This window comes from Nilaparvata lugens, chromosome 6 (genome assembly GCF_014356525.2).
Source record: "Nilaparvata lugens isolate BPH chromosome 6, ASM1435652v1, whole genome shotgun sequence".
Taxonomy (NCBI): Eukaryota; Metazoa; Arthropoda; class Insecta; order Hemiptera; family Delphacidae; genus Nilaparvata; species Nilaparvata lugens.
In genome coordinates, this window is record NC_052509.1 from 35,125,810 (window position 1) to 35,184,368 (window position 58,559).

Here is a 58,559-nt window from a genome sequence, read left to right on the forward strand (position 1 = left end):
CCTACCAGAGTGTCAATAGACATATCATTGGTTCATTAGCACTATTGAAAAATATACATAGATTTTTCATGATATGACATGGTCTTACATATGATATAAATAAAAAAACTCTGATATCTCACTCTGCAACAAATTATTATTTACTCTGTATCGATCAGCCATAACCCATAAAGAACACTTTACTTATTGGTACTTACTTCCGATGAGTAAGATGTATTGCTCATGGTCTTGGATCAGGGAATTGTCAAGTTTCCATTCTGTTCTTATTCTGTGGCTATGGTAGGTAACCGTCTGCTTCAAGTAACTAAAAACAGAACAGATATGATTTTGATTTATCTATTCAAGTATACAAATACAAGAAGTAGTATACTCCATTCTCCTTTTGATTAAACACTTCAGTTATTAAGAATCAAACTAACCTAATCTAATGTCTCATGTTAGTTACTTAAACAAATTAGTTAAGAACAGAGATCAATGTTTTTTCGTGTTTTCTTGTGTGTAACTTGGTTCAAAAGTTAAAATGAGAAATGACATCTTACAAACAAAGGTAGGTTATGTCGTATGACTATTTCTTATTACGTTGTAATGTTTTTTCAAAATTTATCCGATATAGCCTGATACATGAGTTTATGCTTATATTAATACTTCATTTTATTTTTCCAGATGCAAAGAATTCGAAGATATTTTGCTTGCAGAAGACATCGATTTGGAAAAACTAAGGATCCTCTGTTTCAATGGTGAGTGAGTAGGAGGTATTATTTTATGGTAGCCTAGTTGGCTAATCTAGAGTTGTTGGAAACTATTTAGACTTTGACAAATGTTGCATGTATTTTTTTATTTTCAAAACTATTCAAAAAAATGTGTACTTTAAATAATTTTTCTGGTGTCTCATGCTTGCTTTTTTATATTTTTAAAATAAATTACCGCAAAACAGTTTGTCTTGAAAGATAATTAAATTAACTTGGTGGAATACCATATTACTTTATTTTATCTCAAATAGTCAGATTTGAACAATCATAGATGTAAAAATTTGAAACTAATACGGTAACTTAGTTATATAAGAGCAAGGAAAATATTATAGGCTTTATTAGCTTACCTACAAATAAAGTAGGCGTAGTTATATGATAGGCCTATCTATGATTATGCATGGTCATGGATATCAAATTTCACATTATTCAACTGGTGACGCCCACTTTTTTAATATCGTACGTTATTCTAAACATGACATGTTTCATGATAAAAAAAATTATAACTCAACGAAAGATTATTGAGCCTGTTTAACTCCAATTAATTATTATATCAAGTTAGCAGATGTATTGACCTGTTTGTATCTGATTTCCTCACAACGTCATTTATATGGCAACATTTTTCTAGGTGTTCCTGATGAACATACCCACCGACCATTATGTTGGAGGCTATTATTCAACTACCTACCACCTTCACGGTGCTCTTGGAGTCAAATACTGCAAAGAAAAAGGGAACTCTACAGACAATTTATAGGTGACTTATTTACTTCATTTTCAATGAATCACATAGATTTGATTCATAGATTTAAACCTCAAATCATTAAACATAGATTTAATGTAGTGGTGCACATCTTGTCATCTATGTCTACTCAGAGCTAACGATTTATAATCAAACTATAAGTAATTAGGGTACTTATTTTCAACGGACACATCAGGTACCTATTTTTTCACTTTTTTCAAATTTCACTATTAAAAAAAAACACTTCGAAAAAAATCTTGTGACAACTGTCAATTCACTGTTTAAAACTCAAACCCATCCCAACCAAACCTTACTAGTGTGTGGGAACATACGACTTACCGCCGCCTCAAAGAAATAGTGGATGCGCTGATTGCGCTCCTCACAATCGTCATATCTTTTCTTAAACTGGAACTCAACCAGTTAGCCAGGGAAGTCGGCCTTTTTCACACTAAATCTACGTTAGGTATGGTCACTTCTATTTGATCACTAGTAGTCCTATTTCACTTTTTGGCTAAATTGCACTGTTCCCCACACATTTTACACGTTGTAACACTCTCAAAAATATTTTGTTTTAACATAAAATCTAAACTTCCTCATCTTTGAACTTTGTTCTCTCTAAATATTCTACCCTACAACCAACACAATCCATTTTGAAATAACTAGAGGTTCAACAGTTTCAAACAAACTTTGTTGATTAAAATATAAACCACGATTTTTTTTCTTTATAAAGAGCAACCATAATTACAAAAGAATGATCATAATTACACACAGGATGGTCTCTTTTGCATTTATAATTTAAAGTAGGCTATCCTAATTTTTTATAATTTTAATCTAGGCAACCATAGGTCTATGTTTGTTTAATCAGTTTAGTGATGGAAAACATAAACAAAACCAACCCTAACCTTGATGAAGCGAAGAACGTTAATTTTAAATTTATATTAATATAATTTAAATGCAAAAAAATGCTGTTTCAAGTTAAACAAAATATCATCGCATAATCAAATCCATAAGTTTCATAAGGAATAGAGTAGCCTAAGTACATCTTTTTAAAAACCTGTTGTGCCTGTTAGAAATAATTACCATAATTAGGTGTACGGAGTTCACACAACATGAATACACACCGTGTCCCACGAAGAGGCTTACACGTTTAATTTTATACTACGTGCCCATTCATGCACCGAACTTTTTTAAATTTTACACAGTTTACAAAGTAGGTTCTGGAAATATTCTGGGAAAATTTCAGCTCCGTAACCTTCCTAGAAACAAAATAGCGGCATATTGAAAATTTTACCAATTCGCTTACTACTTTCATGAATTATAATCTGATTTGTTTACTACGTTGCGGTAGTCTTGCCTCATTTGATGGTACCAGAAATGGATCAATCAATCTTCCAACAAGATGGTGCTCCACCTCATTTCGCAAAACATGTCAAGCAATTACTAAATGACAAACCTCATGGTCGTGGAAGTGAATTTTTAGATTGGCCACCCAGATCACCAGATTCAACTGTTTTTGTGACTTCTTTCTATGGGGTTACTTGAAGGAAAACATTTATACCTATAGAATAATAATGATGATGAGGAACTAAAACGATCAATAGAAGAGGAACTTCTCCGGATACCGCGGAGTTTCTTTGTAAAAGCTTACAAATCAATCCTTAGGCATTGTTATCAGTGTGTTGCTGTGGACGTGTTTCAATTTGAAAAATTTTGGACTTTGGGTTTTTCATTAGTCTATGTTCTAGTTTTTTTATTTAAAAGTCATATTGCCCTAAAGTGCATAAAATCTTCGGGGACGAAATTTCACTTTCCACTCTGGAAATGTATTTACAGTGAACATAACCTACTGTTACTGAGACTGTGTTGTAGAATATTCCCAAAGCTTTAAAATGACATGTAGTTGAAGACTATTTTCTGTAAGTCCACTGTAGAATATCCCAAAATCTTTAAAATGACATCCAATTGAGGGCTGTAAGTCCATTTTTCACTTCTGGAGCGTCATTGGAAAAAGAGAGAAAAGTATGGTTTGCAGCCAAAGTTACATTTTTCCCTCCATATTAGGCCTATGCTAAACCTGACAATTAGAAAACCGTGTATATCAATAATCCTTGAAGGTACAGACTTGAAAATATTATCAATCTCTTTGTCATCATGTGTAGAAATAGAATATCCATTCCATGATAGCAATCTTAAAAATAGATGTCATGAAAAACCATGGAATGGATATTCTATTTTTTCACATGATGACAAAGAGATTGATACAATTTCCAAGTCTGTACCTTCAAGGATTATTGAGATACACGGTTTTCTAATTGTCAGGTTTAGCATATTCCCGACTCCCATCACGAATTTTACACCAGAAATTTGTTTAGTTGTGTTTGGTAGAAGTGTTTCAATCGTGGGAATCATTAGGATATATTACAGATTATATGCTTTCACTTCAGTTATTCTTATTCACTTAATTCAATTGACCTAAGTAATTAAAAAATTAGCTGTAAAATGAATGAGACTCTGAAAATAAATTATGTAATTTGACTAGTACATATAATGAATAAAAAATAAATCTGTTTGCGTTCGCAAAGTTTCTTCTAATAAATCAGCATTTTTTAACAGATGAGATGATTGTAAACCCTGGCGATGCTGAACCTGGCAACGAGAATAGAGAGAGAGTCGACGTCACTTTTTCTGATCATCCTTTGAATTGCAACCCGGATAGCCTCTGGCAAACATTCTTCAAAGATAATGAAGTACTGCTACAAATTGATAAAGACGTTAGGTGAGTAAAATTACTGTACAAATGCCAAGATATAGTATGGCTAAAACAATTATTATATTACATTATAGCCCAAGTCTATATTCTAAATTATATTAATCCCGTCAAATAGTCATTTTGCAGGAAACAGCCCTAAAAGAATTTCTCTTGTCGGTTTTATATGTATTTTGGGGCGCTGAATTCGAATATGAAATTTTCTTACACGCCAGAGGGTGGCTTCACCGCTGAAACCCCCAAAACCCCCAAATTGTGGGACTTTTCTCAATTTTTCCATTTTATTTCGAAACCCTCTGGTTTCTTGAGAAAAAGCATTTTGTACTCAATATTACAGAGACAGACCTAGTTCTTGTGCCCGGGGAATGATACTGATTCTCCCGCACATTCTCATGTAATGAGATTCTTCAGATTAAAATACGTACTCAATTGATATCATCATAATAACTCAGTCAAATGGTAATTTGTCAGGAAACAGCCCCGAAAGTATTTTCTTCGTCGGTTTCATATGTATTTTGGGGCGCTAAATTTTAATATGAAATTTGCTGACGCGCCAGAGGGATGCTTCACCCCTAAAAACCTTTAAAACCCCCAAATTTTGGGACTTTCCAAAATTATTTCATGTTATTTCGAAAACCTCAGGTTTGTTGAGATAAAAAAATGCCTTAGAAAATTAAAGACAATAAAATTTCCAATAAATTGAGTGGTCGCGCGGGATTCTACGATTTCTGGTTTTTAAGCTACAAATTTTCTAAAAAAGGGTATTTTTCAAAGTTTTTTTTTTTAAATTCTGGAATCTCACTTCTTCCAATCTATACAACTTAAGATTATTATAAAGTAGTGCAATGATGAGAAATCACATATCATGTGAAAGTACAATTCTGAACAGATTCCTCAGGAATTTTGAAATTATTTTATTTAGTAAAGGGGTGAGGAGGAATACTAGCAAAAATAGAAAACGATGTCCCACATCCAAAATACAAAATTCTCATTTTTATATTTTTCAAGGCCTCCCTAACCAATCGAATCAATATTTTAGATCATATTGTTATACAAGGGTTATGTTCTATCAGAATCAACTGTTAGATCCACCATTCAATTTGCCGCAACTTGAACCACTCAATTTATTGGTAATTTTATTTTCTTCAATTGTGTAGAGAATGCTTTTGCTCGAGAAATCAGAGGGTTTCGAAATAGAATGGAAAAATTGAGAAAAGTCCCAAAATTTGGGGGTTTCAAGGGGGAAGCCGCCCTCTGGTGTGTAAGAAAATTTCATATTCGAATTCAGTGCCCCAAAATACATACAAAACCGACGATAAAAATTTTTTTAGGGCTGTTTCATGAAAAATTACCATTTGACTGGACTGTATCTAGTTTTCATGATTGTGTTATTTTTATGTGTTTATGTTTTTATTTTTCAGGCGTTTGTACCCTGAAATCTCGTTCTTCCAGCAACCCACCGAATTTCCTTGCCAAGCTATAGTACACAGCGAAGGAACCAAAAGACTGCACAAAAGAGTGCAACATTCAGTTCTCAAGTCGGCCAATGTGGTTAGGAAAGGACTCGGAATCACAAGGGTAAATTGCATTGACTCATTACATTTTTTATTCTAATACTGATCAATAACATATATATAGAATGACCCATATTTATTTGACCTTTGCTATAAGGTCGGTAGTGACCATAGGGCCTAATGATATGAAACCAAACTATACCTTTATAGATCCTATTAATAGATTTTCTAAACAAATTACTTGTTGACAGAACAAAGATTATGTACAGAACTCTCCAAGATAGAAGACAGTACCTAACTGTCTTCAGGGTAACTGTTACCTGAGGACGAAAAATACATCAAGGAAAAATACAGAAAATTTACGTACCGGCTAGTGTGGTATCTAATCTGGTGTGGTATCTAATAGTTGAGATTATCAAGTGTTGTACTCTCGTTTTCTCCAGTTGGAAGACTGATTGCTTGATACAAGCAAGCTTCACTAGTAGTATAGAAATGGCGACTCTGGGACAACATGTACCAGACTTCTCCACCTAACCTAACCCAACAAAAAAATTTAACCTAACCTAACAAACCTAACCTAACCTAACCTAACCTCAAGGTCAAGGTCAATACTTCAAAACTTGAAAACTTGGAGAAAAAAACTTAGAAAAAAATAATGAAAAATCAAAAATAAATAAAAATTAATTAAAAAATAATAATGAAAAATCAGAAATAAATAAAAATCAATAAAAATAAATCAGAAGGTCTCCCCCCCACTCTGGAGTGTATGTAGTATATACAGGGTGATTCATAATTATGGTAAAATATTTTAATATGTGATAGTAGAGGTAAAAATAAGAAAAAAAGTTCATATAAACATATATCCATAAACGCTTCATTGGCGAGCTATACAGGGTAGTAATAGATTTCACCCAGAATTTAGTTCCTCTGTTGAAATGCACTGATGCTGAATTGTTTGGGGACTAGTTATTGGAAAACTTATGCTGGATTCAAATGGAAAAATATCTGAAAAATTGAATAAAACTAGTCTGGAAGCTGTAGTGTGAGTAGTTTTTAAGAAAAAAGTTAAAATATGCAAAAATTCTAAGGAGAAAAACATAGACTTCTACGTTTGATGCCCAATAACTTTCTTTAATGATCAGTAAACAAATAATTTCTCGCAATAAAAATTGTAGAGAATTTAAATTCTGAAAAGAATTATGTAAGCTGTGTAAACTAAATTTAAATAAAAGTTGAATAAAATGTATTCTTATGTAGTACATTCATTACACTACAAAAATTTGCTGTTTTATGAGGAGATAACTAATAACTCATAGGTTGTAGCTGATTGCAAATAAAACATGGATTTTAATAACAGCTGTTTCAAAACAGCTGATTTATTATGTTTTGAATAAGAAAATATTTGAAAGAAATTATCAGCTGAAAATTATTTTCAGAAATATTTTAGCTCACTGTTGAACAAAAAAAAAAAAAAAACTGTAAGTTAGGCCCACTATAACTGCGCTGTGTTTTTTGTTTAATCTATTAACCAGTTATTCGTAACTATTCCACTTTGCTTTTGTGTTAAGTGTTAACTTTTGAAAAATGGCAGGTGATCTTAGACATTATTCATACTCAGAATTAGCTGATATGCATTAAATGTAAGGAATGGGACACAACTGTAATAGTACTGAAGCAAGACGTTTGTATCAAGAGAACTTTCCTAACCAAGTATGTCCAAGTTCAAGGTTTTTCGCCACTATTCATCAAAGTCTGTCTGAAACAGATTCTTTGATATCCAAAGAGCACATTTATGCAGGCAGACCCCGATCTACTATGACTGTTGAGTTAGAAGAACAAGTTCTTAATGAAATTTATGAACATCCAGAGAAGAGCACGAGAGAATTGTCAGTGCAGTTTAATGTCAATCAATCTATTATTTGGAGGATACTAAAATAGCAACTAATACATCCATACCACCTCCAGAAAGTTCATACTCTATTGCCATGAGACTGTATTCCCTGTGCTGGTATTTGCCGATGGTTTTTAGTAAAACTTGTTTACCCAAACTTTTTAACAACTGTTTTATTTACTGGCGAGGCACACTCTACAAGAACAGCTATTGTTAACGTCCACAACCAACATATTTGGGCAGCTGAGAATCCTCATGCCATCAATCCCAATCTTTCACAACATCAGTTTTCAGTAAACATTTGGGCAACATTTTCAGGAATCATAGGAGATCATCTACTTCTGTTTGAGCTTCCTCCAAGGCTTAATTGCATAATCAACTAGTCTTTTGGTATAAGTTTAATGTCATTTAAATATGCTACTTTCATATAAAAAAATTTTTTCATATAAAACCGAATATTTTATTTGCAATCAGCTACAACTTATGAGTTATTAGTTCTCTCCTCATAAAACAGCACATTTTTGTGGTGTAATGTACTACATAAGAATACATTTTATTCAACTTTTATTCAATTTTAGTTTACACAGCCTTACATAATTCTTTTCAGAATTAAATTCTCTACAATTTTTATTGCAAAAAATTATTTGTTTACTGATCATTAAAGAAAGTTATTGGGCATCAAACATAGAAGTCTGTGTTTTTCTACTTAGATTTTTTGCATATTTCAACTTTTTTCTCAAAAACTACTCACACTACAGCTTCCAGACTAGTTTTATTCAATTTTTCAGATATTTTTCCATATGAATCCAGCATAAGTTTTTCAAAAACTAGTCCCCAAACAATTCAGCATCCCCAAACAATTCAGCATCGGTGTATTTCACCAGAGGAACTGAATTCCGGGCGAAATCTACTACCCTGTAAAGCTCGCTAATGAAGCGTTCATGGATATATGTTTATATGAACTTTTTTCTTATTTTTACCTCTACTATCACGTATTAAAATATTTTACCATAATTATGAATCACTCTGTATAGTGTTCACAACAGTGGGGGGGGGGGACCATCAGTGTTCAGTTAAGAGCCATACAGGACACATCTCACACATTCAGCTCTCTAGAACCTGACGTTTCAGCAAGACTTTGAGAAAAAGTATCCTAGGACACATGGCCGCCGTTTTGATCTTCAATAAAATATGTTCGATAAAAGTAGCAATGAATTGCTGATTTTTATTCCTCAAATCCTCTTCACCCACATTTAGTAATGTAAGAAGAAGTGATCATTCTATAGAATATACAAGGAGCTTGAATATCCAAACAGTAATGAGATATCCTCTGGGTAGCATGTATGCTTTCAGATATGAATTCTAGAGTGTGATCAAATCATTGTATCACAAGGAATATTTTTTCCTAGTTATATTTAACATAATAACATTCCATAGTATTCAGTCAGTGTTCAGTCACTGTTCAGGGTTCAGTCACTGTTCAGTTAGTGTTCACTTACAGCTCACTAGAAGCTGCAATGAGCTTGGATATAGTTGTTAAAGTATACATAATAAACAACAAGTAAATAGATATCCACCGTGGTGTAGTGGTTAGTACTTCTGCTTTCCATTCTAGAGGACTCAAGTTTGAATTATTCATAAGGACCCGGGTTCGAATCTTCATTGTATATATGGGGATGTAGAATGTTTGGTTAAGGAATGTAGGTAGGTAGAGTGTAGGTGTAATTGATTGTAAACCATTACACCACGATGGATATCTTTTGTTGAAATAACTTTTTTCAACTATGATTCAACAGGAAAGTTTTCATGTTTCAACTGGTCTGTATGACATCATAATAGCCAAGTGATAAGGAAGTTGTTGAATAATAACGAAAATGTGCAAGTATATAGTATTCATTATCAAATCTCAATTATTGAAAAGAATATACAAATGAAACAGCTTCTTTTCTCTTGTATAATCATCGGTCCTATGATACCTCTCAGCTGACGACCAAACAGAGAAAAGTGGTGGTGGGGATAACTTTTCCTGTTTCAACAGGTCTATGATGATGTCACCCCATCATGACTCACTTCTCAATTCCTCGTTATCATTAGTAGGAAGAAGTATCATATTCTATATAATTTGAGTCTAAACATAAGTCCTCTATGGTGTAGTGGTTAGCATGTCAGCTTTCCAAGTTGGAGGTTCCAGGTTCGAATCCAAGGCGGTAAAGGTAAGTATTAAAGGTCAGTATCAACAGAACCAGAAGATATATTTTTTTGTATGTAGTGGGTAGAGAAGAGAAAACAATATTTTTATTCTTCCCATATGCATTTATTTTCCATTATAAAACAGTATATATATTAGTCATTGAAAATCCTCTTCTATATTTTGTGGTCTCCTGATAGACCTCTGCCGACCTTTCCTCTTGTTCTGAAATGCTGCATACTCCATCAGTTTGTACAGTATCCCAAAAAGCAGCACTGTAGATAGATATTAGTAGAGCAGGGTCTCCTGAACAGCCCTCAGTAACTCTAAATCTCTTCACACATCCATCATCTCTGCAGTATGAGAATCCTGCAAAGGTTATCTTCCTGTTGTTGCTGATAAGAGTTAGACTCTTGGTCACCGCATTCAAATTCACACCAATACTTTCGAGATGAACAATCATTAAAGATCAATTCAATCTTGACATCCTCATTTCACCAATTATAGACTTTATCCAATTTTACAACAGCTACTTCACTATACTTGAGACTGTAGATAGTATCCATAGCTACTCGTTGGCTATCGCCAAACAGAACATAACCTTTAAAGTATGACATTGTTAACAGTTAGCAATTGACTGATGTTCGAGAGACAATCATCTCCACTTATATATAGCCTATAATGATGGTGGTGGGGGAAAAAGTGAATGATAAAACAGTAAATTGAATCAAATGTTTATTTATTGACATGAAAAGGTTATGACAAAAATATCTATCTTCCAGCATTGTCTTCATAATCCAATCATGGGTTGAGTTCACAATATTGAGTGTGCAGAGTAGTGGTGCATCCATAGGCTCCTTCCTTGATCCAGTCACCTTCTTCCACACAGACTCCACATAGTTGAGTAGGTAATGCTATGGGCAGTAGCTTCCATGTCCAGCTTCCATGTCCATAGGCTCCTTCCTTGATCCAGTCACCTTCTTCCACACAGACTCCACATAGTTGAGTAGGTAATGCTATGGGCAGTAGCTTCCATGTCCAGCGCTAGTCCTCAACAATTCCTTCAGGCTCAGTATCTTGTAGTAGAGATAGGGTGATGTCAAGTCGACATACTCTATATTCTCCTTATCATCCAGCTGCAGCAGCTTGTCCAATAGAGCAATTGTGTCATATCCATAGACAAAGATCTTGATTGACTGTCCCAAGTTGCTGTCAGCCAGCCATCGTCCAATCATATTGGTTTCATATTGGCAAACAATTGGTTTCAGAGCTTTGTAGGGAAGATGTTGTTGACCGGCTGTTTTGACCGACCATCTTAGTACATGTTTAGCTTGATGTAGACTATTGTTGTCAAGCACCGCCCTAGCTTTCAACAGCATATCTGGGTAGGGTGGCTTGAAAAAGTAGTGATGAGTTGTTACATGATAATTATCATCACGTTCCAGTACTGCCATCTCCTTCACAATGAAATCATGACACAGTCCTTCAAATCCTTGGAAGTTTATCAGGTAGAGTGGTAGTGGACCGAAAATGTTGCTAGCTCTTCTCGGTGTAAATGTTGCAAAGTTGTCTCCACTACAGTCCTCAAATACCACGCCATCATCAGAAGCAGTATGTAGGTCTGTAGTACTTGTAGAAGCATCCTTCATCAACGGTTTGTCTAACACATCCTCTCCTTCACTTATCTCTCCATCTTCCCTAGTAGGGAAGGTAACAGTAGCCAACTTGAACATGACTGTATCACTCAACGCTTGTTATATTCTCTCGTTGAAATGAACTATAACGTTTTATATTCTCTCTATGCTGACTACTAGACCAGTCAATGGTCGGTACTCTTTGATCATTTCATGAATCATTAGGCAGTAGGCTCATGTATTGGCGGGTATGTTGGCAGTAGCTTCAAACACAATCCTCACATTGACACTTCCAGTTTTGAGTGATTCATTTTGGCAGGAGCAATCGAAAGCAAACAACATTATATTATCAGTGCTTATAGCTCCTGTTTCAAGCAGAGGGTTAGATGAGCGAGCATTATTATGATTGTAGACTCCATTGAAAGCTGCATACATGTTGTAGACACAATTATCATCACCATCAATGCTCTCATACGGGTATTATTTGTTGTTTAAAAACATTCGAATATCCTTCATACTACACTTGTCAAATTTTGAACTGTTAGCTGCTGCTACACCTCGTCTTGCAGTCTGCAGGCCAACTACAATGTAGCGTGGCTTCTCATGCTGAGTTGTTGACTTGACAGTCCATGTATGTTTTGTAGTTTGTCGAAATGGTATACTGATTGGTGTGTCATTCTGCACAATCTGTAGCATATGCATTCTTACATCATCAGCCACTTCTAAATATGGCATTCTCTACAAAAGCTTTGTGATTGTAATATTAGCACTGGCAACACTCACACAGTCATTGAAATTAGGGCTACATCTCAACACCAGCTCTTGTTTCACATTCAACAGAATCTGTCTTTAGTCTTCGGCAAAGCCCAGCAGGTATCATAGAGGTACATCCATCAACAAAATTGGCAAAACCAGTGGTTGAACTAAACTTGTAGCCGGCTGCTTCCATCTTGCTGCGTTCATCTCGCTCGAATGTCACAGCATTCTTCATCAGGCTGGTGATACCCGGATTATGTATGCTGTCCACCTCCACACCATTGATTTCATAACATATCTCTGAAAACAGATTGGCAAAGAATCCAGATACACACAATGTTCCAGCCACAGCAGCGTCAGCAGCTCCAAGCACTGTATACTCCAGATGTAGATAGCTCTTGGATGGCAGTGTGTAAATGTCCTGTTACTGGATTGGTATCCTCAATTCATCGTTGGCATTGAAGCTTGTGGTATAGGGGGCATGAGAGTGGTACTCATAGCCAATGATACTGGTGTCCAATGAAGGTCCATTCCTTGTCACATCCAAAACTCCCATTGCTAATGTTGTCTCACTTGGCAGCCTCTTTCCTTTAGATAGTTAATGCTCCTCAACGTTAACCTCACAGAGGTTGAATGTTGAATGACACATTTTGCATTAGCACTCCTTTTATCTATTTTTCTAGGTTCTGGACCGCCCTCCATGGGAGAAATTGCCACCTCCACATCCAATCCCTGATTCCACTTTGAGAATAATAGCACCATCCCACTTATGCTGTCTCAAATGCAGAGTAATATTAATCTCCTCACCTCTATTATTTATCAGACGTCCGTTCTCATCAACAACCTCCAACATAATGTTACCAATCTGCTTGATGTCCACAGGTAAATAGATTACATTCTGCAGAGTTACAATCATTTTATACCCTGGATCAACATCTGGGTAAAACTCATAGATCACCTGATCCTTGGCCCCATTCAAATAGGATCCACCCACAATGTTACACTTTATATGTAGTACATTAGGTCTATTGATTTATACTGTATAATCGCCTTTAGCCTCCTTGTTGGCTTCTACAACTCGTTTATCACTAAATCCCAACAAACGTCCTATTGAATTGGCTGGACTGAAATCTAACTTGGCATTGCTCAGAACTGAACATTTCAAGGTCGATGGATCGACAGCCAATGAGAACTGTATGCTTCGGTTATGTAACCTAGCTCTAAGCAGAGTGGCAATAGTTTGAAATTCAAAACTGCCCTCTGGTAATGATATATGCTGGAGATCTGACCCAAATTCAGCACTTGTATCCAGCATCACCTTGGATACAATATCCTCTTTTTTCTTCTCTTCTTCTTCCACTCCAATCTTCCATCTATTACCTCTGGTTCCAACATTATGTACATAACCATACCAATGATTACCAATTGATATTTGAATTGTCAACTGATGTTAGCTCCTGATGTGTCAGTGCCGGGTCAGTTGTCGCTGATTTCTTCACAATATAATTTGACAGTTTTGGCGCATGGTAGTGCAGTGTATTGTTGTAGCCTGCCTCAACATTTGGTATTGAATTACAGCTGGTGAAGCTGATAAGACCAACCTCCCATCCACCAGTGCTTGTATCAAGAGGCAGGTAAAAGTCGCTTTTCAGCACAGAAGTATTACTTCCAAAGCAGAGCATCATGGTCTTGACTGCTTAATGTACTATTAGAATAGAATAGAATAGAAAATATATTTATTGATACAAGAAAAAACATAACATGACATTCAATCAATAATAATTTGATGATTACACAAATATATATATTATGACATGACCTGTTGGTCGTCTGCCAAGTTGAGCTATTTTATTGATTTAAAATTTACATGCAAGTATTTGAAATTGAATTTTATCCAATTTGAAAAATTCTAAATTTTAAACAATTTTGGAATCAATCAACCAAAGAGATCATGGCAACAAAAGTATTACATATGAAATTACATTATACTACATATGCAGGAGTAAAAAAAGAAAAGCAGTGAAACCATCAAGTATTATATTCCTGTATTAGCATTTTTCTGTAAGCCCAAGCATTCCTCACAAAACCTATCAGCGCCCTCCAATCACTACCATTCAAAAACCCTACCACCTGATCCTCTGATAGCTCTCTATCGCCTAAATGCGCTCCTCTTATCTCTGCTAGTACTGGACACCTTCCGATAAAATGCATTGTATCCTCCCTTTCCCTCCTATTGCATAACGTACATATGGTCTGAATTCCCTCTCTTCCCACACTACTATTCAAGTACCATAGACCTCCCCTTGATCTGAATATGATTGACTTCTCATTGCGGGTGAGATTGGCTCCTATATAATTATTGTGTTCGGTGATTGGGTTCAAACGTGGATAGACAGTATAATTTACAGATTGCCTTGCTCTTTCTCTCCATTTCTCTCTACATTCGTTTTTTATACATTCGTTAATATTATTCAAACTTTGCCTTAGTACATCCCGCATTCCTTCCTCCCATCTTGGCAATTCAATGTTATATTTTTCAGCCTGCTCTTTCCACACTTTATACCATCCTACTTTCTGTTCAAACATTTTCTGAGCAAGTTTTCGTGGCAGCCTGTTTGGTCGCAAAGAAAGGGTTCTTATAATATAGCTGTAATGCATCTCAAACAAATAATGGTGTAAATTATACTTATTGACTTCCAAATAGATGATATAATTGGGTGTTGATTGCGGTAACGAAAATAATTTCTTGATAAAGGCTCTGTGTAACCGTTCTATTTCTTCAAATTGCTTATATCCCCACACCTGACCACCATAGCTCACAAGAGCTCTTACCACCGCATCAAACATTACCCACTTACTCTCGATGTTTATTTCATTTTGGGCCACAAAACTATTCCACACATTATTCAATGCAAACTTTGCCACTGACACTCTCTCTCTGACATGCTCACTGAACGCCAACTGAGGAGTGAATGTTACGCCTAGATATTTGTACTTGTTTACAACTCCGATCCGCTCGTCTCCCCAGTACCACCTCTCATGATGGGCCAGTCTCCCTCCCCTTCTCATCACCATTATCTTAGTTTTGTCGGTATTGATTGTAAGTCCCCACGTCTCACAGTAATGTTTCAAACATATTATCATTTTTTGTAATGCTTTCGGCGTGGATGCAATCAGAATCAAATCATCGGCATACATAAGTCCTTTAATATTCAACTCGTCCACCCATATCCCTTCTTCCATATTATCAAAAATATCATTAATAAACAGGGTGAATAAAATCGGGGACAACAAGCAGCCTTGTTTTAATCCGTTCTCTGTATAGAATGCATTACTCAGCCCATCCTTCTTGTTTTGACTATTTTTACACCAAACAAACGCCCGTGTGTTCTCATATAATTTCTGGACAATTCTCACAAATTTGCTAGACAACCCAATCTGAAACAACTTATAAATTAAAGCATTACGATCTACTTTATCAAATGCGGCCTTGAAGTCAACATACAAACAATAAACTCTATCTTTCCTTCTCCTCAGTTTCAAATTGATGATGCTGTATAAACTGAATATATTATCCACTGTACTGTATCCTTTTCTAAATCCCGCCTGTTCCTCATTTATTACTTCATTTTTCTCTACCCATTCGTTTAATCTATTCAGAAAAATTCCTGCGAAAATTTTTGCAAATGCATTGATGAATTGTATGCCTCTGTAATTAGCAACTTCATTCAAATCACCTTTTTTATGAATTGGGAAGATAACCGCTTCCGAAAAATTGTCAGGCACCAATCCTGTATCATAAATATAATTATAAAAATTGAGCAGCAAATTTAAGAATTGATCTGGAGCTGATTTGAAAAATTCTGCCGGTATGCCGTCAGTGCCTGGAGCTTTATTACATTTTGCCTTTTTCAATACCAAATTCAGTTCTTCTTTCGTTATTTTTGCATCTAGTTTTTCGTCCTCTATGAACGGTATGGCATATGCTATTTTATCTGCCTCAACTTCAACGGAAAGTAAGTTTTTAAAATGTTTGACCCAGCTTCCAATATCTATCTGGCCTGTACACTTGAAGGATGTTCTTTTAAACTTTTTCACCGAGTCCCAAAACTGTTTCGAGTCGCGCACATTTTCTAAGCATTTTCTAATATTATCATAATACTCGGTTTTTTTAGTTTTACACAACTGAATGTACTTTTTGTTTTCCTCTGCATAGATTTGTCTAGCTTGCTGACTGTTCACCCTCCTAAAAAGTCTAAGACAGGCAAAACTTCTTTTTCTCGCTTTATCACATTCCCAATCAAACCATATCTGTTTCGCATGTTTATTTTCTCTCTTAGAAATTCTTGCATTGTTACCCGCTGCTTCATAAACGATATTGATAATCTTTTCTGCGGCTTGACTACTATCGGGTGACAAGATAACATCACAGCTGCTCCGCGATAACTTATTACGGTACTCTGTTGCATCTACTTTTGACCAAATCAGCTTGGGCAATAGCGTTAAATTATCACATATTGAATTCGAAATGTCTCCTTTCAATCGAACTACTATTGGCATATGGTCAGAAAAACTTTCAGTCAGGACTTCAAAACTATTTACAGCTGCTAGTGTACTCATCGTCACACAACATAAATCGATAACTGAGCATCCAACACTTGTAACATAGGTAAATTCTCCCTTATCATCTGTTGCTGTCCTCCCGTTTAACACACACATATTAAATTCCTCACACATATTGAGTATTCTACGCCCATTCCTATTCAAATTTTCATCTTTAGAATTTCGTTCAACATTTATCACCCAATCTCTCTGCATAATTTCATCCGGTATTATTTGACATTTCCCTATGCGTCCATTAAAATCTCCTAACAATATTAAATTCTCACCCATCTCTCTGCCTTCTAAGAATCTATTCAGTTTGTTAAAGTCAGCACTCCAGCTTTCTCCTGGCGTTAGATAAACTGACATAATATGAATTTCTCCATATCTATCACATTTAAGAGTTATTACTGGCCACTCTTCTAAGTAAGTGAATTTACAAGCTTCCCTCCTATTATAGACAGACCTATAAGCCATCATTATTCCTCCCTTTGCCCTACCAAATCCTGACGTTCTAGTTGCTGGCACCCAAAATATATTATATCCTGGAAAATAGCCCTCTAAACGATTAAAATCTTTCTCCTCGACAAACGTTTCGCATAGAATAAAAATATCATAATTCTTTAAGAAATCAAGAAAATAATTTGAACTCACCTTTCCTCTAAGACCCGCTACATTATAAGCCAACACACTTAATTCATTTATTCCTTTTACCTGGCAGACGACCTTATCCTATTCATTAGACTGTTTATTTGAGCGTTCATTAGATTGTTCATCCTTCTTCGAAACATTATTAATTATTTCAGTGAAGTCCATCTTCAGAATCCGATTCAATCTCTCCAGCCCATCCTCGTTTCCACACCGTAGACCATCCTCCGCCTCCCACGTGAAGATATGTCCCTCAACAATCAGCTGTTCCCCCTTCACAACAGAACTCCGCACGCCACTCATCTTCAATATTTCTTTTTTGAGTAGAAATAGTCTATTACGCCGTATTCTTGTCGCAAGCGAATAGTCTTTATGCACTACATATCCAGTTCCTTTCAGTTTCCCTGTATTCCCCAGAACTACATCAATGTCGCGATCCACCGGAATATGAGCAATTATCGGCGCATTGTCTCTTTTTTTGCCCAAGATGTGAGCACGATTGACACCCACTTGTATATTACACTTCAGTACATTTGTACAAAATTCCTTTACTATCTCACCACAGTCCTCGTTACTTTTGAATTTTAGTCCTCTGAAGATTAAATTATTACGTCGTGATCGATCTTCGTATCTGTCTAATCGATGCATAATTTTGATATTTTCCATTTTCAGACGTTGTACTTCCTCCTTCAGCAATTTGTTTTCTTCGGTGATGTTGGATAGTAAGTTTGTTATTCCTAACACATCGTTCTTTGTAGCCAATTCACTAAATTTTTCATGAAATAACGTTTTAATGGTTAATTCTATATTTTGTATTAAATCGTAATTTTTTGAATCACACCCTTTCTTCGCGGCACGTGAGCTCTCAGGCGAGGAACCCATAGTACGATCCCGTTTCTCACCTCGCTGTTGCCTTGTAATGAATTCATCCATACGAGCAGTGGTATCTCGACACTTCTTATAAGTTCACACACACGAAACACACGAAAACTCAAAATTCACGAATTATGAAATGAATTATTAGTTTGACTTGTTCTAACTGTATTTTCCACTAGCCGGCACAGCTTATCGTCTTAGATACGGGAGCACCGATAAATACGTCTGTCTCGCTCGACTGTCCTAGCTCAACTCAACTTAATGTACTATTGCACAATGATTTGCAATATGTTCTTACTCAGTATATATAGATGGGAAGACAATGGGGAATAATAATACATGCTTTTTATAGATTATAATCATTTATTTCCATCAATCAAAAATTTCAAACACAAATGTCCACAAATATCTGAGTAGAGATCTTCCTGCTTGCGTTCATAGTTATATTCAATCCTTGCCGCCGGTGCTGACCCTTGATGCATGTAGTCAATAAACTCCTGTGGTGGTCTCAGGTTGCCAAATCCGTCAAAGTAGTGGATGTCATTATCATTCTTCATATAGCACACCCAATGGGTGCCGGCGCCAGTACTGCTGTCAAAATTGATGATACCACATTCTCGTCTCAATGGTCCTGCAGCCGGTAGAGCATCCCGCATAAACACACCTCAGAATCGTTTCAGCTTTAGATGACACACATAGTTTTAGAGGTCTGTGTCAGTGAGTGCTCGGTCAGGCAGAGCAATCATTGTCTTCTGCATTGACAATGGTGTAGTGCCCTGTTTCCTGTCCTCTGTTGACATCTCAGATAAAGACCTTTACTTTTCTTGGATGATGTCTGCTGACATCTCATATAAAGTCCTTCACCTTTCTCAGACAATGTGTGCTGACATTTCCTGGAATTCTTCTTACAACTTCTTGCTCCCCCACTAAACTTAGCCTTGGCCTTCATGATGTTGGTGACTGCTAGTGCTGCTGCCCTCTCCACCAATCCCGAGCCTGAAGATGTTGCTACATTCCAAGCACACTCTGCCAAGATGTTGTCAGCTACTGCTCTGCTTGCTGTATCACCACTCTTGGAATAGGCAATATTGTGCTCCTTGCAGGCTTGATCGAGTTTGTTGATTCCTGGATCACCTCTTGCTAATTACTTTGCAAGTTTTGTTCCTGGCCCACAGTACTGATAGCCGGGGATATGCAGTTCAACTGGTAGAACGTCAATTGCCTTATTAACTATCGCACCGGTTACGTTCTTGATAGCTGACAAAACTCCTCTTCCTTGATACCTCTTTCTCTCTCTGCAGATCACCATCTAATGCTGCTCAGACAGGTTGTCAATTGGTTTTATACCTTCAGGTGACTCTGATGAAGCAAGACCTAAAAGTCTGATCATCTCAGTTTTCAATCTAGTGTGATCCCAACCTCCTGCTCTCTTCAACATGCTTTGTAAATCAGGTATACTGAATATAGCATCAATATATTTCTCAACAACTTCAATGACAAGCTCTTGGAATCTTTTTTCCAAATATTGTTTGTTCACCCCATCCAAGTCTTCAATTGGATATTGCATATCTGTCAGTATAGAGTTATTTAGACTTGTAAATGATTGACTGTCATTGAGACTTTTGAACTTTGGCAGCCATGACCAAATAAGATCTTTGCATGTGATCAGATTCAGTCAGTTCAATCTTTGAGCCATCACTTCCAAAGGTTAGATGCCTACTACCCAAATAGTACTTGTTTCTAACTAATCTTGGTCCAAATGTAGTATCTGCACTACTATCATTCAACATCGCTCTATAAACAAACATATGGACCCACTTTGGTTCCACTCAGTCCACTTTGAGTATAAATGTTGTACACTTCCTTAGGACTGCTGTTATTCAACACTGCCTCAATATCCTCCTCCTCCTCCTTCTCCTCATCCTCCTCCTCCTCATCACTCCAAGTCCTAGCCTCAGACAATAATTTTCTTGCAACTGCTGAAGTACTTGGAGCTGGAGTGGAGCCTGCTGCTTCTCCAAATGATTCATAGGTTGGTGACTCCTCCTCCTCCTCCTGCTCCTCAACAACATCTAATGTGGTTGTAATGGACATTGAACATGCCTGGGTCAGATTGGAGTTGTTGGCAGTGTAGGCCGATGTTGTTCTGCTAATGGTTGAGCCAGTGGCTGTTGCTGAGCTTGAGGTGCTTGTTGCTGAGCTAGTGGTGGTTGCTGCTTGGCTGCAGGAATCTGAAGAGTCTCAATAATTTTTTCCAGTGTTAGTGGTTTGAAATGTTTTGCATGTTGCTCCTCTGTCAATTCTCTTCCAAGTGTGAGCTCCTTAGGCTTTCTCTTGATGTCATATCTTAGCTTTGCAGTCTCCTTGATGGTTACCTCCTCCAATGTCTTCTGACGAGGTCGAACCATCCTGCTTGCCTCACAATAACAGACTGATCCTCTACTAGCTTACACCTCAACTAAATAGGTGTCGATACTATTTCTGTAGAGCCCAGCATTCTTTCCTGATGAGCGGTCAATGACAAGGAATGCATGTGCAGCTGACGACCGAACCTTGTTACACATATCCTTGAACTGGTCAAAGGTCATATTGGCTCCAACATGGTCTCTATACAGATGCTTCAAGTTCAGCTCATCCTGTTCAAACATGATTAGAAAATTTGCATTGTCACGAATCAACTGTTTTGGAATGCAGCTATAGGTCTGTGCCAGATAAAAAACATCAACATCACTGTGTCTGCCTGCACTAAAGTATTTCCTGATGGCATCCTGTTGCTCACAAATTATGTCATCGAAGATAATTATTGAATTGGCAGGCAGTTCATGTGGTTCAGGTATTTCCTCACTTGTATCACACTCTACATATTCCATCTCATCGCCTAGTCCCTGCATGATGGTTTTCAGTAACTTGTACTTGGACTGAAATGTAGTCTTTGAAAAAAGGTGTATATTTGAAAAATGTATTCCATTTGGATCAAAAAGCATGTTGAACAACAGATTTGTCTTACCACACTCTGATGGTCCACATATAATGCATCTTATATGGTTGGGGAACAAAGGACCATGCCGCTTCTTCTTTTTGTTCATTTCCAGACCACAACCTTTTACCACACGATCAAAATCGATAACTTTGAACAAGTTTTGTCATTGTACAACCTCTCTCATCCTAGATCAAGTCACTTTTGTCAATCCACGAGTCATGACTTGAACTGTATCCTTTCCAATGCACTAGCAGCTTGTCCCATCTTTTCCGTAAAACCTTTTCAATCTCAAAGACACTTGGCAATTTTGTCTTTACAATTTCTTCAGAGTAAAACCCTCCTTGAATAGGCTCACCTCTATAGTCTTCCAATTCATATGTTACAGGTACTGTAGGATGTACACGTGTTACTGTGAACAGCTCATTCATCCAATTGGCTAGATATCCCTTGTCAAAAATCTTTTCATACTTGCTTATTCTAACCTTGTCACCAGGCACAATATCATGATGAGGACCTGGATAGAACCTACCTCTACACTCTGCATTCTTCTTCTGCAACTCTTCTCAATAGGCTTGATGCTGTTTACCGAGTCGGTCGAGTAGCACTTTCTCATGCTTCTTCTGCACATCTACTGGTCGCATACCTATTGTTCGATGAATCTTGGCATTATACTCTTTGAGAAGTGAGGTTAGAATGTCTGTCCAACAATAGGTTCCTCACTCAGTGAACTTGATCCACATTAACTGTTTAAGTGTTCTGTTGAAGCATTCCACTATAGATGCCTTCTTATCTGATCTAGTTGAGTAATGATTCACTTTATACTGTTGCACAAGTTGTTTGAATTTTGTATTGATCCACTCTTTACCATCATCGGTCTGTAGATTTTTCATTGGATGTTCTTCAAATATAGGATGCATAGCCCCAACAATGTCATTGGCTGACTTATTCCTAATTGGTATAGCAAATGCAAGCTTACTGAGACAATTTATGATTGTAATAATGTACTTTTAACCTTTGTTCTGTCAAGCATACAGTATCATCTCAACAAGGTCAGCCTGATAGAGGTCATCAAGACCTTTGACTGTAACCTTTCTTGTCAGAAAATTCTGACGAGCTTGTCTGTGGAGCTCTTGCGCTATCACTGTCTTATCCATACTGGCGATATGAATTTGTTAATTAGCATTTATATAGGCAACAAGTTCATCAGACCATGATGTCAGCATCTTGAAAGTCAATGATGACCCCAAGTTCCTGCATAACAAGATGTTGCCCAGTTAATTGGACCATGATGTTGGCAGAAGTCATGATTAACCAACTTCCTCCATAAAGATAATTTTATCAGAGTAGGATGCTTCCTATTGTATTAAATGACTAACAGTATAGGATGTAATATGCTTCATCTCACACCTTGTGCTTACTCTAGAAGTTGAAGGTTGTATGGAATAAAATGTACAACAATTGTGGTATTACTTGATGTTTATTTACAGTGTATGCATGAAAAAAAAAATATATATATATATATATATATATATATATATATAGTGCACAAAGATAATATTTCAGTCCAATATATCAAGAACTATCCAGTGATACAAATCTCCTAGTCAATCGCTTATTTTGCAAAATCCTCTGCTGAACACGAATTTCAAGATGACTGCTCCCTTGCATAGATTGGTGCAGCTTGACACTTCAGCATCATGGAAGATGTCAATGTCTTCAAGAAGTTTTGAGCCATTCCAAACGGTTCAGGCAGGTCCTTATCTCCAAAGTTTAGGAATGGTTGTATGATCCATTGATTGCTGGTTACTAGTAGACAGTCTCCGCACTCACACATGTCTGCTTGCTCCACTGTAGGCTGATGTTGGTACTGGGTCTGGCACAGTGGCAGTAGTTGTAGTAGCAGCAGTACTAGTTGGAGTAGTACTAGTGGTAGTTGTAGTGCTAGCAGGAGTTGTAGTATTAGCTTGAGTAGTTGTGGTGCTAGCAGCAAGAGTTGTTGTAGCAGTTGCAGTACTCACTGGAGTAGTAATAACAATGGATGCTCGTTCTTCACAGTATGGTGCACAGACCTCGACTGACCTTGCTACAACCGCTTCCAGAAAGTCCAGCGATGTGAATGTGTGGTTAAGACAGGTGCACAGATTGTATGCACAGTGGACTCATTTGCAGAGAGCTCCCTCCACAGCTCGTTCCCCGGCCATATTCATGTACCAGTCTCTGACATCAATGTACATTTGATCGATTGCTGACTGATTACCACATAGAGCAGGAATCCCCGATGTTAGCAGGCACTGCTACATATGATGGATGTTTGACATATCCAGACCATGTTCCCTTGATGTGAGAAATTTCTCAGTCCTGTACTTTGGATCCAATGTGCTGACACTGAGTGCTAGCACAAGGTAGAGCACTGCTTGGTAGATGTAGCTGCCATGATTGAAGAATGATGATTGATAGCTGTTGCCTTCCCCTTTTATACTTCCTCCCGCACAATAGATGACTCATCTTTCTCAGTATTCCCCTCCACTTTTTCCTGTTCATACCATTTAGGGCAGAAGTCCATGTGACAAGGTTTTTTGCTGACATGGTCTAGAATCATTCTGCAGAACTCATATTGCACAAATCTATGTATGAAGCATTGACTCTCATGAGTTCAATAGCATTGACGTCATGTTCTAACAATTATTAATTTTTATCAGTATCCTAAAGTACATTCTGTATGAGATCATTTAATCTATATAATTTTCAGTTCTCTAATGATGGCTGTTACTCATTATCACTCTGGCATAGCTTTTTTGCAGATGGTTCATCAACTTCTTCATCATCATCATCATTGCTCCTTTTCCAAGAAAGAGAATGATGTCCAAATGCCAAAGTATGAACTTCATCATCCAATTTATGTCTCTTTTCATCAGCATTGCTTAGTGCCTTCTTTTTCTGCACCAGAGTCATGATTTGATGCTTCCTGGTACCAAACATCACCTGCTTCCTAGAGATGTCTTTGTTCTCATAGAGACAGTCAAGGTAGTCCTGAAAGGTGATGTATCATTCAGCATCTGGGTGGGATTTCAACAGTTCTTGTCCAAGTATTGGTCTCCTCACTCCTTTAGCTTTCTTTATCAAACCATTCTTTAATTGACTTGGATCTTTGGTGAAGCATCTGCAGGCATACAGCTTTGATTGTAGACCTTCATATTCATGAGGAGCTCTGCCGGCATATTCATCCTTGAACTTTCCAAGTACCATCTTGTTTGTGTCTGAATAGCATGGGTAGTCAGTTGGATACTCAGATGTATCAAAGGTGTCTCTCAGTTGCTGGTTGTTGATGATGTTATTGTAGAGGTTCTCAGTTCTCACAATGTAGAATAGGATATCCGTATCCTGGTAGAGCAGTTGCAGGTTCTCTTTGTATGTTGGTTTCATCACATTGTAGTGGAATTGATACATCAATGTCTTGCTAATGTCCAACACTGTCAAACCAATGTAGATAGGTTTGTTTAGCTCTACTTTCTCCTTGTGCAGTGTCACAGCACAAATGTTCTCACCAAAGATGATGCAGTCCTTGTAGGTTGGTCAGGCAATCAGTTTCCTTAGACGTTTCTCATTGTTAACAAGTTCCATGTTCATACACTTCCAAACACTCTCCATTGTCTTGCCAAAAACTGCATTGTTCACTGTTATGCCAAAAACTGCTCCTTGACTGTTATTGAAGTTTGGTGTTTAGCATGATGTAGGGAGCTAGGAAGTCCTCCTGCTTAAACCTCACACCTCGATGAAATTTAGTGATTTTCAATCCATGTTGTACTGCTTGCTTGAGGGTGCGGTAATGACATACATATCGTTCATGGTTGCTTAGAGTTGTCATCAATCTCAACGATCCTGATTTTGGTGTTTTTTGTTCTCAGCTAGGAATGGAAAATCATTGTGGGAGTCGTGTAGCTCAGCTGGGTACTCAACGTCCACCTCCAAGATGTAACCAATCTTTTGAACATCTCCAACACCATCAATACCTCTGCTCACCCCCTCCAACTCATCTTCCTCCATCCACTGGAATTTCCGACATGGGAGTGGTTGACACATTGCCCAGCCGTACAGTTTGTTTGCATCTATGTACAGGAGATATGATGTAGGATTCTTGGGGTCGACAGGCGCTCTGGTGTAGGTGTTGTTGGCAACGGCATGTCAATGAACGCATGTTGTTATTCCGCCTCTGATGCCTCATTCAATGAACATATACATATCATAGTCGGTCAAGAGTTCTAGTTCCACTTTTGTATACTTCAGCATAACATCAAAGGAGAAGCCTGGTGATGTAAAGTAGTGTGCACAATCCAAGTTATAGTTTTTCAAGCACATATCTCTAAAGCTTTCAAAGACATTGGCCAGAAGGAGAACATCTGTTTTAAGGTATAGATCACTGTACTCTCCCAGGGTCTTGCAGTCAAATTTCTTTCACACTTGTTATGCATGTTCATATGCCTTGTCACTGATGTGGCTGTCAGTTAGCTTGCTGAAAAACTCTTCCTTTGGTGGTAGTGAGGTCTCCTCCAGTTTTTTCCCATGAGTTGCAATATTCGTAGGGGAACACAACCTTTCTGGAAACCAATTCCAGTTTGTCTCCAAATTCTCTAGCAGTATGTGGTAACACTATTGACACTTCTCCCATAGACTTGACAAGGATGGTGACTAGGTTGTCCAAGCTGTCCGGTGTGAATCTGAAGGTATCAATGAATCATAGGTGCAGTTGTTGGGAAATTTGTTTGGTGAATGATTTGTAGTTTTCTGATATGTTTGGGATGACAAACAGCTGCTCTTTATCGGTTCCAAGGTGCGGTATAATCAAGTGAGTGTCATAATTGGAAGAGTTGTGAAGAAAAACAGGGATGAATGTTGTATGACATCTTTGAAGGTTGCACTTGTTGCACAGAGTGTTCCGGTAGACCCCTGTTATATGACAATGGTCATACACCTTGTCACCATTGAATGGTTTCTCGCAGGCTTCACAGTTGGTGGCAGCATTGTATCTGGCTTTCTCCCTTTCAAAAAGTAGAAGCATCTTTATTTGATGATGATTGATTGCCTCATCCAGGTCTCTTGCATGCATGGTCAGAGTTTTGATGAAGTGTTTGGCTGCATCAGGTCCTCTGTAGAAAATTGGCTCCTTAGGGATGAGGTTGGTGAGTGTCAGCCATGATGGAAATAAGTTCTTATCTCTAACAAAGTAGAGGCAGTAGCTCATTGCTGTGTGATGCTGGATCACTTTGGTCGCCTTCCCAATCCATTGCTGATCTTCCTCAGGCTTCTCCAGTAGACATTCAAAATCTGCATAGGCCACCAATGGTAGTCTAAATTTATTCAAATGTTTCTCAAATTTCATTGTTGGTGGGCTTCCATCTTCCTTGAGTTGAGGCATGATGATTCTAGCAGTCTGGTTGTTGGCACAGTACTCCTCATGATCTTTCATCCTCTGCTCGCCATTATTGTTGATGTTGTAGTATGTAAAGCATCTATGACAAATGATGATGGGGTGCTGGTGTTTAGTGAGCTGAGTTCTTACAAGTCTTTCGAAGTTTTTTATGAAACAGTAGTGACTGTTGATATTTTCCTCTTCTTCTTCATGAGTAGTGGTGGTAGCTTCACTGCTGTCCTGAGTTGTGGAGGTGGTGGCTTCACTGCTGTCCTGAGTGGTGTTGGTGGTGGCTTCACTACTATCATTGTCATGGAGGAGTAGTAAATTGAAATGATCCTCCTTCATTTCTTTCACAACACATCTTGGATAAATAATACACTTGGAATCCATCCCATATACATTGACAGTTACACTCAGATTATCCCTCTCGAAACAGTCAATTTGATTGATGGTGGTGGGGAAAGAGATTCCATTGAAATTGTATTTTTCAATGAGCTGATGATATCTCTCATTGATTCGTTCAGGATTTGCTCCTTGCACATGTTTGGCAAGGATTGCCCACTTGAAACATTGTTGATCACTATTCCGTGGGTTGATGATGGCTTTTCTTGATGCTATTTTGGCTGGCAGTTCGATGTAGGAAGATCTTCGAAGTGGTTTGTGCTTGCTGATGCATATGAGGAGACTGTCAATGATGAGAAGACTCCATCCACTAGAGTTGCCCTCGAACTTGGCCTCTTCTTCCAACAGCTTCTTGCATGCCTCCCTGATAATTCCAGCAAGATGTCTTGAAGGCTACATTTTGAAATTCCTTCTGCTCAAAGTTCTTCTCATCAAAGTGGTTGCGTTGGTATGTAGCCTCCAACACTAGGTTGACCTTGATTGGCCCATGTGTCTGGAACTCCTGAACTATAACATCAACGATCTTTGTCTGCAGGCTGTTCAGTAGAGAGTGGAAGTCCTTTGCTGGGTTGGGTGAAGAGTTGTTGTTGTAGAAGAGTGTCCGAAGGTTGTTGTTGAAGGCCTCCTCCAATGTACAAAACTCTCCTGACGAGCTGCTGGTCTGCTGGCATCTTGTAGCTTTATTCATCTGTAACATACGTACAAGCATATTAATAATAGGATGCAATGTAGGTGGCGATCATCTAGAGTGACACAGTCATCTTGAATGACATGCCTTGCACTCAATCTATATGTTTAGCACACAATTACAATATATATATATATATTATATCAATATTTTGAGGTTAGGTTAGGTTGGAAGAAGTTACTAGTAACTTCTGCAGACCTAACCTAACCACAGTTCATTGTCTACAATTGTTTACATACTGTTCATAGAGCTCCACAGGCAGAAACATACTTATTCACAAAATATATTGAATCTGCTGACATTTTGTTTATAGAGCTCAACAGGTATGAAGACTGAATTAATTATATAAATATCGATTTTCATGAGTAGAATGAGACGAATTTCATCATCTCTTTCCAAAATATATAATAAAAAACATTGTGTACTAACCTTTTTTATACAATTGAAGATCAAAACGGTGGCCGTGTGTCCTAGGATACTTTTTCACAAAGTCTTGCTGAAACGTCAGGTTCTAGAAAGCTGAACATGCGAGATGTGTCCTGTATGGCTCTTAACTGAACACTGATGGTCCCCCCCACTGTTGTGAACACTATATATACATACACTCCAGAGTGGGTGGGAGACCTTCTGATTTATTTTTATTTATTTTTGATTTTTCATTATTAATTTTTTTTCAATTTTATTAATTTTTATTTATTTTTGATTTTTCATTATTAATTTTTTTTCAATTTTATTAATTTTTATTTATTTTTGATTTTTCATTATTAATTTTTTTCAATTTTATTAATTTTTATTTATTTTTGATTTTTCATGATTATTCTTTTTCTAAGTTTTTTTCTCCAAGTTTTCAAGTTTTGACCTTGACCTTGAGGTTAGGTTAGGTTAGATTTGTTAGGTTAGGTTAGATTTGTTAGGTTAGGTTGAATTTTTTAGTTAGGTTAGGCTAGGTGGAGAAGTCTGGCGCATGTTGTCCCAGGATTGGCAATTTATTTCTACTTTCACTAACTACAAGTATTATAAGCTTCAAAATTACTTCCCGGTGGCATCAGAACCAAAGTAAAAGCATACATAATATATTGTAAAGAGATTTTCCACTGTCATTTTCGAAGAGTAAGAAAAACATTTTTTAGAAGAAAAACATGGAAGACTTGGCCTAGGCCATCAACAAAGTTGATTACTTCAATACTACATTTCTTATCAATCCTTTATTTGCCTCTTATATCATGCACTAACGTAATAGCAGATTCAAAAAATCATATAGATTACTTCCTTCTCCCTATCTAACCACGGAATCATTAATCAAAATTGTATTCTCAATATTGAGTCACCAAACTCATTCTGTGTCAGTTACATAATTTTATTTATAGGTCATTCTTTCAGATATTTCCCAATAACTCTTTAATTGTGATCCAGCCAACATTTGATTAATATTTTTCTTATTTTTCATTTGCCGTCCGGATTTGGATCAACAGCAGGTAATATTTTCTCCTTTAAGTTGAACACAAATATCCCAGTAGAAGCACAAGATTAGTGAAATAGTTTTGGAATTGGAAGCGCTTGAATCCTTATGAATGTGCTCTGAATTGGCAGGCAGTTACAAGCTTCTTTGGAAGAATTTCCGTCTCTAAAAGTATTACGAAAAATACCGTCAATGATCTTTTTGAACAACTTGTCCCTTCATTTTGAGACAAAACAATTTTTTAATATATAGCTAGATTAGTCAAATTTCATTTGTCACGGGAGGTGGTTTCTATATCAGCATGAGAAGTACTTTACATGCTTGTCAACTTGCTGCATACTAGTAACTCATGCTTGTCAAATATAGAGGCGATCCACTAGTTTTGTGATGGTTTGCTGCTTAGAGACAGATACATATAAATTTATAGTTAGTTCTTCCATCAGGATAGAGGATTTATGTTTCTAGAGTTGATAATCCCCTGAACAGGTCAATTTAATTATTATTAATGTAGATACTTGAAATTTCTAAAATCACTTCTTTTGTATGGGCTTATGAGCTACTTTATTAAAATTAATAAAACATGTAGTACCTACCCTTTTCATTTAAAACATTTTAAAACTTTAAAATGGCAAAAGTATGCTGAAACTAACTAGTCGTTGAAATGTTCTAAGGCTTTAAAATGCTTCAAATAAAAAAGGTACTACGTGTTTTATTAATTGAAATTTCTAATCTTGTATTGTTGTATTTGTGAAGGAGACACATTAGGGGTAACCTGTTGTCTCCATAAATAAATAAATAATACATTATGTATATGTAAAAATGGTCCATTAAACTAATATTAAATGAAAAGTTTAAAATAATACTGGTTAGTAGGTATTTCAACTTGAATTTTATTCTCTCGTAGCCTCCTTGTAATTTTAAAATTAAGAATTGACGCAAGCTGTTATTGAACCATCAATGCTTAATCATGTTTGAAGCATAACAAATACGTTAGCTTCAACATACTACACTCTGCAGTTGAAAGTTTATTATGCATGTATTGTAGCATCTGTTGAGCATTTCGCTTTGAACGAATATTATATCATGATATTTTTAAATTATAGAAAACCTTCTTATCTTACTTGACACGATCAATCTTGATGAATAATTTGACCAATACGAATATTGGTCAATATTATTAATTTGGTAGTAGTTCTAAGGTTAAGAAATAGGGTTGTATTAGTAAAATAATGTTCCCCATGGCGCTGAGGCAGAATGCAATGCACTGGTAGAAATCTCGCAATAAATTGTGTTTTACTCATCAGTTCTCTCTATAATTCTTCACCTCTCGTGTCTCGCCAAGTCCAAAAGTGCTACCTTTGACGTATTGACGTAGCTCCCAATTGCTTTTACTGCTTGAGGCAACATTCGTGTTGTGATGGGTTGCTGAATGCTAAACGGGTTTCATTTATTGAAATTCATCATAAGGTTATCAAAGCTAATGTGTTAGCTGCACGGAAATACGCTCGACCTCATGCCTCAAGTCAAACTCAAAAAATTACACTTTTTGGCTAGACTATGGTAACCCCAACTCCGAATGATTATCACTTATTCCCAAATTTAGAGGAACCCTAGAGTGATCTATGCTTCAGCACCGATGAATAAAGTCAAGAAAGAAGCTCGATTTCTCAAAGGATTCGCAGCAGAATTCGAGACATGCGGATAGAAAAGATGGATTATCATCTGTAAAATTGTTTTGACAGAAACTGAGATTATGAAAATCATAAGTTTCAAGCTTTTAATCTATGTATTCCATTTTACTAGTAATTCTCGTAATTTTCAATTACAACTGAATAATCTTCAATGAAGATAAAACATTCTTACAGTTATTCAGCTCCTTGATGTTATCTGCCATTGTTGATTAATCAACTATGATATTGAATAGTTGATGAATCAACTACTTATTGAACAAAATGAAAATATTTCAGCAGCTGCCTTGACAGTGCAGAAAGTATACTACTCTCTACTAAACTTGTTATCAATGCAGTTTCTAAATGTTTATTCTTTCTATTCATGAAATTTGTTTCTAGGAGAAAAAATTCCTGAAATTTGTTTCTCTAATTTCAGATAGCAGATACCAAAATATCAATTTCCAATTCATCCCTGTTGGACAATATTGATAATCATTCATTAAGTTTGGATCAACTCATATAAATGAAAACTATCGAATCATAGATTTCTCCGCCCAAATGTGAATGTTCGCTAATATTTATTTATAATTTCAGATAGCTTTAACAGTGCGCAAAGTGCAGGAAGACTATGCTCCTCTTGCAGAGGGAGCAGAGGCTCACTGGGAAGTTGTTGAAAGAATTCTATTTCTGTACGCCAAACTGAATCCGGGCCAAGGTTATGTGCAGGGAATGAATGAGATTATTGGCCCAATATATCACGCATTTGCTAGCGATCCCAGTTCTACTTGGAGAGGTAATAAAAATCGACTTGTTTTTTCAGATTTGGATTCAAATTTATTACAGGGTTTGCCTCCAGATGTTCTACTGATTTTGAAAGTTTCAAAACGGCGTAAACTAAGTTTTTATTACTTTTTCACCAAATTCAAGTACTCAACCCGTTGATATCAGACTTCAATTGAATGCAGTAAGAGTACACAATATAAATTGCTTGTATGAACGGTAAAAATCATAATCAACTGGCTTGCTGTTGTCCCATTTTGGAAAACTTGATCAAAGCAAAGTATTTAGGTGTCACTATGGATCCAAATTTAAGATGGAATGAGCATATAAATAGTATGTGTAGCAAAATGAAATTTACTATCCATAAATTTTATAATTTGAGCTTACTCAAAGACAAAGGTCCAAGTTAAATATGGTTTACCTAGCATACGCTCAGTCAGTCTTCCAGTATGGAATTAGGGTGTGAGGTGGTGCATCCAATGCACATTTAAAAAAATGAATGTTATTCAAAAATAATATTCTCAAGGCAGCCTTGGGAGTGCACAGACGATACCCTAGTCACCAACTTTTTCTAGAATTTAGAGTTATGACAGTCAGACAGCTATATATATTAGAAATTTCATTAAATATATATCAGCAATCATATAGATCTCTTCACACTGCATCAAACTAATTATATTTTCAGATCTGCACATAGATATATTGTTCCTCGAACTGACTTAACTATATGCAGAAGACAATTCAACTACACAGTAAATAAACTAATAATATTATTCCAAAACATTTTATAAAAATAAACCCCTCAAAAGCTCTTATAACAAAAATTGAGAACTGTATCAAGACCGAAAATGTTCTAGTCAAAATATTTTATCAATTCCTTATATTCATGTTTTATTTTATTATTTCCCTCCCCCTTTGCTACCTGAAAGTTGTCTCTCAAACTGAATTCAATTTTATATATACAGGGTGTCCCACCAAGGTTGTAACAGTCGTTGACAATAGATTCTAAAAAACTGATTTCAAACATGAAAAGAGTGGTTGAAATGAGACGATTCTCTCGAGCATCATAGTTTGGTTAATTCTAAACACTTTGGTGATAAAACCAATCCGATGTCTCTCACAATAACTGGATAGCAAGCGATATAAAAATTTCTGTCAATAATGACCGCCATCTTGAATTTTTCAATGATGTCGAATATTTTCGTTGTTTCCATCAACAATATTATAATCAGTTATGATTGAGACTTTGAGCAGGACGGACGCTTACTACTGCCGCTCTCGTTATCTTTTGTAGTGCTATTTTCGATATAAGTGTTTTTGTTACGGTATGCATCAAAGTTAGTTCTGAAAATCTGTTTTATTCAACGTTAAATATTTTTCATAATATCATGTCTGATAGCTGTAACACCTGTCTGAAATCGCTTGCTTAAGGCCGTCAAAGTGGAAGTGTCATGTTGCGACTGCAATAAAAACTTCCATGGAAAGTGCGTTAGCCTATCCGCTGAGGACGTCAATTATTTAATGGAGCAGGGTGACTTGTGGCGATGCAAGCCGTGTTCCCAGCAACGTCGAAAGAGTATGGCGCTAGAATCCAAGGGAACTGTAACATTTGATGACGTTATCAAACTTATTGAAGAGCTTAGGGAGGACTTTAAGCGTGTGGGAAGTAGTCTCGGCGCTTCAATAGAATTCTGTCACAATGAAGTTGCAGATGCTAGGAAGACGGTTGAGGAGCAGAAAGGTGAAATTTCCAAGTTGGTGAAAACGGTGGATGAACTGAGAAGTGAAAATAATGAGCTTCAAAGGAGGATAGCTGATCTTGAGCTGAGGGTCGAGGATTGTGAGCAGTACTCGCGTCGTAACACAGTAGAAATACATGGAGTGCCGATGCAGAAAGGAGAAAATGTTGTCACAATCGTCAAAGATGTGGATCGTTCGCTAGGGTATCAAATATGATAGACGCATGATAGACGTTGATAGACGCATGCCATCGCCTGCAGTCCAAGGGGGGGGGGGTCTGACAAGCATCCTGGTATCATTGTAAAAATGGTACTGAGGCTGGATTCAGAAGAGCTACTCCAGAAACGCCACGTGAAGTGCAACTTCAACACGCATGACATGGGTCTGACCTCAGGACCCGCGGTGCCAATCTACATTAATGAGAGCCTGTCACCCGCTCGGCGTAGCCTCTACAATGCGGCCCGACAAGTGAAAAAAGATAAGAACTTTGAGTATCTTTGGGTCAGAAGTGGTAAAATTTTTCTAGGAAAGAAACTGTGATCAAATGTGATAACTGTTAGGAAAATTGAAGACCTGAAAGATTTGTAAGTCCTTTTGTTACTTTTATGTTATTCTATTATTTTTTGCATAGTTTTTAATTGATAAGCTATATTTTTATTTTCAATTTATACTCTTGTTTTCGTTACTCTTACTTTTGTTGTCACGATTTCAAGACCACATGATTTAAATTTGAAAGAATATTACAGAAATAAATATAAATAATTCAGAAATAAATTAAAATCCGATCTGAGAAAAGCAAAAGAGCAGTACTACTTGAAAAAATTTGATAATTGCTCAGGTAATTTGAAAACTCAATGGAGAATAGTAAACAGCTTGATAGGAGATCGGGAATCAAAGCATGATGTTATAAGTTTAGAAATCAATTCAGAGACAATCACTGATAAAAAACGTATTGCTTCAGAGTTTAATTCATTTTTCATTAAAATACCGCAACAGTTAAGACATTCAATTATTAATGTAGAGAATAATGCAGAATTGAATTCCCGTTTCAAATATAAAAATATTTTGCATTCCTTGTTTTTCATTCCCACCAATGAAACTGAAATTCTTAAGATAATAGCCGGTTTGAAAAACAATAAAGCTCCCGGTTTTGACAATATAAGCAGTTACATTGTTAAGAGAATTTCCATTCAGATTGCTGGTGTTTTGAGTAGGCTTTTTAATTGGTGCATGATGAGTGGTGAATTTCCTGACTGCTTGAAGGTTGCTATTGCAATCCCACTTTTCAAGCAGGGCAGCAGAGAGAAACCAAATTGTTACCGTCCAATAACTCTATTGTCAGTTTTCACCAAGATTTTTGAAAAGATTATAAAAATTAGATTGATAGATTTTTTAAAAAAAAGATTATTTTAGTAAAAATCAATTTGGTTTCAGAGAGGGCCTGAGTACCAAAGATGCTTCAGTTTCATTTTTTTTGAGGATATCTATGAGAGTATAAATGAGGGTAAAAAATGTTCAGCATTATATCTAGATATCACTAAGGCCTTTGATACAGTGGATCATTCAATCTTATTAAATAAGTTATATGCAGCTGGGGTACGAGGCTTACCATACAGGTGGTTTCATAGTTATCTTCGAAACAGAAAGCAGTGTGTGAGGGTAGGGGGTTGCTACAGTAGTTTCAAGAATATAGATAACGGTGTGCCCCAAGGTTCAGTCTTGGGACCTATTCTATTTCTTATATAAATGATTTATGTGATGCAAAATTGAATGGAAGGTTGACTGCTTTTGCAGATGATACTGCACTCACATATTCACATTTAGCATGCAATACAATATACACAAGAATGAGCGCTGATTTAAGAGTCTTGAATTATTTGTTCAGCAAAAATTTCATGGTTTTAAGTGAAAAAACTAAGTACATAATCTTTAACTTGAGGGGAAATTTATTTTTTGATACAAAGTTGTGTTATCATAGCTATTCCTGCTCTGTTGTTAATAACTGTAACTGTCTAACAATTAACATTGTGAATACTTTTAAATACTTAGGTTTAGTTATCGACTCTTTATTGTCTTGGAAAAATCATGTGGCGAAATTGAAAAATGAGTTTTGTAGAGGAATAAGGAGCTTTTACATGCTACGTGATTTGTGTTCTACACGTGTATTATTGAATGCTTACCATGCACTGATTAACTCTCGCATGAGCTATGGTATTGTTTTGTGGGGTGGAACCTATGTCACAACACTTTATCCCATAATTATTTTTCAAAAATCATTTATACGTATAATTACCAGATCACTCAGAACTGATCATTCTTGGCCACTGTTTTTTCAGCTTAAGATACTTCCAATCAGAAATCTCTATGTTTTTAAAGTACTAAAGCTATTCTTTCTAAGAAGCCTCAATGCAAATCTTACTCGGGATATCAGATATGACTTCAGACGGGTTTTAGTTCAAGTTCCCCAATCTAATTTAACAATTTTTCAACATTCATTATCTTTTAATGCTCCTAGAATGTTCAATTTAATTTCAAGAAAATTTAATACCTCAGTCCCATTCAATATATTTCTTAAAAGTTTGAAGTTCTATCTGTTCACATTGAATGACTGTGAGTCTTTTTTGAGAATTGTACATTAGTATAAATATTAGGTAGAATCATATTCTTAAGTCAGTGGTTTTTTCCCTGTCTTTCTGTTTTTATCATTTAAATAGGACATTCGCTGTCCACTGAGAAATTTTTTGAATAATTTTATTTATTTTACTGTATTATTTTTTTCATTTAACTTAATTTTCTCCATGAAAAACAATGGAAATTCATTCAATATTATTAAAATTGTTATATATAACATTGTTATAATACATTACTTGTATAATACGCATTAAGAAGACCGTAACACTGGTAAATTTATAATTATTAATTTCTACATAGATAAAGTTCATTTCTTGTGTAGAGCTTAGCGGTCCTACTACTCTAGTCTTCAACTTTATTTTATTTTAAGAGAAGTGCACTCTAATAGGGCTTATGCCTAGGTGTGCTCATATTTATTTCGCTTTATGTTTTTGTCATCTAAAGCAAAACATATAATTTTCATTCGTATTTTTTTTTGTATTTTTAGATGGTACAACGTTGAGCGGAATAAATTATTTTTTGAATTGAAAATTGAACAATACTCTTATTCAGATTGTTACAACGAAGATATTGAAACCATTTGCAAGTTTCTATCTTTAAGTAGTCATGAAAAAATCGGTTTTATAGTTCTAGCTTGTTACCTTATGCATATAGAAAAACGCACCAGAAATCATGCAGGGTTTTCTTTGGAGGGCTCTGGAGAACTCATTTTTTGACGTACAGCGAATTAAGATATATCGTTGCAAAGTTGAAAAAACGCTTTAAATTTCATAGATTCAAAATTTCTCTGTATATCTTGCATAAAAAAAGTTATAATGGAATGAAATTTGAAGATTTAGAAAAAAAGTTTTATTGGGCTTTTGAAGGTCTTAACTAAAAAATTAAAAATATTTTCGTCTAAAAAACGATTGAATATCTTGAATGGTTATTGAAATACAAGCGATATAGCAAACCCCTGAAAATTTTGGCGGCAATCTTGTTTCGGAGGTGTTTGCCTCTGATGTCGACTTATCATCATTACGATCCTTATTATGCTAGACATAACAAAGAAATTGAGACATCTTCCACAGCTGTTACCCAAAAATGACCACGGAATGACATTTGCGCCCGGACTTATGATAGATTATTTCGATACATAATCTAAAGTGAAAATGAATGGCCAAAACCGCACATCAATATCTCAAACTGTTTCAAAGTTATTTACATTCAAAGATACTAGTAAAACATACTGTTATGGGTGAGGCCTTTAGAGGGATGGCAGAGGCGAGGGATTTCTGGAATCTTCTGGTAATCAACACGGAGGAGGCAGGGGGTTTCTAGATCATTCCAGTGTGTTCCAGTTTTGGTGCAGGGAACCAACGACCAATGGCAAGCATGCTCTGGAACCTTTCATGCACTGCGATTGGTCAGACGTTTCGCCACACCTTCAGACCCTTCTAGAGAGTTCTGTTGTGATTAGCCGGATGTATTCTCCACCTTTCTAGATTGTTCTATATAAATGGCGCGCGTTGCAGTTGGAGGGAGTTGAGAAACTACAGTGGAGTGTTCGCTGCTTCTTATTGTGACAGAGACGCGATAAAGTGATAATAGACTCTTTAATCATTCATTCAAATCATTTATTTGTCATACAATAAATACATATTCAAAACATAATAAAAGAAAATACATAATTTTATAATCAAAAGTATAAAATAATAGAATAAAAATTAAGCATAAATAATACCAAAATCATAATTAGATACTTTTCAATGGTAATTTGGCATCACCAGCAAAAGGAATTAAGCCTTGCCCGCTGGTGAGAGTTGCAATCACTTAGTTATGGTTGAATAAATTTGTTACATTGGTTGTTTCCTAGTTTTATGCAATAATAGAGAAAACAAATAATTCACGCTTTAAAATATGTCTTTTTTAAATTAGATAATGCTTTCAATTGAAAAGAAATAGTTTTCTATTATCCAATTTTTTAGTATTTTGTAATTAATTTTGCAGTTTTTTATACAGTTATTATTTTTGGTGACAGTTATTCTTATACAGTTATCTGTATTAGTTAATGTATGCTTGTGATAATTCTGTGTAATTTATTAGGTATCAGTTTATCAGTATAATTCGCCTCAAGTGTTTTATTAGGGTAGAAACCCGCCACAATACAGAACTTGAATAAATGAGTAGGCGTGCATTGAAAATCGAAAAAACTAAACTATGAAACTCAACTTTTTCAAGTGTTAGTTAAATACTTATGGGTAACATCTACTCATATAATATTAACCACTTTGAACAGAAAGTTTGATCTGTTCGATTTTTAATGTTTTAGTGATTTAGTTAATTTTTGTATGATTTGTTAGTATCTTTGAATGTGGATAACTTTGAAACTGTTTGAGATATTGGTGTGCTGTTTCCACCATTAATTTTCTCTTGTAATCTGTATCGAAAAGATCTATCATAATCCCATTAAAAAATGAAGTGATTCAAAATGGCGGATCCAATATGGCTGCTGACCAGAATTTTGAAGCGGCAGGAAATCAGTTTTATTTTTAATCAAATAGGATCCCCAATGGAACATACTGTCAAATTAAACTGGTCCCTGAGGGATCAGGCTGGTACTGAGCTCCTTGGGAGCTCTTTTTAGAGCTACTTCGGAGTTCGTTCCTTGTCTCGTCTCAGGAAGTACTGGATCCTTCAGCCGCGGGTGCTGGTTCTCATGGTGAAGGGAAAAACTGCCAACCAGGGGGAACCATAGCACACTTGATGACTGTGTGACTCCGTCCGTGGAAGTGGCCTGGCTTATGGGTGTACGGCTGGGTGGAGGCCCCAGACTATGGGAGGTTTATGGTTCGACCGAGTCACCTGGACACGCCGTCTCTGGGAGTAGCGGGGCACAGTGAAGAATCTCTGATGGAGTTTTGGTGTAAGCCAATGAGAGACCAGACTATGGGATTCAGGGATTCCAGGTCTCTGGAAGTAGCAGGTATGTGAAATAACCGCGTGCTTTTCAGTGCGTGGTTCATCCAGACAGTGGGACTGTGGGTAGCACCTCCGTCTCTAGAAGTAGCATCAGAAGTATATTAGAATGTGGAAACCCCCCTCTCACAGGTTCATCTTTCCGAAACGCTCGCGCCCCCTTTTGGGCACCTGTGTGGTGGACGTGCAAGCGCCCACCTTGAAGATGTATACGATTGGGAGCCACGAGTATTTTTCCTGGCCTGCTGAAGAGGTAGAGGATACGTCAGGGCCCCGACCAGGCTCAGGTACCGCCGGAACTGCGCAGTGCCCCGACCGGGGATGGACGGTCAATTGGGGTGGTTACACTGCAATGCAAGCTAAATTCCTCTGTGATACTCGTCTAGAGACTTTGCAGTGCCGATGGGGAGTAGCTTCGCGTGTCACACCTCACGGGATATGCATACAGCATACTATTAAGCGAGCAATTTCTGTATATGGTTATCTGGTTATTAGCCCAGTCAATAAAGGTTTTTTCGATCCGAAAATTAAATAAAAGATGAATCTTTTACCATCGATAGAACCCCCCTAGAGGGTCATTCTCCCAAAAGTCCCAAGAAATCCTCTTGGAGCTTTCCCCCCTAGCCCCTTTCAAAGTTGAAAAATACAGGTAATCACGGAAAATCAATTATCTCTGTACCCACTGATTGGAAACAGTTCTATTATATGCCATTCGATTCGTTACATTATGGACTACAATATTAGTTATATTCATTTTTTCAATAAAATTAAGTTATCTTGATAAAATAGTATATATGTAAAAATTTAGGGGGTTTGCGATTTGATTTTTTTGTTTTTTCTGTCGCTTCAACATCTTTGACCTTCATATAAATCCAAATTCATTTTTTTAAATGAGAAGATGGTCATGTGATACATGATTTCGATCTAGAGTTCCAAGAGAAAATAAATACTTTTCATTACGAACTGCTTGTTAATGATCACTTTCAAATAATTAAATTACGACGAAAATAAATGGCGAAAACCGCACATTGATGAATATATATCAACCCGATGAAATCAGGTGTCTGCGCTTGCGATAGCTCTCAAATTAAAGTCTCAACTGATGTTATGAATCAATGGAAAACTGTACTAATTACATGCAATGCATTCTTCAGCTGACTAAATGGTAAATCATAACAATTTTCTTCTTATGCACTTTCAATGTTATTTTTATATCCTGAAAAAGGACGAAAGAGTGAGCCAATTTTGTTGTCCAAGAAACTTGACCTGGAAAAAGGTTCGAAGAATACATGCTCAAAATTTGAAGCTGATTGATCAATCATTTCTAAAGCTATTGTAGAACATACAAACAGACTGACAACGACTTTGGCCTTCAGTATTCAAAAGTGAGAACTCGCTAACGCTCGTTCAATCAAACCTACACATATCCTTTGTTGTATTGCAAAACGCATGCAAATTGGCCAAATATTGATACAATTATTCAAAATTCATTGAAATGATTCAGGTTGGAAAAACGGACACAGCTCGAAACTGTTCTTCTCCCATACTTTTATTCTTATACTGATCCAAAAAGTATAGGTTATGTTAAGTTAAATATTATGGCCTCAGTGGCTTTCATAAATCTCAAAATGAAAATATTAATAAAAATTAAACTTTGCTCTTTCAGAGTATGCAGAAGCGGACTGCTTTTTTGTTTTCACAAACCTCATGTCCGAGATCAGAGACTTTTTCATTAAAACATTGGATGAAGCGGAGAGCGGCATCAATCGACTGATGAATCGTCTAAGCGAACAATTGAGAAACAATGATCATGTTATATACACCCATCTCAAGCAGCAGCAACTATATCCTCAATATTATAGTTTCAGGTAATAGCAATAATATTTAATACACTTGTAGAGGCTTGTCCTTATACTATTGAGGAGTGTTATAGTGCATTTATATATGATTCCGTCCTTAAACTGACATGTTGCATGCCACTTGAGCACTGCTCGAAATTTGTGGCTTCACGCAACAGAAATAATAATAATACCGTATTACTTTTCAATTTATTTACTTCGCTGACTCCGATTAGCGCAAAGCGCCTCTTGATTTATAAAAATCACCCTTAAAACAATGCAAATGGTATTAAAATATATGTTTATTTATTGGTTTTTTACTTTTTAACGATGGAAGCATCAATATTTGTAGACAACCTTTAATAACTTTCCCAAGCATGCATGTTTTGGTTGCATAGTAACCAAGCTGAATTGTAGTTATTTGTAAAAGTTTCACAATTGTATAAGTTAGTTAATTGGAAACTTTTGACAAACTTTCTAATTGTTCAGCTACCATGTTTGAAAAAAAAACACCAGTGTCATTGTAGTTGAGTAGGCCTTCTGTAGAAAGTCGTTCGTCATCATTCGTCACTGGATGCATTCAATTATTCTATTTAAGATTTTAAGATTTTTGCTTGACCTATGAGCATGTTCTTTTTAAATACAAATTTCCATGTAATATAACGTCAACCTTTGATTTTTTACAAACCGAATGTAAATTAATCCCATATAATGCTCACAGTACCTTTATATGGTAGTCCTTTTATAAAGTAGTTTCAGGACTTCAGCATTCCATCCAACTTAGTTGCACTGCCTGGGTATAATCTTTCCCGTAACGATAGGTTGAATATAAAACTTATGGGGGCGTAGCAGTGTATGTCAAAGATGGTATAAAAACTAAAATATTACTCACATCTGAGCCAGTATACTCTGCTAGACCAGAACTCATGTTCTTCGAATTATCTTTGTCCAGATCTAATAAAATACTTGTTGGAATTTGCTATCTTCCTCCAATAATCGGTCATTTTACTGATTATGAAAATGCATTGCTTTCTCTTATGCCATCTTATAGCCGTCTCCTTGTTATACCTAATAACCTAAACATGACTAATTGTAATTTTGACTATTATCAGTTCACTAATATTATTCCAGTGCCTCAACTTGACTATTCTAGAACTTGATCCAACTCATCATAAAAATGAATTTCACATTTCCATTGATTTTCTCATAGCGATCTCATCGAGGTTGTTCAAACAGGACAAATATCCGTCCCAGCTATTCCTGGACATAACCTGATCTTCTGTGTGCTCTCTCCCATGCCTTCCCGAACACTTCAATTTGTTTACAACTTCTAGAACTGTCAATACTCGTACCTTCAGATCTTCCAGTAATAATAATAATAATATCGAGTGACCTGGCTGGCTCAGGTCTGGTGTTTTCAGGTCACGACTGATCAATTTCAGGGCCTCTGACATGACCTAACTACTGCTTTTCAAGCAGCCGGAACCGACGGTTAATGTGTCCATCCGAAACACGGGAGAGGCCCGAGAAAAATATCTTGTCTTATGAAAAATATCTTCCAGTATCATGTCTGTACTAAAAGAGTGATGAAGCTTTTTAATCATCACACTTTTGGCAGAGAGCTGTAGAACATAATTATAACTTTTACACTTCAGAAGAATAAAGATGACGGATTCCTTAAGTGAGATTTTTTGTGACAGGCAGCACAAATAGCAGTATGGAAAAGTAGGAAGCAGAAATGCTAAGGTCACACACTTCAAATTGAAGTAATGCTCAACAAGCAGAGGTAATAGGTGCAGAATGAGGTTTGGGTTTTTAGTGAGGTGAAAATCCCACACTATCCAAGCGGCTCTGCTGCCACGAGGTGCCTTTTAGAAGGTTCTTCCACCTCAGAAAAAATCATCACTCTTATTGGTCTCGTCTGCATAAATCTTCATAGGAGTGCCAATTAAACCCGTCTTTTATCAATTTTCTGGTAACATTCCGACACGTTTCTAAATTGACAGCATTGATTTTGAATGTTTCTCTACTTCACTTGAAAGTTTTATTCTAAATTTGTCAGCTGGAGACACTTTTTTCAAACTCTTAAGGAGTACATCCAGATTCCCAATGCCATCCACAATGATTCGTGGTGGTGGAATTTTTTTCTTCTATCTCTTCTCCTCATCACTGCTGGAAGTGATTTTATCATTCATGATTTGTTCTCTCTTTTAGTTAGCTCTCTTTGCAGACTCATTTTTCAGTTCGGGCAATAGAGTGCTTTTCTTGGTAGCCCTCTTAGTATAGGTCCTGATCCATTCAGCTTCTTTAGCCAATTATTCTTCATGTGTTGAGTATTTCTCAGTTTCTGAGCTGGTGAGCTGTGGGCTATGGATATTTTTATCAATATTCAGAGAAATTTCTTCTAAATCATGCATTTTTTTCAAGAGTACTGCGTTGCTTTTCTCCAGCTCCTTCCTCTTCTCATCCGATTCTTTTCAGGCGATGAAAAGTACCGGTTTGACTGAAGTTCTAAGTTTATTCGATTCTGTTTTATATTCCGGCGAACACACATTTCACATAAAACTCTCTTAAACAACACTCATGCACACGGAAAAGCGAACGTGAGCTTTTACGGTGGCAAAAAGCATGTCGCTTTGCTTGCAGAATATACTTTCTTGTTAAACACTTGTCTAATCTATAGTAAAAAAACACGAATCATTGATTTATTTCCATTAGAAGTAGGTTACCGAATCGTGTATAATTGTAGGTTAAGTTTCTGGCATATAAAAATAATTTAATTTTTGTAATTTTCAGATGGTTAACACTGTTATTGTCACAAGAGTTTCCTCTGCCCGATGTTCTCCGAATATGGGACTCTTTATTTTCTGACACTGGCCGATTCTCTTTCTTGATCCACATCTGTTGTGCAATGATTATGTGAGTATTGCTTTTGAACAATTTAGAATTCTTCCTTTCTCTCCACCTTTTGGCAAAGTTAATTGTAATTGTTTGTTTATTGTAATGAGTTGAAGTGCTGTATGTAGTATTATAATCCAGTCACTATATACGTTGGTGCATGAATATAGAAATTGGCCATTATTTGTGTATTGGAATATGGGCTTAATTACACTCAACAATAAATTTTCCATTTTTCGACCAAATTTGACTTATGATGCATGATTTTGGACCGCCTTGACGAGCCGAAAAGAATGAAGTGTGATACGATGAAATCTGAGCATTGTGTCAAAAGCTATAAGTGTTTGAAATTTTGATCCTTGAGGTGTCCTTAAGCGTGCCTCTCCACTAGGAAAAACTGGAATGAAGTGCATCCAACGGGCCATTCTCAAAGAACATGATCTCATGAACTTATGTCATTGTGCGAAATATCAATGTGAGGACAATGTTCATAAGATCATGTTCTATGAGAATCGCCCGTTAGATGCACTTCATTCCAGTTTTTCCTAGTAATGATGGTTGAAGCTAAATATTAGGTGTTTTTCACAATACAAGGAGCATTGTTGTCCGGTGTATCTGGAAATATATATGAAATAGAGCGCTCTACCTGATCTCAGATTGTAGAGCACAAGAATACGCCCAGGGGGATTTTGAATTATACATCTAAATGGTAACAATCGGAAGATATTGTTGATCAAAAACTAAAATTCATCAAAATTGATTTTTTCTTCAAATTTTTACTCATTTTTGAAAAATCATAACTCATTACTCATTGGTGATAGAGAGTTCCGAATGATTTTATTCAGAATTTTATAATCTGAAAAAAGGCGTGAGCAAATTTTTCTGTCCGATTACAAGATTTGGCAGAAATTGCTGAAAAACTGGAAAATGAGCCGAAAATACGAGGTTTTTGGGCCACCTGTATCTAGCAAAAGAAAATTTTGCATGAAGAAATTGGTTCTGGACTTCTCTTATGTAACCAAATAATATATTGGATGTCTGATAAAAACTGTGACTGAATGTCTTCCTGAACGTACCAAGATCACTCCCTCACATCTTAGAAAAATATGTGCAATGCTCGAACTTCCAATTCGTGAACACCTACTTCTTGAATACCAGCCCCTTTGAGGCTCAAATTCAGAAAACCAGCTTGGCTTTATCCTGTGCATGCAGTTCAGGTCTCAGAAATTGATGTTGAAAATTTGTACTGAACTATCTTTTTTCATACTTTGATATTCTTCTGATTCAAATTGTTTGATTTTTCAGGCTTTTGCGGGATCAGCTTCTATCTAATGACTTCTCATCAAATGTCAAGCTATTACAGGTAATACCGGTATCATTTCTTGTGTTTTTTTCTTCAAATACATCATTTCTATTATCAATTTGCTGAACATTAGAAATTTAATCTGATGTGAAAAACGAACTAAGTAAACTGAGAATAAAAAAAAATCTTTCAAATTTTAATATTCTAGTTTGTAATTGGAAGAGTGTTAATTTTCACTTGTTTCCAACTTGGCTGGATGAGATAATAGTACTTGTTACCTATATTAGAGAATAACTGCAAAATATGATATATTTTGCTGCAACATTTAAAGAGTACTATGTGCAGTTCTAAACAGGTAGGGTTTATGCAGTTTTTAGTCGAGTGGAATACCAAGGCGTCACAACATTCAGTTTGTTAGATCTCCTGTTTGTGGGTTGGAATTCCCCCTGTAGACATTCACGTTTGATCACTTAATCACTAACGCACACTTTCCATTATCCACGCACAAACAAAAAGCATATGTGGGCATCATCCGCAATAATTCCGAAAAAAACCTATAGTCTTTCCTCATAAATCAGATCTTCCTGATATAAAAATGCAATATCTGTAGTTATTTATATCTGTTTGATATATTATGTTTTCTTTATTCTAGAACTTTCCCCCGGTTGACATACAAATTGTCCTGAACAAAGCCGTAGATCTTGCTGGGAAAAAGTGAGTATAATGTAATATTTACTGAAATGTACTGCTATCAAATCTCTTTTTTAATTCTTGATCGGTTGGCAGCTTATAGTGGATTCGTTCATTCAAATGCACAGATTATCATCATTTTCTAATAGTAACCTATTTCAGTAACTAATAACTACGAGCCAGGAACTTCAATAAGAAATATTGTTATAATAATTCAACTTCAGGTTTTTTGAACTTTTCAAGTAAAAACAAATTATTTAAAGTCATGTCACATCTCAATTTTTCAACAACGTTATTCAGTAATTGATTTAGGACAAGAAAGTTTATTCAATTTCAGTTTATAGGTACCTACATGTGGCGAACCTGCTAACTTCCTGCATTTAAACTTGGGGATCGGTCATTCTATGAAACTACATTTTTGAACTAAAATCTACAAAAGTTTGGCACCACCACGTTCATAATTTAAACTTTGACTCTTGAGAAACACATAATTCAATACTCGATATACGACATAAGAAAACTCACTATACTTGAACTCACAATATAAGAGACCTCAAATCACAATGCAGGATGATGACCGTCTTCAGGGAGAATTAGACAGTGGAGTTTATTGGGGATCCTATTCCTCCTTCCCTTTTACAATCCCAACACATAACCTAAAATTGAATTTCCTGTTCCTCTAACAACAACAAACTTATTAGTTCAGCTGAAGATGTGGTAGCGTGGTAGGTTTTACCATGAAACCTGGTACTGAATTATGAATTAATTTTCGAATAAATAAAAGTGGTATTGACAATATCAAAGTCTTATTCTTTCCATTATGATTTCATTCAATGAGAGCTTATTTCACATAATAATAACAGCTGGCATCAAAAGCAAAAATGTCAAACATGATTGAAATTGAAACAGTAGCGATCATCAACATTATCTTCATCTGTTCTAAAGTAACCAAATTATAGTAAGATTCACATTATTGTGTCAGCGTTGTTTTAATGGGGAGCATTGATGCTATTAATGAGGAATACTGACAGTCAACGAACTATTATGCATATTCTCTGATATTTTTCGCAGTGGCTACAGTTACGGTAACCGTAGCTCCAGTTCGCGTTCCGGTAAAGTTCGTTTGCGCATGCGCCAACAAACTTCGTTTGTCACAGCACTCATTACCGGAGCTTACCTTGTCTAAATACAGCATTGTAATGCCTATATATTATATATACATATACGCATTACAATGATGTATTTAGAAAAGGTGAGCTTAGTGCGTATATATGCGGATGTATGGTGTGGCATATCTGAATAGAGCATAATTATATTAGAACAGCTGAAAATTGAACACCAACTGAAACTGAAAGTATCACTTCTGAAGTTGTTTCTTAATCTATCTTTCGGGGTTTCGGGTACAGAACCCCTCTACACCCCCCTCCAACACAAAAAAATCGGGAGGTTAGGTAATAAATAGCTTAGGTCCATAATGATTCGTTTAAAGGCTTTTCGCATATCTTTTTCCTTGAACTTACTTTTTTTTGGTCAATGTCACTTGGACCTACTTTTCATTACACCACCATGAGTACATTTGTACTTCAATTCATAATATACAAGCTCATCCTTTATATTTTTTATTTTTCACTACCATATTTTTTTCAAATCCTGGAACTGGAAGATGTAAACTTCATGATTGAAACATTGAAACGATAGGTTACTTAGAAATCATAACCATGTGACCAAAAACCATCAACGCCACAATGCCCATGTAAATAGCGGTAGCCGCGCATGCGCAAATGTTTACCGGAACGCGAATGGAGAGCTACGGTTACCGTAACTGTAGCCACAGCGAATATTTTTAGAATAAAAAATCAATGTTTGGGAATAATTGATTCATGGGAAAAGCGCCTTACTTCTATGGAAGATATTTTTACATTAGGAAAAGCAACAACAGCTATTTGGCCGTTCTAGTAAATAACCCCTTTCTTTCGCCCAAGTTATATTTTGGCCGAATTCCCTCATTCTTTGCAAATAGATTCCACAACGGACACTTCTGAAGTTTTAAAATACCCTCCATATATCATACTGATTTATTAAAATTCAATCGAAACTGTTTAAGCAGTTTTTGCGATGTCGGATATACAAACAAAATTATAGTCTCAATAGGATAGGATGAATTGATTGAAGCAACTCCAGTCATAAAAGTTTGTTTTATGGAAAATAAAAATTATTTAAGTTTTGTTTAATATTAGTGTGGCATGAGAAGCCTGCATGCAAACTGTGAAGGCCGTTTGAGATCGACGTTAACTTTAATGTGTCATTTTAGACCGCCGTATCGGGTGATGTGGTACGTATCCCAGCGTAGCTATGAACAATTCTCACCAAAAGATTTTTTTAAATAATTCTAGTATTTGATCACATTTGAGCAGTGGTTTTTCAAAAGACGTCGCTCAAACTATATTCGGCGGTCTGAAACGGTCTGCCATTGTGTTACCAAGATATTCACTATCAAAGTTAGTACTGTATACATTTCTTTGAACCCTCTGTATTGTGGGTTAAGTGGAAGAGGGGGCTCTTATTGTCTCAACTTGGCCTACATCACTTTTAATATCATGAAGTTGAAATAAAAATACATTCATCTATCTATTGTGATCTACGTGCATGAATCTAAATTCTATGTTGTTCTTTTTCAGTGCCAGAATAAATAGATGAGACATAGCGAGGAGTTTGAGGAATTTGATTGAGTTTATAGTTGAAATTGTAAGAGATGATAGGCAAGATGATATGATAACCTATAGATGTAGGCCTACTGAAATGAAGAGGAGGATTACTGTGCAAGCTTTACGGCTTCTAAATTTACTGTAGTCAAAAACACAGTTATGTATTTGTAGGTACGTAAGATAACTTTCTTTATGGCATTTATTGTATGCTGTTAAATTCAAAATGAATTGAATGTATTGAATAGCTCAAAGCTCTGCCTCATAATTGTAGCAATATTTTAAAATATTATTACAGTACTATTATTATTTTTTATGTATTTAATCTACTTCAGAATTTTATTACTGTGTATAATAAATTTTATACTTATAGCATACGGTATAGTGTATTAAATAAAACGTATTTTCCAATTATTGTGAGCTTCATTATTTAATTATCTGAGGTACCGATCATCGCTCGAAACCAAATAAGGCTTTGGTTTAAGGCGGGGTTTTGTTTATGCGTAAACTTCCGCAGTCGACGACGATAGGCATTGTTGTCTGAAGACATTCATATTGTTCAAATTTCAAGTATGCTAAAACAGCTGATCCAATAACATATCGTTACTTCTGTTCATTATCTGCGAGAATCAAAACATTTCAAATAATATAATATATTGCCATTTGAAAGTATAAACCTAACCTCCCCCATTAAAACATAATTCATTGAACATGAACTCTTAGGTTATTTAGACAAATTGAAATTTACCCAATCAGAGATCCTCACCCTGTCATGGTTGACGACGGCATTTACGCACAAACGAAAACCCACCTTTAAACGTAAAGCTGGGTCCTATAGTCCAGTCAATATAGACATAAAAAAGGGGGTGTGCTTGCAATTTATGGTAGTTCTGATTTTTTAATATATTATTTGTATACATGAGAGAAGTCCAGAACCAATTATTTTTCTTCATGCAAAATTATTTCCTTGTGTTAGATACAGAGTGGCCAAAAACCTCGTATTTTCGGTTCATTTTCCAGTTTTCAGCAATTTCTGCCAAATCCAGTAATCGAACAGAAAAAATTTGCTCTCGCCTTCATTTTAGATTATAAAATTCTTAGTAAAATAAGATCATTCGGAACAGTCGAATATCCAATGAGTACTGGGTTATGATTTTTCAAAAATGAGTAAACTTTGAAGAAAAAAATCAATTCTGATTAATTTTAGTTTTTGATCAACAATACCTTCCGATTGTTACCATTTAGATGTATGATCCAAAAGAGTAAACTTTGATGAAAAATGTCAATTCTGATTAATTTTAGTTTTTGATCAACAATATTGTGATGATAAAACAGCTGTAATATTTATAATCTGTTATCTCTGTTACTAAGACACATATTTAATGTCGAATAAAGCTCGTGTTGAGTCCAATTCTATTACAATTTATTCGACATTAAATATAAAATAAATGGGTCCGAAAAGAAAAACGAGTAAACGTCAAGATTTAGTCAGTGAAGGAGAAAACGATTCGCAAAACCAAATGCTTGGAAAAATACTGAAACCAACAGTTTTATCGATTGACCAAGATTCAGATGAAGCACCGAAAACGTGGAGACATTGGAAGGTAACATTTTTAAACTTCTTAAAAAACAGTTCAATCCCGAAAAAGGATGAATTGAATGTTTTGATCAATTATGTGTCACCGAATATTTTTGAAAGTATTTGCAATTGTATATCATTTGAAGAAGCTATAACAACTCTTGAAGAAAGCTTTATAAAACCTCAAAATGTAGTACATGCACGTTACTGCTTATCTAAAGCAAAACAAACCCATGGAGAATCAATTGATCAATTCTATAATAAACTAAAACGGCTAAGTTTACCATGTAACTTTCAAGCAGTCACGGCTGACGATAACAAAAGTGAAATATATTTCCAGAACGAAGAATATAATGATTTTCCTTTGATCGTATTGAACAAATGTTGCGCTAGTGTAATTTTGGGACACGATTTTCTAAAGAACTTTTCATCCATCACTTTTGATTTCGGTGGATCTAAAGCAGCACTACAACTGAATGAAGACAATGACGCAAGAAGGTCTACTTATGAAATTAAAAAGTGTGCTCTAGCCCAAGCTACAGTAGAACCTGTCTCATTGTTTCGTGATCTTCAACCGGACTGTCGGCCTATAATAACTAAATCGAGACGACATTCAGAAGAGGATTACTTGTTTATGATGAATGAAGTCAAACGGCTTAAAGATGCTGATATTATAGAAAATAGTCATTCTTCTTGGAGAGCTCAAGCATTTGTTACTTCAAGAGAGAACCAAAAGAAACGTATGGTGATTGACTATTCACAGACCATCAACAAATTCACGAATTTGGATGCCTATCCACTACCACTAATGGAAGAATTAGTCAATAAGGTAGCGCAATATAAAATATTCTCATCTATTGACCTGAAATCTGCCTATCACCAGATACCAATCTTGCCTGAGGAAAGGCATTTCACCGCATTTGAAGTTGGACACAAACTGTATCAATTCAAAAGAATTCCGTTCGGAGTCACGAATGGAGTAGCTGCTTTCCAGAAAGTGATTGATCAAATCATAGAACAAGAAAATTTGACATCATGTTATGCCTATTTAGATGATATTATTGTATGCGGAAGGACCCAAGAAGAACATGATGAAAATTTAGAAAATTTCTGGAGAGCAACAGAAAAATATGGCCTCACGATTAATGAAGAAAAGTGTAAAATATCTATGGAGAATTTAACCTTTCTGGGATTCGAAATTGGTCAGGGTATGATTAAGCCCGATCCAGATCGATTGAAACCACTCCTTGACTTACCAGCTCCAAAAAATCAGAAAGAATTGAAGCGTGTCCTTGGAATGCTTGCACACTACTCCAAATGGATAAAAGAATTTTCAAAAAAGATCCATCCACTTGTGCATAATACTCACTTCCCGTTGAATGAAGAATGCAGAAATATATTTGAATCATTAAAGAAAGAAATAGGATCTGCAGTTCTAGTGCACATTGATAAAAAAGTCCCGTTCACTTTGGAAACTGATGCCTCAGATTACGCTATTGGAGCAGTATTAACACAGAATGAGAGACCAGTGGCGTTTTTCTCAAGAACTCTTTCCACATCTGAAACTAGGCACTCTGCAGTGGAAAAAGAAGCTTATGCCATTGTGGAATCAATCAGGAAATGGCGACATTACTTACTTGGACGAGAATTTACACTTATCACAGACCAGAAATCAGTTTCATTCATGTTTAGTAATAAACAAACCAGCAAGATTAAGAATGACAAAATCCAACGATGGCGCCTTGAATTGTCAGAATATAAGTTCAATATAATTTATAGAGTTGGAAAAGAGAATATACCAGCAGATACACTATCAAGAGTCTGTGCCACTGTTGGATGCCATACAGATATAAAGAAACTGATAAAAATTCATGAGGACCTGTGTCATCCAGGAGTTACTCGACTCCATCATTGGACCAAAACAAAGAACTTACCATATTCAATAGATGATGTAAAAGAAGTATGTTCCAAATGTATTACATGTTCTGAAATGAAACCACGCTATGCCAAAGGAACTGGCCGCCTTATCAAAGCAACTCGACCATTTGAACGTCTTAATTGGATTTCAAAGGCCCACTACAATCAAGTTCAAGGAACAAGTATATTTTAGTTCTTATAGACGAATATTCCAGATTCCCATTTGCCTTCCCCTGTCCTGACATGACTACTAATACAGTAATAAAACACCTTACATCACTATTCTCTCTTTTTGGTGTACCGTCTTACATACATTCCGATAGAGGAACATCGTTTATGTCATCAGCTTTGAAAAATTTCCTACTATCAAAAGGAATTGCCAGCAGCAGAACATCGCCCTATAATCCAGCCGGTAATGGGCAAGTCGAACGGTACAATGGAGTTATATGGGAAAGTGTGATGCTAGCCCTAAAATCGAGAGGTTTGAACAACAGTCACTGGGAACAAGTTCTCCCCGATGCCCTTAACTCTATTCGTTCCCTATTATGCACAAGTACCAACTGCACACCACGTGAGCGGATGTTTTTACATGCAAGAAACTCAAGTAATGGAAAACCATTACCAACCTGGCTATTGACACCTGGACCAGTATGGTTGAAGAAGATGACAAAAAACTCAAAACAAGAATCGCAAGTTGAAAAAGTTGAATTAATCGAGAGTAACCCTGAATATGCGTTTGTTCGCCACAACGACGGCAGAGAATCGACAGTCTCACTTCGCCAGCTCGCCCCATACCCCACGAGTGCCGATTGATATTAAGGGGGGAAGATTGTGATGATAAAACAGCTGTAATATTTATAATCTGTTATCTCTGTTACTAAGACACATATTTAATGTCGAATAAAGCTCGTGTTGAGTCCAATTCTATTACAAATATCTTCCGATTGTTACCATTTAGATGTATGATCCAAAAGAGTAAACTTTGAAGAAAAATATCAATTCTGATTAATTTTAGTTTTTGATCAACAATATCTTCCGATTGTTACCATTTAGATGTTTCAAGTTTTATTGTTCACATCAGCAATACAACAAAATAAAAAACATCTCATCAGATAGGTACCTATAACTAACAATTTAAAGATACTAAGCACTTCTGAAAGGTTAATTTGGCACTATATCATAATAATACAGTAGAAATTAACTTTAAACTTATAAGTACACAACTCTTATCAACATTTTGGAATAATGTAACTGATGGTGAAAATGAACCTTAACATTTTATGTGAGAACCGATGCAAACAAAAATACTATTCACAAAAGAGCTTCCGCAAAGCCCTTGTCCGTGAATAGGAGTTTGAATAATGGGACATATGAAAACGATACGACACATACACACACGCATTCACACAGTCATCAATATTCGACAATTGACACATCGGAGCATTCCCCTCGTTACTTACCGGTATATCTCATAGTGATATAAACTTCATGTGAACAGTGGGGAGGAAGCCACCACCTATAAATCGACCAATAGGTATTTTAAGGCAGAAAAAAGAATTTAAGACAGAAGAGAGAAGAAGAAGAAAAATGTTTAGGTTTTATGACAATTTATTTACTTAGCTTACCACTCTGAAAAAATTTTCAATTTCCAAAGGTGAATGAAGCCATAGCCAACACTTCGTTTTACGGATGAATTGTTTGCAAATTTTCAGTTTCCTTATTTCCTCAGGAAGGATATTGTGAAATTTTGGTCCCAGAAAAATGAAACATCTTTGGAAGGTGGTACAGTTGGGTTTGGGAAGTCTCACCAGCATTCGTGTAGTTTGCCGTGTAACCAAACTGTCTTGTCCAATATTTTCCATCAAATATCTATCCCCACTCATTTTATAAAACAGGGATAGAACTTTCAACACATACATATATCTAAAAGGGAGAATCCCCAATGATTCAAACATAGGGAAAGTATGAGCCCGTCTACTAGCACCATAAATGATCCTAATGACAGATTTTTGTAGAACTATACGATTTTTAAAATGTGACATGAATGTGGAAGCATAGCAAGAAATGCCATACTCCAACCTACAATTGAAAAAAGCAAAATACATCATACGAAGAATAGATACAGGGAAGAACTCTCTTAATCGATAAAATGTCATTACTAAATATAGAAGGTACCTTTTTATTTTTCTTATGTGAAAGTCCCAAGTTAAACTCTGGTCCAAAATCAATCCTAAATATTTGACGGATTCTGATTGTTTTATAACTTCACAGTCACAACCCACCGAATCACATCCAAATTGATGGTATTTAATAGGATCTGGGAAATAGAAAGTTGCTGACAAAGAGAAGTTTATGTAGGAGGTTTTAGCTGCATTAATTGCTAATTTGTTGCAATCAAACCAACATCGCAGATCAAATAGATCATGCTGAATCATTCTATGCAATTCTCTTTCGTCTTTGGCTGAGTATGCTAGGGCTGTGTCATCAGCAAAGGATATAATGGATCCATTAAAAGTATGAGAAAATAAATCATTGATGTTCACTAAAAATAGTATGGGACCCAAAACTGATCCTTGTGGGACACCATATTTAACCATTGCCAAATCACTATCACTGTTAGAAATTGAAACATATTGCTTGCGATCTGACAAATATGATCTTAGCCATATGTTAGCCACCCCCCACGGATTCCAGCAGCACGAAGCTTTTCCAAAAGGATATTGTGCTCTACAGTGTCAAATGCTTTTCTTATGTCTAATAATAGACCTGACGTTCTGTACTTATGAGGTGTATTGATCCCGTGATAGATATCTGCCATGAACTTGTTAAGCGCCTGCTCTGTACTTAAGCCTTCCTGGAAACCAAATTGATCCCTATGAAAGAACTTTACTCTACTGAAAAAGGATATTATTCTTTTTTTAAAAAGTTTTTCAAAATTTTTTGAAAAAACAGAGTAATGAGATGGGTCTGTAATTTGAGATTTCTGTATTAGATCCACTTTTGAATATCGGGATCACTTTTGCAGTTTTGAGTCTAGTTGGGAATTTACCCTCTGAAAAGCTCGCATTAAAGATGTGACACAAAATAGGTACTATTGCATAAGATATTGATTTTATTAAATTAGATGATATATTATCCGTTCCCGGAGACTTTCCTTTCTTCAATATTTTTATTTCAGTTAATAATTCAAAAAAAGTTATGGGGTTTAGAAAGAAAGAGTTACAGAAATTAATAGTTTTGAATTTTCTATTATAATTATCATTCATCGATTCATCTGGATCATGTATAGAAGAAATTATTTCGTATGTTTATGAAATATTCATTGAATTTATTTGTGATGAGATCAATCAAAACACTATTTCCGCAATGCAGATGGATAGGCTTTTTTTTTAGAAGTAGCCTGACCACAATGATCATTGATGATCTCCCACTGCTTCTTTACAGGAAAATTCTTCAATTTTGAAAAGTATTTATATTTTTGTTCTTTTATCAATTTATTTATATTACTCTTTGCAGTTAAAAAATCATGTTTATAATTATTATTTTGGGGATATATCTTGTGTTTTTTGTAAAGTTTATCACGATTTCTAATTGCAATGCAAATGCTATCTGTCAACCATGGTTTCAAGTGCTTATTATTTTTAAAATAACTTTTGCGCTGGTAAGTGCACTGATTTATATAGTTGAGGAGTACATCCATGAATATGGAAAACTTGCCATCAACAAGGTTGCAATCATATAAATTAGTCCAGTTGTGTTCCATCAATAAGTCAGCTAACTTCTTAAATCTGTTATATTTTGAACTACTGGAGTAGCATCACTGTCTCTATATTCAGGTATTGACAATGAAGCTGAAACCGCTCTGTGGTCAGTAATGAGCGATTCAATCACTGCACTCCGAACTTTTATCCTATTATATTTCGACTTGAAGAAAATGTGATCAATACAAGTTGAACTCAAATCTGTTACACGGGTATCAATATCTATGAGCGATTGATAACCGTTAGAATGCAAAATTTCCAAGTAGTCAAAAGCTCCAGGATTATTTATATCATTAATATTAATGTCACCCAGAACCATTGAGTCACCCTTACATCCTACACTCTCCAAAAATTGGCCAAAACTATTCAGAAAAACATCCATTCCAACAAACTGCCATCTGTACAAGCTAAAAATGCTGAAATCGTAGTTAAGAATTTTAAAGTGCAGTAAAACTGAATCAGCACCATCAATTTTTGATTCCTCCCGCGAACACACAATACCACGGCTAGATGAGACAAAAATGATAATACCTGATGCCCTACTTACATCATTACCGGTAGAGTAATTATCATAATCTTCGATGTTGTAGGGGCTGGTATCATCGATCGGTTGAAACCAGGTTTCAGTTAAGATAATTACATCCGGCTTTACTTTCCAGCAACTAAAGGTACATTAAAAATGAATCAAAATTTTTATTCAAACTACGGATATTTTGGTGAAAAATTGTGATGTTTTCACCGTTTGTTAGAAAGCACGTGTTAACATCAGTGGTGTCCCCCACAAATTCACAAATTTCAACCATTACTAATGATGAAGTCATTTTGTATAGTATAATAACGAAGGTTATGCTCCATACTAATAGATGATAAAACATCAATCATTAAGATGACACACACACAAATCATTCGTACAACATTCATACACAACACATAAACACGATAGATGAAGTAAGAAATACATGAGCATACAAAGATGTATGATCCAAAAGAGTAAACTTTGAAGAAAAAATAAATTATTATTAATTTTAGTTTTTGATCAACAATATCTTCCGATTGTTACCATTTAGATGTATAATTCAAAATCCCTCTGGGCGTATTTTTGTGCTCTACAATCTGAGATCAGGTAGAGCGCTCTATCTCATATAGATTTCCAGGTACACCTGACAACAATGCACCTGATAATTTTCAGCTTCAACCATCATCACCAACTACATTGCCCTCACATTGATATTTCGCACAACGATAGTTGTTCGTGAGATTCATGAGATAATTTTCTATTAGAATCACCCATTAGATGCACTTCATTTCAGTATTTTCTAGTGGTGAGGCGCGCATAAGGACCCCTCAAGGATCAAAATTTCAAACACTTATAACTTTTGACACAATGCTCTGATTTTATCGTACTACACTTCATTCTCCTCGGCTCGTCAAGAAATTTCATCAGAAGTATTTCACAGGATATGCAGCTTTGAATTTAGAAATTGGCCATTTTTGTGTATTAGAATATGGGTACAAATAAGTAGCCTACAATTAACAATAAATATTCCATTTTTCGAACGAATTTGACTCATGATGCATGATTTTGGACCGCCTTGACGAGCCGAGGAGAATGAGGTGTAGTACGATAAAATCAAAGCATTGTGTCAAAAGTTATTTAGTGTTTGAAATTTCGATCCTTGAGGTGTCCTTAAGCACGCCTTTCCACTAGGAAATACTGAAATGAAGTTGTCACATGGGACATATATATAATAATATATTTATCTCATATTGATCAGGATTTTAGAGTTTCAAATTATAATTTAATGAACAGTCATTTGTCATTAACAGAAAGATTGTTTATTTGTTTGTTTTCAATTTTGACTGAAGCTTTTCTCTAATAACAAACGTGCGCTCGTGCGATATATAGAAAACCGAGGTGACTTTCATGTTTGGCATTGACTGATATTTTATTTATACACCACAATTATCTTTTTGGGGAGAAATCGTTTGATAGGACTCATAGTAAAGTCCTTCTGATCTAGTGAAGAGGATAGGTTTTTTAAATACAGTTTTTCGGGCAGTTTAAAAAAGAATTGTATTATCAGAGAAGACAAGATTGAACCGATTCAGTAGTTCAGATAATTTGATCTTTTATTTTAATTTGTAAAGTCGCGTCTATCGGTGAATTCCAAAAGGAAGGGCATCTCGAAAGGTAGGTGTATATTTTTTTGAGATCCATTTCATTTTATTACCACAAAAATTGAAATCTTTGCAGCCAAGCGAGTACCGGTAGCGTTCATATTTATTTAAGAATTTTTGAAAGCTAGTTTCGTGTAATTGTTTTTTAAATATAGCCTATATTTCCATTTGAAATAGCCCAATCATAATATTTAACCAACGTTATCAATTTAATTAAAGTGTTAGCTATTCTTTTTTTCTTTTGTTATCATTACACCCACCAAAACTCTTAGTTACATCTCTTTCTTTCCTATTTGCTTACAAATAGACATTCCCTGAAGTTACGCATCGCATCTCGTAACATTGCTTGAGGAATGGCTTGGATTTCTCTTCGAATGAAATGGCTTCCATTGCAACTCTTGTGTGATGTTGATAATATTGAAATAAATAAATTAATTATGGGTTTGTATTTTCATAGAGATAAATTTAGTATGGGTTAATTCGAAAAGTGTAGAATTAGGACTTCAACAATGAGACTTTAGTGATCTTGTAGCTGAATTTTGTGTGTAAATTTTTATCGTGAGGAATTTATTTTTCTGTTGAATAATAATTTTCTCACATTAAGATTTTGCTAA

At 35.9% G+C, this 58,559-nt stretch overlaps 1 protein-coding gene across 3 annotated transcripts; it reads left to right on the forward strand.

The window, feature by feature from the left end:
* Positions 1 to 245: 245 nt before the first annotated feature.
* Positions 246 to 48,924, forward strand: LOC111058375 (TBC1 domain family member 13). Of its 3 annotated transcripts, none has more exons than XM_039430696.1 (11): positions 246 to 279; positions 664 to 737; positions 1,375 to 1,500; positions 4,099 to 4,261; positions 5,674 to 5,830; positions 31,562 to 31,763; positions 40,746 to 40,947; positions 43,714 to 43,836; positions 45,121 to 45,178; positions 45,771 to 45,832; positions 48,487 to 48,924. In XM_039430696.1, the coding sequence occupies exons 4-11, from the start codon at positions 4,104 to 4,106 to the stop codon at positions 48,503 to 48,505; spliced, it is 981 nt and encodes a 326-aa protein (XP_039286630.1). In that variant the 5' UTR covers positions 246 to 279; positions 664 to 737; positions 1,375 to 1,500; positions 4,099 to 4,103; the 3' UTR covers positions 48,506 to 48,924. The 3 variants fall into 3 exon arrangements, with proteins under 3 accessions (XP_039286630.1, XP_039286628.1, XP_039286629.1); XM_039430694.1 differs by having other exon boundaries at positions 255 to 547; XM_039430695.1 differs by having other exon boundaries at positions 255 to 547; positions 31,565 to 31,763.
* Positions 48,925 to 58,559: the final 9,635 nt, after the last annotated feature.

Bases quoted from the DNA above. Each gene is read 5' to 3' on its own strand.
- LOC111058375 (XM_039430694.1), top strand. From the start codon at position 528: ATGACATCTTACAAACAAAG. The intron at 5,831-31,561 runs GTAAATTGCATT...TATTTATAATTT, and splicing joins AAGGACTCGGAATCACAAGG to CAGATAGCTTTAACAGTGCG. The intron at 40,948-43,713 runs GTAATAGCAATA...TGTAATTTTCAG, and splicing joins CCTCAATATTATAGTTTCAG to ATGGTTAACACTGTTATTGT.